The 60948-nt window shown below is 33.0% G+C and overlaps 3 protein-coding genes across 5 annotated transcripts; all 3 read right to left on the bottom strand.

Annotated features, from left to right (window-relative positions):
• Positions 1-3250: 3250 nt before the first annotated feature.
• LOC114316280 (zinc finger CCCH domain-containing protein 41-like) lies at positions 3251-16395 on the bottom strand. 3 transcript variants are annotated; one of them, XM_082867604.1, is made up of 5 exons: positions 15955-16395; positions 11065-11954; positions 9610-10839; positions 8784-9134; positions 3251-3939 (listed from the first exon to the last, which is right to left on the bottom strand). In XM_082867604.1, the coding sequence occupies exons 2-5, from the start codon at positions 11830-11832 to the stop codon at positions 3535-3537; spliced, it is 2754 nt and encodes a 917-aa protein (XP_082723730.1). In that variant the 5' UTR covers positions 11833-11954; positions 15955-16395; the 3' UTR covers positions 3251-3534. The 3 variants fall into 3 exon arrangements, with proteins under 3 accessions (XP_082723730.1, XP_082723731.1, XP_028118740.2); XM_082867605.1 differs by having other exon boundaries at positions 11065-11945; positions 15955-16226; XM_028262939.2 differs by having other exon boundaries at positions 11065-11839; positions 15955-16157.
• A 28094-nt stretch (positions 16396-44489) lies between these two features.
• Positions 44490-48722, bottom strand: LOC114316281 (basic salivary proline-rich-like protein (DUF1421)). The gene is made up of 3 exons (XM_028262940.2): positions 48227-48722; positions 46359-46637; positions 44490-45870 (listed from the first exon to the last, which is right to left on the bottom strand). The coding sequence occupies exons 1-3, from the start codon at positions 48494-48496 to the stop codon at positions 44773-44775; spliced, it is 1647 nt and encodes a 548-aa protein (XP_028118741.1). The 5' UTR covers positions 48497-48722; the 3' UTR covers positions 44490-44772.
• Positions 48723-52028: 3306 nt separating this feature from the next.
• LOC114316282 (putative galactinol--sucrose galactosyltransferase 5) lies at positions 52029-60855 on the bottom strand. The gene is made up of 4 exons (XM_028262941.2): positions 58757-60855; positions 57344-57521; positions 54010-54377; positions 52029-52732 (listed from the first exon to the last, which is right to left on the bottom strand). Exons 1-4 carry the CDS (start codon positions 59990-59992, stop codon positions 52160-52162), a joined length of 2355 nt encoding a protein of 784 aa, XP_028118742.2. The 5' UTR covers positions 59993-60855; the 3' UTR covers positions 52029-52159.
• Positions 60856-60948: the final 93 nt, after the last annotated feature.

The following is a 60948-nucleotide window of genomic DNA, read 5'->3' as shown; positions in this document are numbered from 1 at the left end:
CCATTATACAATTACAGCTATTTGTTAGTTTGTTAATTATAATTTAATTAATTGAAATTATAGTTAATTTGTTACCGCTATAGTTTTATATAATAGTATAATATATAAGGATAATCTCCAAAAAATCCAATCTATTTTTTAATTTTTAAATTGAAACATCAATTGTTTGTGTTCATAAAACAAAACTGATAAACACAAATCCAAAAGTTACATATTTTTTTATTTTTTTTTTAAATATGTAGGATATTTGCAAATAGAAAATGTTTGACACCTCAAATTTTTTTCCATAATCTGACTTATAATGATGCAGCCATAAGTGTCAATTTTTATACAAACATGAGAAAAGAATTAATTAAATTATATATTTGAACCAACCACATACTCAAACTTTGACTATTTCAAAATGTTATTTCACTATAATTCCAATTAAGATAATCTTCAACTCTTAATATTTTTTTTTTATCAAATTATAATTTGATAAAAATTTAAAAAGATGAATGGTTGAAAATTATTGTTTTTTCCATCAAAATTGGTGGTAAAAAAAATTGGGATAAGAATGAAATTCTTTTAAAAATTGATAAAAATTTAATGAAAAAATTAAAGAAATTCATATAAAATCAAAAAATTTATTCAAATTTAAAATCAAATTAGATAAAAACAGATTAAAAGAAAATGATGAAAGTTTGAAACTATTTTGAAACCTTCTTATTCTTAAAGAATAGAAATCCATGTGTGTATTATATTCATATTGTATTTTAGTTATGAAATCAAAAGAAATATAACTTAAACTATTGGATTAATAATAGAAACATCATATTAATTATTGTTAAATATCACTCAACTTCACATTTGATAATAAAATTGTATATTTGTCTTAATTATAACTTTTAAATTTGTATATTTTCAAAATAAGAAAAGGTACGTCATAACTCATTTAATCATATTTAACTTTTTTTAACACAAATTATCAAAATTGCACTAATTGGACTTATATATGTATTTTTTAATTTTTTAAAACTAATAATTTAAAATGTTATAAACATAAAAGTTAATTTATAAATTTTATGTCTATCACAAGATAAAATATTAACCTATTTCAAGATAATTATAATAATATATTTTTTTTAATTTATAAAATCCTTTATTATTAGTTAATAATGACTACAGATCAGGTTTATGGTGAGTTTGTAATTTTCTACTATGATCCCATATATCTGGTGGGATGGGACTAATCGAATTAGTAATAGGTTGAATTAGAATAAGACGAGGGAAGCAAAACTCGTCTCCCACCTCATTTCCTCATTGGAGCAAAGAATCCATCTGAGACGGGGTGGATTGGGACAGGAGAAAATGGCATTCCCAACACAAATATTTATTTTTAGAGTCTATTTGATTGGATGAATTATACTTTAAAAGTAGAATTATTAATTCATATGACTGATATTCCATTATTTTGATGCAAATTTTGTTATCAGGATTAAATTTTGATGGACATTCAACAAAGTTGACTAATTATTTTAATTCAACGATTAATGATGTAAATAAATGTGAACAATGAGTTAATAATTTATATAAAATGATAGTTATCATATTATATATTTTACTATTTTATTTCACCGGGTAAATGTATTATACAACAAATTGTGTATATAAGTATGAGAAAATAGTTAGTGTAACGGATGCATTATGCTACTGGTGCACCTCTCTCTCATTCATATTATTTTTTTTTTTGTTTTTGTATTTAGTAAAAATTTACAAATTTTATACTTTTTTTAATGTATTTTAAATATTAATTAAAATATTATAAAAATTCACAAAAATAAAAGAATATTGATTGAAAACTTAAAATTATTTTTAAAAAGTCCAAAATCAAGCATAGAATCCACAATTTTTAGACAAATTTTTTTTTTTTTTTTTAAATGTTCATTAGGAAATGTTTCTGAGGACTAAAAACTATTGTTTACAATTAAACTGACTTTTAGTGGGTTTTTTTTTAATGAATATGCAATTTTTGATTTTTCAAATCGTTAGTTTAAATTTTTTTTTTTTTAAAAAAAAAATTAAATGTTTGACAAAAAACATAATAAAATCAGACTTAAAACCATTGCCAACCGGTGTTTGATAAATATAACTAAATCCTAGAACAAATAAATATATAGATTTACATTATTATGACTATCTATACAAAGATCATTAAAATTTGTCTAAAAATATTTTTTTAAGACTTAGCAATCATCTTTTAATATTTCCTAAAAAGTTATTGTTTTCAAGAAAAAAATAATTTATCAAACAAATTTTTAGCATTTTGTGCTTGCAATTTTTAAATAACTATTTGGTTCAGTGACATATAGTGAATAAAATGATCATTCTCTCATGTTGAATTGATTAAAAATAAATAAATAAATAAATAAAACATTATTCACCGTTCTATTATAATAGAATGATCATTTCATATGAAGTCTAAATAATTATTTTATTCTATAATGCAGCATAATAATTTAATAGAGAATGCTTTTAGAGATTTTTCAAAACTTTTGAACCTTCTTTGGGATTGTATAATGCAATTATAACCCTAAATATGATCCCTATAAAACCAAGATACAATGCCTAGACTTATCTTCTTCTTAATTTTCTGCATTTTAAAGCATTTTTGGGATTGTATAATGCAATTATAACCCTAAATATGATCCCTATAAAACCAAGATACAATGCCTAGACTTATCTTCTTCTTAATTTTCTGCATGTTAAAGCATTTCCACTCCAAAACCACTTTGAACAAAATTTGTAATAGTCCCCATCCTTCAAGCATCATAGTTCCTCAACCCAAGCACCCTAACTAGCAAATTTTCACCTCTTAGAGCTGTTAAATGAACCAAATTACTCGGACTCAACTTGTTAAAAGCTCATTCAAGCGTAAACAAGCCAAACTTTAACACAATTTTAAAATCGTTAAGTTTTCAAGTCAAACTAAAACAATTTACTACTCAGCTCGATAAAGTTACACGCACCATAAAAAATAAAACTAACTCAACTCATGTTCGACTCGTTGAAAACTCATTCTATATCGACTTGTTATGTAAAAACAAGCCAAACTTGAACATAATTTTAAACATTAACAAACCAAGCTTGCAAAACCTACTTCTTGGCTAGTTTTCAACCCTTCCACTTAGTGGAACAAGGCTAGACATGATAAAAGCAAACCACGTTTGATATAATAATAACACATCAAATGGAATTGTAGAAAGAAAAAGAGGATCAAAGAAGTTCTCATTTAACATTTTAATTTATTTTGATAGTTATTTTTCAACTTTAATCGTCAGTCCTAAACATTTAAAAGACAACACAATTCACAACTAACCATCCCTTGTCCAGCATTGGTAGTTGAAAATCGCAAAATTCCCTCTTTACATAACCCAAGAAGCATGTGATTAAAAAAATTGGAAAACCAGAATTTAGCAATTTCCAAGACACCTTAAATATTTTTAAAAATATTTAAAATTTACCTCACTGTACAATCCGACAATCAGGCCATCCTCAACAGCCATCTCCTTTAGGACACTTTTTCTCAGACGAATTCGTTGACGAACTGGACTGCAGATCTTCATCCTGTTCCATACGCTCACCACCACTTTCTTTTCTTTCCAATTTTTCAGATTCTCCATTTCCTGAGGCAGCTGCTTTATGGGAATCAACGGGTGCAACTTCTCTAATAGTACCATTGTCGTTGCTAGAATTACTTGGTGGCAGCCACGTCAGCTGCAAATTGTGGCCTTGCCAGCATTTACCGTTCACAAATGCCCTCTCAGCTGAATGACGTGTTGTGAAAGAAATATGGGCGGAGCAATTTTTGGATGCCACCAAGTCGCTAGACTCTACATCTTCTAGCTCTATGGCAGACAGATCGCCATACGCCGAGAAGTGTTCCTTCAAAACAGCAACCTAGGCAACATCAAGAAGTCAGTCTTACCATCAGTAGTAGAACAAAGCAACAAAGGGACAAAGCATGGACGCATAGAATTTACTCAATCCATTACGAAGGTAAATTTTACAATCATGAGATGTATATTGAGGGTTCTTTGGTTAGGGAAAATGTTCTAGGAGGCATTAAAGCATAGAGCATGGCGCGATGCTACAAATGCTTTGTAGTATGAAAAAAAAAAAGAAGAAAACAAATCATGCTTAGAATGTATCGTGAAGCTTGTTCACAAATGTTACAAAATTGCCTCCTACTAGTGTAAATATTCTAGCGAATTACGTTTTGGAATGCACCTTCTGAAACATGGTACACCAAATGGTAAATTTAGAAATCCCGAAAGTTTTTTCCAATATACTGTATTTCATAATGGTTTAAAAAACTCAATATATTGAACTAAAATCTAAGGTGATCATAATGCTCATAGAAATGTGATGCTGCATAATTAATTCAGGGGGAAGGGAAAAAAAACTTACATAATGTTGGATATCTAATTATAAAAGAAATTACTGCAGAAATACCTTAAATTCTTATAGTGTAATCTATACAAGCTCCTACCCCTCTAATGGTTAGGAAAAACTGCCCCAGCCCACTTGATATCTTCCTTAATGATTGGCTCAACCCAGCTAGCCGATCCACTACTTTCTTTACTTCCCTATAAACATTTTTTCATAGTAATTACTTAACATCTAGTTTCTGCATTTTTGGATGGTTGGTGACAAAGTCCATGGCCTTTACCAGTCTAATTGATTGCTTTAACGACATTCCAATGTTTAAAACCTTTGTTATGGCCATGAAGATGCCTTCCCTCAATCTTTTAAGTTCAGCACCACTACAGATGTTTAAAAATTTAATTGATGGCAATGTCATATTTAACAACTCCTACATTTTGCTGCCAACAATTTGGTTACTTTTGCAGCATCTGTTAATACAAATTTGCTTTCCCCAGGGATGGAATGTAATACACGCTTGAGCTTCAATCCCTAATAGCCATTCTCTGAGGGAGGAGTGGAACTAAGGACAGGCGACGCCAAGAGCCCCAATATGCGATATTACCATTGATTGCCTCTAATATTCTTTGACAGAGGATCAAGTCATGTGTAAGGGATTCTCAAAAAACGGAAGCAAGTCAGCAAAGAAGTTGGCTTTGAAAGAATTCCATGTCATCAACTTGCTATTGAGGATGAGCCAGAAGGGAATCTCTGCCAATCCATTTGTCTCCAGGGGCTACCAAAGGCACTGTTCACTGAAGATTTCGTTGGGCTACCTTTTCGGATTGATTAAAAAGACTGCCCTAATTTCGGTTTAAAGAACAAATTTCAGTGGGGCTAAATCACCAAGGCCACGTGGTGTCTGCCTGGGGGTGATCCAAGAATTCAAAGTTGGAATCATGCCAACAAAGAATTTGAACCAAACCGGAGTTCATAGTGGAGCGGGAGAGTCTAATGCCTCTAAAAATCAAACTGTATCTTGGAATGAACTCTTTTAAAAAGGAGGATAAGAGGCGGAAATTCATATCGAAATTCAAGATATTTACTATGTGAGAGGGAGTTTTTCTGTGCATTAGGGCCGAGTTAGGCCCAGGCGTAGTAATGGGCCGTTCTATGGGCCGTGATGAAAAGGGCTTAGCAAAGTGGACCTTGCTGTTAGCTCGGTCCAAGTATGGTCACAGTCGCTACGATTGGAGTGGTGATAATTAGCTCGGTCATAGTATTCGAAGCCGAGGTGTTTGGGCTTCTTAAGGTCCACCTTGCCCTCGTTAGCCCGGCCAAAGCTTGCTGCAGTTAGCTCGGTCTAAACAGACAAAACCGAGGTACAAGTGAACAAGAGCCGAGCTATGTGTTGCATATGAAGGCGCTGAATTAAGTGTGACAAAGGGCTAGTGTTAGCTCGGTCATACTGTTATCCAACTGTGGTAAAACTAACTCACTTGGTTTAAGCAGTGAGGGGGGTGTTGAAGGAAAAACATTATCTTTCAGGAGTGTGATTCCTAGAAGGACTCTACATTGAGGAATAAGAGTCCTACTAGGATTGGGCCAGGCAAAAAACTATAAAAGCTCTCAACAGAACCTATGTATATGTATCACAACTTTGATTCTCGAATACACAGAGTTTTTACCTATTTGTCTATTTGGCTAATTTAGGCATCGGAGAGGTATCCGGCACACACTTGCCAGCTAGCTCACGTTTGTGTTTTCAGGGAGTACAGCGACGACGTTCGGAGGAGCGCAGACTTGATCAACAGGATTATACGAGAACATTATTTCGTGCTCATACACTGTGGGTTTTGAAAATGATGATCTAAAGATTCCCATTGAAATTTCAAGACATGGTTTTCTAAAGTGGGAACATGCTTTAGCGGGCTTTTTATTGATAAAAGACTATCCTTCCAAAAGATTAAGTCAAGGCCCAAAAAATTGTAGAACGATAATCTTGATGATATAGTTACTCTAGACAATGGTTTTTTTTTTTTTATTTTTAAGATTAAAAATGAGGATGCTTTGTTGATAGTAGAACTTTTTATTTTGGGATTATATTAATTGTTTTCAAGAGATGGCATTCCGGTATACAATTGACTAAGAAATAATTTTCTAGTGTCCCAATTTGAGTGAAATTTTATAATATCTCCCTTGAGCTATGGGCCGAAGATGGTTTGAGTTATGTAGCTAGTGTTATTGGTACTACTTTATTTTGTACCTTGATGAATATACCCAATCACTTAGTGGACTTACTTTTACTAGAGGTTGTGTCGAGATTCATGCTAATAAGGAAATTTCAAAATCCTTCATGCATAATTTGGGATATGGTGATCCTTATGAGGTTAAGAGGTAAAGAATTATAAGGGCAAAGATAGTGTGCATGCTTTTCCTAAAGATGAGAAGAATGAGCCAAAAGTCACCTTATCCTCAAATTATTTCAACTGCCGTGTGGTTAATATCATGTAATATGTGACATGTATATTGTATGAAAAAAGATACGAAACACAGACACATATCGCTGGTGAGTTGAATCGCTATCATATGATTTCATATCGTACTGTGATTCAACGTATACCAAACAATCAATTCATCTTTATCTTCTCCATCACTTTTGACCCTGTTAACAACTTTTTTTTCTTTATCAATCCCATGACCGACACTCACTGAACAACCATGAACTATGTTCTCCGAAAATCCCTTACAAAAGAGACCCAATTCCAAATGAACTCGCAAGAAAAAATGACTCTCATATTGTAGCATTTGAGTTTAGAACCAAGATTTGAGCCAAAAAGGCTTGTTTTGACCATGTCAATAAACCGTATAACAAGTATGTTTGGGACTACTTATATCTAGAAAAATAGTCTCAAATCATGAACCAAATGGACATAAAATCAAAGCAGCCAGGCCAGACTGGAAAAAAGAAAGAAAGAAACTTATGACTCATCTTTCATATTTGAAATGAAATGTCATTTATCTTTTATTATTAAATTTTCAAAATTTTCCTAATTTCTTATGAGTTGGATAGTTGGGTTTTAAATGGATGTATATTTAGCTCTTTAACCAATTTGTAAGTTTCTTAGAGAGAATTTTCAAGTTGTTAGTCATATGATTTAGTACTTTATTCTTACAATATATTTATATATTATATGAAAATACTTTTTTTTATTATCTATATCCATATATGATTATGTATCTTAAAATACACAATACTGAAAAGTGATACAATGATACACAATATGTATTACGATTGACAACACTGATTTCGAGGAGCTTGCCTTGTCTTATTCCAAGGATGGGTGTGATTCCAAGAGTGAACAAAGTACTAAGAATGAAGCAAACTGTCCATCCAAACAACCCAATGAGGATGGTTCAAGGGGTCTTACCGACAAAAACGATAGGGTTGCTTTAAGTTGTGGCTGAGTTCTCTCCTCCAAAAGAAGACAATGTTTCTTCAAGTAAAGTTGAAGCAACAGGGATTATGGAGATCACATCTTCCCCTAGGGATGCTATACATAGGAAGCTTAAGGAAAAGATCAGCAACCTAAAATTAGCTAGAGTATAAGCTATCGCAATCTCCGTTTAACCAAGGAAATCAAATCATGCCTAAAGCCTTCTACCAAATCTTAAAGTTCTAGGAAAAGCAAGGAGATTAGGGCTAATTCAAATATTCACTTATAGGTTGTGAATGTGTATACCTTTCCTCTCAGTTTGTGGGAGGGGGTTAGATTTCTAACCTTAAGAGTTAGTGATTTGTGAATTGTTCAACCTATCCTCCCAGGTTGTGAGATGATGTTTTGTGGCCTATCATCTCGGGCTTATAAGAGATTTTCTTTCTAGGATACGTCTTTTGAGGAGGTATGGCTGCTTTGGCAGTGTCTATGACTGCCTTTTGAGGATGTGTCTTGAGCCTCATCATATTTCTATTGTCTTTTGACCATTGGTTCAATGGTAAAACCTTGGCCTAATAACTCTGAGACTATGGGTTCAAGTCTCGGGGCAACCACTTTGTGCACTATGCTGAAGGTTAGGTGTGTACCCAATCTTTTTCCTCCCAAACACACATTAATGTGTACTAATTGGGTGTTGTTTTTTTAATAAAATGATCACTAACCCAAAACAAAGAAAAAAAATGTAATACTACACAAAAAGGTTGAAAAAAGGTAAAATATAACAATGTATATGAAACATAGAATTATCAGAGGGCACATTTGAGAAGTTTAGCCCCAAAGAAAAAATGTGACACAAGTAGACTTCCTGCACCAAGCAAGGAACAAAATGCATATAATGCGCAAAACATCCCATATGAAACGGGAGAGGAGGGAAAGACTCACATTTGCAAGGCCTGTTGGTAAAGGTGGAATAATTTTGAAGGTGGTGGGACGGTTGTCCAATTTGAATTTATTCATGACAAAAGGTGCCCCTGCTGGTGCCAAAGGACGAATTGAATGCTTCACACTTGAAGGTTCCTGCAGTGTCGCAACTGTACTAGGCTTGGAACTTTGGTGCACGATGTCCTCCACAAATTTATTCTTCTCAGCCATCACTTCTGCTAGTGATGATGCCACTACAGTACCAGAATCAGCAAACCTGGGAGTTGTAGCTTTTGCAACATCAGCTACTGTTCCTGGTTTATGTCTCTTAGCCGCCTGCTCAGACAGTACTTCACCTTTGGGACCTGTAGCCTAAAGAAAGTGACAATTTGAGGTTAGCTAACCTAAATATTTCATGTTTTATTGTTGATCATCAATAATTTTACATCATGTTACTGGAAATTGGGAGGGCAGGAAGATAGCAATTAGCAAGCAAACAACTTTCCACAACAGTCTCTTCCCCCCCTTTCCCATTCAGTAATCAAATCACTTAATGTCATTGTCACATATAAGATTCCAACTTACTCAAATCAATAAAATTCTTAGCAATGTTAGTTTTGCATGGTGTTCCTCAACATGATCTTATAAATAACATCAAGTTTGTACGTGTCCCTAGCCAGACCCTGGCACAATTCTAATATATGTAGAAAATGCATGGTCACAATACGTAGCACATATAAAATGCAAGGTTCTACAACAAGAAAAATATAAACCAAAGGCAAAAGTGGAAAAATAAAAACACAAAAAACAAACTCAGAAATGATGAGTCAGTAAAACTGAGTATTACTTGTTTCTCAAGTTTGTCCAACTGAAGCCGAAAGTCATTGCGTTTCTGATCAAGCAATTCCTGCTTCTTACGTAGTTCCTCCTTCAAAAGCTCTAAATTCTCCAGCTTCTTTTGCAAAGGAGGTGGGGCTTTCGGACTATTAGACACCACAAGCTTAGGGTGATGGTGATCAGAGGCAGGCACAGAAGCAACAGAAGCATTGGGAACACTAAGTTTTGGAGCTGCAGATTGGAGATTATCCTTTCCACTGTGCGCAACAGACAGATGGGGTGGAACTGAAACAGCTGCCACCTCACGAGTTACTGAAACACTATTAAGATTACTTGTTCCATCATCAGGAATGCTGTCCCGATTAGCCCACCATAGCTTGATAAACCTATTACCCATTACAGCATCAGGTGCCTTCAGAGCAGCCTCAGCCTCTTCCCTTTTAGAGAACTGAACAAAAGCTCGTTCACTATTCAATGGAATATAAATGTCAATAACCTCTCCAAATTTTTTAAAATGTGAAAGAAGGGCCTCTCTTTTGTTGTCTTTGTGAGGAATGCCATTCACAAATAGAGTACGTAATGCTTTTTGAGAAGGTTTCCGAGTAGTATGTCCAGTATCACCTTGTGTCTTCAGAGATGAATCAATTGCTTGTGAGCCAATGTTTTCCACAGTGATCCGCTTCCCTTGTCGGGCAGGTTCCTGAAGATTGGTTAATGGTGCTTGTTCATCCTTTGCTTCATTTTCAATATAATTTGAGAAATTTCTGGTCAAATCAATTTTCTCCTTAGTTTCCAGTTTGTTCTTTGTAGCAATTCTTCCCCACACAGATGAACTTGTACTTTGAGGTCCAGCAGCAGTAGTAGTGCTCCTCACCAGGTGTTCATTGTCAGAGCCATCGAATAACCTGCCATGGTGACGGGCAGAGGGGTTGGCATCTAACAAAGATTCAGTTTCATCAAGCTTAGATGAATTTAGTCCTAGCGGTGCTGTTGAAGTCTCAGTACAAACATTAGTCCACAGAGGCTGATCAGGATCATAAAAATCAGCACCAGCTGAACCAGTAAAAACACTATTCATGCCCAATCCATCATCAGTCATTCCAGGCTTGCTACTTTTGCTATGTAAACTCTTGCTATTTATCAATGTGCTTGAAGGAGCACCAACAGAAGGTAAAACAGAGGGTGTTCCCAGCAGGTGAGCACTTGGAAGTGATACAGGGAGATTGAACTGTGAAAGGCTCTGTAACCCCGAAAACAAAAATTTAGTTTAAGCAGTTTAACATATGCTCAAGCAACAAACTGCTACTTTAAGAAAATTAGAAATCGTATATTGGAAATCAAGCAATGACAGTGGAAGATGCCACTAGCGCATGCCAATGACATCTTCCCTATCCCAAGCATTATCCAACATCAAATTGACCATTGAAATTTGAGTGACAGTAGATGCATGCAACATATCACATACCTGAACATCTTCAACAACAATCCGATTGACACCATGTTCCATTGGACACATGTCTCCTCTTAGGCAAAAACCACGCTCCTCAAAGTCTCTGCACCTTTGGCGTGGAAGACCTATATTTAGTGAAGGACTGATTGATGGTCTAAGCGTTCCCTGCAAACCAAGGGAATGGAGTGTATCCATACCACCATTTGGCATTCCTGGAATCAGTCCAAATGCACTCCATGATGCATTTTGTGAGTTCGAAACATTTGGCAACCCCCTCCCTGGAAACAGACTTGGAGCAACAGATCCCTGTGGAACCATTTGAGAAGCAATATCAATAGAGATGAACCTAGGATCACGTTGGCTCCAGGAACCAGATTCCCTTCCTCCACCCCTACCAGGACCAAGCTCAGCAGAAAATGATTGATTAACCCTGTTTGGAGCTCTAGGAAATGTGGTGAAGCCAGGGCGTCGTTTATCGAACTTTGCAGACAGGTCTTTCTCCAGAGGGGACATATTATAACTTTTCCAGGTTTCGCTGGACTGAGAATCATTTTCCCTATAAGGATGTCCATTTTCAAAAGGTTTATTTCTCTTTCTGTATGGCCTTATTAGAACTTGTTCCATAGCATCTCTCTCCAAAGATTGAGACCGTGTCTCCCGTCTACGATGCTTATGATTACGATCATCGTCGTCGTCATCACTGATTTCTTGCTCTTCAGGATCACTGACACAATCAGAAGGAGAAAGACCCCTGGCCTTTGGAGATGAAACTTCTAGCTCCATTGGATTCCTTTCAGAAGAAATAGAATGCTCAGCTTGTTTTATGGCATTCAAAGTTCCAAACTGCTATTGGTGAGGCAATCAAACCTCGTTGGCTAGAAATATTTCAGCAGTTACTGGCATACCTATTAAGGGAAATGAATCAAATATAGAAAAAAAGAAAGAAAAATCATTATCATGAACCCTCACAACAATAAATAAATAGCTATATCTGTATGTTCATTTACAACTATATATGTGCATGGGGAAAAGCATGTATATTGGCACTCAAAAAATAAACACACTTTCATTGGACAAATTGGCTTAGCATAAGTCTACGTTTTACAGAAACACAATTAAAACAATGAATTGCGAGATCAAGGTATAACAAACAATTGCCTTGACAACGTGAAATTGCTAGAGAAGATGTATAATCCACAAGTATGCAAAATATCAACTTATGTCCCCTGAGGTCTTAAATAACAATTTCCACTAAGGTTTTCAATAGCAATTCTCCACAAACTATAATATTTATAAAGTTACTCTAACTGCCACCTCGTTACTAATCTGATTATCTCAAGTGTCCTCTCGACATCAACTTTAGTGCGGGGAAATGACACCTACACTTTGTAAAGTTCTCGTACTAAGCACCCTCCAAAAAAGCCACATCAAGCATAACAGAACTAGAAGCCAAGCGTTCCTCCTACGATTCCCCACTCCATCCCCAACCAACCAAACAGGCTCTTGCTACATCTTTTTAGAATACCCAATCCAGACGACACATGGTTTGTTAAAATTCCTATCTGAATCTTACAATCCTATGATCTAACTAACCATTTGGACAAAACCAATCTCAATCATGTAGAAAATCCCTTGCAGGTAGCATTTGGATTGTGGAATCCTGATTGAGGTCCAATCCTACTAATCCAATTCAACCTCGTTTTGTAAATTGCTTTTTTTTGTCATTTTTTATGTTTGTGGCCTAAAGACCAAATTTACATGGTCCAAACGAAACCAAAATAAGTCATGGAACCAAATGTGCTAAGAAAAACAAATATGGACATAGCCATTCAAATATTGTCATAATTTGGAAAAACTAGAGAATTGAATCTCGTTGTATAGTAGATCATTTGGCTACTTTTGTTGCCTTTTTTTTCTTTTCTGCATTTAATAAAATAGCCTAAGATCTAATATTTATTTGATTTTCCATTTCTGTCTCTTATTGAATGCTTTTCTTTGTCTCTAATTATGTTATACTCTTGTCTTTTTTTCATTCAACTACAAGCTAAAATACAAAGTTACAAATCACTATTCAATCATTTTTTCTATTTCTTTCATTTTTTTAATTTATCCTTTTTATTTTATAAGACTTTTTCCTTTTATTTTCTTTTAAGCTGCTCTCTCTTACATTGCCTTTTGTTCTATTTATTGCCATTGTATAATGCAAGAACTATAGATCTTATTTATAATACATAAACCTATCATTTCCTTTTATTTCTTTCTCTCTTCTTTTGAGTTGTAATCTATTTCCAAATCTAACCTATTACTATTTTTTTATCTTTGCTTCTATTTCCAAAAGCAAAGTGCAAAATAATTTGGCACAAACCTCTTCTTGATCTCTTACTCAGAATGCGTTGCTTCGGTGCAAAAATGCTTTGCTTTGGTTGCTTCTATGGTTATTTTGTTGGGTAATATGGGTTTGAATGGGTAAATGGGTTTGTACTAGGTTTGAATGGGTAATATGGAAATGCTTTGCTTTGGTTGCTTCTATGGGTAAAATGCTTTGGTTGTGTATGCAAGTAAGCTCTGTCTTGGTATTTCCATATCTTTCTTTTGGTGCATAGTTTGACATTTATGGTATGGGTAATATAGAATTCAAAGTGTTCCTATTGAAATTTGAAGGTACTCTACATCACTCATGGAAATGAAAGAAGTTACGACTCAAGGATTTCTTAGCACAGCAGGCTCATACATTTCAAAATGTCAGCACTGGTCCTTTTTTTTTTTTTTTTGCTAGAAGTCAGCACTGGTCCTTCAACCACCAAACATAGATATACAATATGAATGAAGTTAATCAAATATAGTTTCTAGAAGGAAAAGGAACAAGGTGTCCTCCCACTGATCACTACGATGTCTTCCCAAAAAAATTGACTAGATAAATCTTCAATATGTACATGTTTTAAGAATGAACAAAAATTGTCAAGAAGTAAACAATGTAATCATACTATATGATTTTGAGGTTCATCCTCATTGAATAATATAATAAAACTCAAAAAATACAACTTTTATTATTTATAACAGCTACAAATCTTGGAGAAAGAAACTTCATAACATTTCTCCTTATGACATCTCTCATGGTCAAAAAAGGGTCATGAACAAGAAGCATCAACACTTCTACTAAAAAGGCATGCCGTGTTAGACATTGAGAATCTGCAGATACTCCTAAAAGAGTGTCTAACATTTCTTCATCTTGTCTCAATTAAAGTTTTAAATTCATAATATCAAACACTTTGGCGACACTTCTTGATTCTTAAACCCTTTGAACACGACCATTAGCAATGTTCTGCATTCTTCAGAATATAACTTATGCACTCTAAATATGTTTTGAAACATTTATAAGATAAATATATCATGTATATTTCAATGTTCTATAATTATTTTGCATTCTTTGGAATGTAATTGTTACGTAAATGATATCTGATAGTTAAATTATGGTATCTATGGCTCTTTAATTTAATTAATGTTATGGTTTTTTTTTTTTTTTGTTGCCTTTGAATAAACTATTAATATATTGACATATATTACATTTATAAAAATATAAATTTTACTTGTGTATCGTGTTTTGCATTTTTTGGAAATTATCATTTCAACTTGTCCATGTTATGTCATGTGTCCATGCCTATACTACTTGGGTTAAACCCCTTTACTGATCATGACACATATTCACTAGCAAGTTTGCAGAAGCATTTTTTTTTTTCCCTCATGAAAGGTGTGAACAAATAGCACAAGAAGCCATTCTTGGGCACCATGGTAAAAAATAACATGCACCATCAATTGCCATTGTTTTGAACTGAGTTAGATAGTGCACTTGGGAAGTGTTTGCCAATATAGAGCTTAAATGTTTTGAAGTCACTCTATTGTAGACATGATTTTATTTTCCATATCACACCTTGCACCTTCAACATACTAACTCTCTTCCAACTCCACTCACCGTTTTGTATACACCTGAATCTTCACAAATGAAAGAAATGTAATACATGTAAGCGAAAAATTCCTTTGACCATGCATGACTTAAGGATCGCATTGTCACATTGAGACCTTAATCTTGAAGCTTAACACAAACACATGTGAATTTCCAATCACCTCATCTCAAGCTTTTGCCATTTCAATTTTCACATGGCCCTAACTAAGAATTTAACATGAGGTTTAAATAGAAAATAGCATATTGCAATCAAAACATTTTATCTGAAACTGAGTTAGGCCGAGCACAATGTCAATAAATTTAATTCAGCCCAATCCTGATTTGTGTAATAAAATTGCAGAATGGGTTGGTTGGGTGAAGCTTGGCTCAATCATGCACTTATTTTCTTTTTTAAAAGGAAAATAAATACTACGCTTGTGGGATACAAGTACGACACCACATCGTCTATCTCACTGGAATGGCACCCGGACTATGCACTAAATTATGCTTGACTGATGGCATCACTCAGGTGCCTAAACCCACAATTCATTCAGCAATCGACACATATATCACAGATAGTGAAACTTATTGAATCAGAATGACACATCAGCTACGACATTTACACCGAGAAATTTATAACTATACCAACACATTTACATAGATTCATAATTTCTGTAAACAAATGAAAACTCTCATCATCCAAAATAAAACAGGGAAATAAATGACAACTGCTTAATTTTCCAAGTCTTCAATCAAACCAACGGTACAAACATTTCTGATTTCGAGCCCATGTACCAAAAATTGACAGCAAAAGAGGGGGGGGGGGGGGGGGGGAGGAATCAAAAAGCGCCTCTCTAGAACTGGAAATAAAAATCAATATCAATCGTAGACAACTCAAATCCAGCAAGAAATAAATATCATATTCAAATTCAAGCTTAAATTAACAAGAACACAAATAAACCAACCTCGTTATACAGATTTATGTCATTAGGGTTTCGATTCTCTCCCTATATAGCTCGGCTTAGCCTCGATAGCAACCGGACCATACTTTCCCCTCCCTCTCTCTCTATAATGTATATGTTTCTCTCTCTAAAACTCACTTTCTCACGATTGCAATGAAGAAAAAAAACTGAGAGGGGGTTTTACAGAAGCATTTGTAGAGAGAGAGCTATGCCCAATTCGAAGAACTCAAACCCAAAATTTTTGCAAAAATCTGACTATTTTAGTGCTCGATATTGGCGATTTTAATCATCGATTGAAAAATATATATGTATTTCTAGAAGTTTAGTTAGTGAAATTATATATTTGACCCCGAGGGCTTGGGTCGGGGTTAAACAGTGTGGAGATGGAGACGAACAACGATGACGAGTGTGGTGAGCATATTGAGAGAGAAGAAAAATTAAATTTACACTCATGGCCCTTGAAGTTATGCCAAATTTCATTCACCTTGTTTTTAATTTTTTAAAAATTAAATTTTTTTATTTTTAATAAATATTTTAAAAATTTACAGTAATTTTTTTAATTTTTAAATACACATAACTTAAAAAGTAATATATATTTGTAAAAAAAATTAATAAATTATATTTTTTATATTTAGTGAATTTTTGATTCAGGTTTTCAGAAAATAGTTTTCAAAAAATTCTACTTTTTTATTTTTTATATTTTAATATTTTTAATGAATTTTTTTAATATTTTAAGAATTTTTTTTTTAATTTTTAGATATACCTAACATAAATACACTTAAAAAGTATAATATTTGTGAAATTTTTTTAAAAAAAATATACTAAATACCAAAAAAATAAAAATTTAATACATTTTTTACAAATATTTTACTATTTAGGTACATTTATGTAAGGTGCATCTAAAAAAATAAAAAAAATTACTTAAAATTTAAAAACAAAAAAACATGAAAAATAAAAAACTTAATTTTCAGAAAATTGAATTCAGAAAACTGAAACTAAACACATTATATAAGGATTTTTTTTACAAATATTATACTTTTTAAGTATATTTATGTTAGATGTATTTAAAAACTAAAAAAATTATTTAAAATATTAAAAAAATTCAGTAAAAATAAAAAAATACAAAAAATACTGAAAAGTAGATTCAAAATTCTAAAACCAAACAAGGTTCTCCTTGTCGAGAATATGGATATTAAGCTCTCTTTTTCATTTCTTTCTTCTTTTTTTTTCCTTAATTACAAATACAAATTTTACTTAAAATATGAATTATCCTATATAATATATCCCACCCTTTTAAATTTCTAATCACGTAGGTTATGTTTGATTTACAAGACTAATAGTGAACGTATTAATAATTCTACCAAATTAGTATGGTATTCACTATCTAATTAAATTAGTATGATAAATTATCCCCCGTCCATTGTTTGATTTGCATTGGATACGAAAACATATGAAGGTAAAAGAATTTTTTTATTTTATTTCTCAACTTAGGATATATAATCTCACCCCTACTCCATTATTAATAATCCCACAAATTTGTTAATTATCTATTGGATTAATAATCCTGAAACAAAATTTTAAAACAAATACAAGATTATTGGGCCCACAGATTAATAATCTCAATCACATATTCTAATCCTATCAATCAAACATGCGTATAATATATTATTCTTTTTTTTTATTATTATATAGAAGAGTAGTTAAAAATTTTATTTTTCTGTTACATAAAAAAAAATTCTAATAAGAGATATTTGTAATTTTAAAAATTACAAAAACAATTTGTATTTTAAATAAATTTTTGAAAATATATTTGTAATTTACCTAGACTTTTTCCCTAACCAACAAGCAAAACTTTTAGATAACAAAATGATTAAATAATTCAATTTTGGGTTTTTTTTTTTTTAGAGTCCCTAATATTAAGATTTTATATCATAAATGGCATTTAATATTGCTATGACCCAACCCCAGGGGTTAGGTTTGGAATCGCAACTTATTAACTTATGTTAGTTGTAGCAAATTAAACTGCACAATCGGAAATAAAATAATAAAACAGAAAATTTACTTTATTTTACTATTTAAGAAAAATAAAATACATCTCTAGGGCTTTAGTTATTTTATTAGTCAGTGATCGGCCCCAAGTAGGACAAAAAGGAAGTAAAACTAAAAAGATAAAAAAAAAAAAAAAAGTGGTTCAACAGCAATCCATGTGCGGGTTCCGTTTTGTGGGGGTTATGGATTTTCCCTACATCTTGTCACTTGAAAGGGTAACAGCTATAAACACACAACAGAATGAGAAATATTATGCCAAGAGTGTAGGGAATACAAAATAACCATGGATAATTAGTTATGCTAAAATATTTACATAATTTAATTTGAAATAACAATTTATTTAAAGTGGCAGAATACAAAAATCATGTAAATAAATAACCATAGCCACGGTATAAAACAGAACAGAACAGAGGTCACAGAAGTGACAGTCAGAACAGAGGTCAATGGATCCATGACAGAGGACCACAAAGTGGCCAAAGAGAGGCGCATGGTTATTTAAGTCCCCAAAGGCGTGAGACTCTCATGGTGGTTCTTACAGAACATAATTGTTTATAAGGTTATAGTCAAATATATATTAAAATTTAAACAAACATATCTATGGGTTTCCTTGTAAATAAATAGAGTTTAGAAACTAACCCACGTAACTCAAATATTTATAAAACATAACTTTTATTAATATAATTTAATAAAATATAACTTGTATAAAATAAGTTATGGTAACTCCAAACATTCGTAAAACATATAATGGTAAATCAAGGTATAATATAACTCACCTTACTATTGACCCTTAACCATTCCACTATCACAACCTTATAAGCTCCTTACTTTCAAAATTCACGTACCTCCCTCTCTTTTTCTTTCTTTCTTTCTTTTTTTCTTTCGTTTTTCGTTCCTTTATTCACAACACTCTTGTTCCTTATATACTACTAACTGAGCCTTCATTCACAACACTCTTGTTCCTTATATACTGCTAACTGAGCCTTGATTGAGTGACACGTAACCTCTCTATGGAGAGCCATTATTATGCTAATAGATTGAGTTTTAATTATATATTCAAATAAGAGATTTGAATTTTTTTAGGATAAGTATAGATCTCTCAAATAAATATAGGGGAATTTGGTCATAATCCCCTCACTGTCTAATTTCTCTTTCAAAAGGACAAGAATTATATGAGTACTTTCAAACCCCCCTGATATTTTAAAACTTGTTTCTTTTACTATATTATCCTCATATCTATCAGCTCTCCTATTAAGACATTTTCACTATGTATTTTACAGTAAAATTTTACTCTGTATGAAAGTAAAATTTTACTCCGTATGCAAGTAAAATTTTACTCTGTATGAAAGTAAAATTTTACTTTGTATGAAAGTAAAATTTTACTCTGAATGAAAGTAAAATTTTACACTCTAAAACTAAAAGTAAAATTTTACTCTGTATAAAAATAAAATTTTACTCTGAAAAATAAATAAACTGTAAGACTCTGAAGCTAAAAGTAAAATTTTACTCTACATCATTCTCTCTACATTTTCACTATGTATTTCAGAGTAAAATTTTACACTCTGAAATTAAAAGTAAAATTTTACTCTGTATAAAAGTAAAATTTTACTCTGAAAAATAAGTAAACTGTAAGACTTTGAAGCTAAAAGTAAAATTTTACTCTGTATAAAAGTAAAATTTTACTCTGGTTCTGTCAAATGAAAAAAACAGAGCAATAGAACCAGAGTAAAATTTTACTCTGGTTCTATCAAATGAAATTTGGTATTTACTCTGAAAAATCGATAGAACTTTGAGCTATGAGCTTTGAATGAGGCCTATAATCCTTGAATCAATCGATGTTTACTTTGAAAAACATTGAATCATGCCTATAATCCTTGAATCAGGCCTATAATCTGAAAATTTTAGAAAAATATCAATTTTTCATACCTCGGTTCTTCAGATTTTACAGATTTTTCAGATTTTTGAAACTTTGAGCTTTCAAACATCTTGAGATTTTTCATACACAGATTTTTCAGATTTTACTTTACATCTTTGAGCTTTTGAGTTCGAATCAAATGATCGCCGAGACCGATCTATGCAATCATTCAAATCTGCGATCTTAAAGACTCAAAACACACATATATATAGATTAGAGATCGGAATATGTAGATATATATATATATATATTCAAATTCAAATCTCAAAACACACAAACAATTCAAATCTCAAAACATATAAACACACACATATATATAGATATATATATATATATATATATAGAGATATATTTATAGTTTTGGTTGAAATCACGAGAGCTCCGAACGAATTCAATCCAAACCCTAGGAAAGGAAGAGAGAAGGAAAAGAGAGAATTATACTTTCGAGGTCTATTTAAGTTCAATTTCGGAAGTATATATATATATAAAGCTCTTGATCTGGTTGGTGCTTTGTATATTTGGCTTGTTTGTTTCTCGAGAAATTATCAAAAGCAAAAAGAAAGTTTAGCATGGAGTGGCCTGCGTATTTGGACGAGTATGAAAAGCTCCTGACAACGATGAACATGAAAAATCAGATTCTTATTCCACCGCCTTTCTGATAATGAGGACTGCAAAACAGTGGGTTAACTCGAACCAATCAAGTATAAGAGGGCGGCGAAGAGAGTGGGAAGAATTAGTTAAGGGTATAATAGTCATATAAAATATTTAAATAATAAATTTTGTCATTTAGGAAAGACTTTATAATTATGAGGGGGTTTAGAAAGTATAATTTTTTTCTTAGTCCTTTTAACAATAAAAGGAAGGTAAAGGGGGTTTATAGCTAAATTTCCCATAAATATATACTTAGGCCATTTGTTTGGGCCAATATTACTAAACATTTGCTGGGCCAACAATAGATTACAAATTTTCTTTTCTTTTTATTTATTTATTTATTTGTTTTGGTGCTAAATTTTTCAGTGTTCCTAATGTAAATTAAATTACACCTTATCATTTATCATCGTAAAATTAATTATTTTATTTTACTTTACAGATTATTATCATTATTCTTGTTATCAATATTATTATTTATTTACTATTTTTAACTTTAATTTGACCCAATTAGTATTATAATTCCATAAATGTGTTAATTTGGCCTCAAATAATAATCTATAATTAATCCTATATTTGATAACCCAATGCCAAATTAGATTTATATATTTATTTATTTAATAATCTATCATCACATGCAACCATAATTATATATAACTATAAATATTAATGTAGTATTTAATTAAACGTTCAGGGTGTCACAAATATTTTGAGGCATTTCCCATAACAAGCCTAACAACTAACCTATTTTCCAAACTAAGCTTAGTTTGATTGAAATTTCCAAAATAAGTTGAAACGTTATTCCAAACCTTGCTTTCACCATATTTCTGGCCCAGTTGCGGAAAATTAATAAAATCATAAAAGCGTGGTTACAAACCACGCTTTTAATTAAGAAAGTGTGTTTTATAACCACGCTTTTAAGGAAGTCTGTTTTGTGAAGAAAGCGTGGTGAGGAAAATTTGCGGGGTTAGGAACCACGCTTTTAATGAAAATTTGATTTTAAAAGAAAGCGTGATTCGTAACCACATTTTAAAGGAAAATTTGCTTTCAAAAGAAAGCGTGGTTTGTAACCACGCATTTAAAAGTTATATAAATGGCCCACCCCTCTCGTTTGCAACCACGCGTTGTATACTTCGCTTTTTTTCCCCACCTACCCACGCTCTGCTCTCACTCTCTCGCTGCCTGTTCTTACTTTCTCTCTCTCTGCTCTCACTCTCTCTCTCTCCGTGGGTTCTTTGATCTCTCTCTCTCTCTCTCTCTCTCTGAGGGTCTCTCTCTGCTCTCTCTCTCTCGTTGGTATGATTGTTTGTCTCTCTCTCTCTCTCTCAGTTTGAATTTTATATGTGTTTGTTTTGTTTGTGAAAATGTGAATGTGGGTACAATGTGGGTAGAATAGGGTTTGTGAATGTGAAAATGTTGTGAATTGATGAAAATGTTGGTAGAATAGGGTTTGTGAATGTGAAAATGTTGTGAATTGAAATTGATATCAATATGGGTAGAATAGGCTTTGCGAATTGAAATTGTGGTTTTGAATTCACAGAATAAACCGTAGCCCTAGCCTTAGCCCTAACCCAATTCTATTGATTGAAATTGAACCCTAGCCCTAACCCAAAGTTTGTAATGCAAATTGAACCCTAGCCTAATCCAATTCTAGGGTTTTCAATTGAATTTGAAATCAGAAGTTAGGGTTAGGGCTAACCCAAACTTTTTGTTTGAATTTGTCTGACAATTCTAGGGTTAGGGTTTCAAATTGAACCCTAGCCCTAACCCAAAGTTTTTTATTTGTTATTTTTTAATTCACAATTGAATTCTAGGGTTTTTATTTTTTGATGGTCAAACAAATGTTCACAAAAATAATGAAAAATAAAAAATTTAAACTCTATTAAAACAGATAATAAGAATCTTATAAAAATTGTAAAGTCTGTATAAAAATGAGTGCAAGAGAGAATGAATAATTCTTTTAAACTCTTTTAAAGACTTGTTTTTTTTTTATTTTTTATATTTATTAGTATTGTTTGAACATAATTACTAAAATTTGCTTATACAGATTAAGATATTAAGGAATCATTTCAAGATCTGAAAAAGATAAAAATAAATAAATAAATGATTTTGTTACTTCATAGTTTATCAAAATTCAGTACACAATTTTTAAAAATATAAAATTATATGAAAACAATAATTTAAATGCAACAAAATTTCACTTAAATTTGGATTTTTTATTTTGTTGCAAAATGAATTGAAGCATATATAATGAAGATAAAAAAATATACCTGACACAACAGAAAAACAAATGGACCTCAAAGAATAGGAAAATGCGTTTGTACCTTTTGGTGAGAACATAAATTTTTGGGTGTGAGAACATGAATTTTTGGACAGCTACTCTCATTCTCAAAAGGTTTTAATGGGGCCTTTTTGTATCTTTTGGTGATTACCTAAATTATGTATCCAGGTCGTAGGTAAAGTTGATTAAACTGTGTGGGCTGAATTACCTAAAAATTTTTGTACATGTTGACAGCTTGGCTTTTAGAACTTCTTTTTGTATATGTATAAAATAAAATAAAATATAGTAGAATGTTTTATTAAACATGTGTATAACTTTTAAAAATAAACATGTTTACCCTTATCGTATTTGCAGTAGGTTATCAAAATTTCTAGATTTACTGAAACATATCAGGACCTGTGAATTAAACATATGGGGATAGATTGATGTTTAGTTTGGTTTGGATTTTGGGTTTGAGTGGGAAAAAATAGGAAAATAAAAATGTAGTGTTTATTTTTTTTTATTTTTGTTGGGTTATGAAAATGAAAAGAAAATGATTAGATATTGGTAAAGAAATTCTATTTTATTAGTTTATTAGCAGTAAATAATAGAGATAATTGGTGAAAAACTTATTTCAAAGGGGTATAAAGTATTACATCCAAGGTAAAATCTTGTTTGGTAATGTGGACAAGGTGAAAAATGTTGACGATGTTGAAAAAGTTGCCAAAAAAGTGGTGATTGTGAGGTAGAGAAATGTATTATATTCAACAAATATGGTGTTAAATGAGTGGCATTTATCACATTTTAATACATAGTTAGTTTGGTGAATTTCAAGAGATAGGTTGATTTCAACCGATAAATTGCAATAGATAGTTTTTTTGAATAAATTGTGTCTGTTTGGTCAAAGAGATTAGAGCTTTGATTTAATAACTTAAAAGATTCAGAAATTGACATGGTTTGAAGCACATAAAAAAATAAATGTGTTTCCAATTCACAATCATTCTCATTATTATTATTATTATTTTTATTATTATTATTATTATTATTATTATTATGTGTAGCTATTTTTAACAAATTTTAGATTTATATTATAGAATTAATATTTCTGTAGGTTGCCACTTTTAATAAATTTTTGACTCGATAACCTGCTATCTTTTGCTTGATTTCTTAATCGTCCTCCTCATCACTTGCAATAAAGTTTTAGACTGTTTTAGTATGAAGTGGCCAGTGGGTTTCAAATAAATTATGTTTGTTTTATCACACACCATAGATTCGTCATTGTATTTTTATCACATAATATCATAATACACTTTTAATAATTATAATTTTTATCATAAAAAATAATAATTTTCTTGTAAAATATATCCAAAATTAATAAAAAAATCTTCAGAACAAAAAGTTAGCTGAATTATGACGTATTGTGATGAGTTATAACATATTGTGATGTCAATTATGATATTATTTTGATTATAATCTAAGAGTTGTTTAGTTATGCTTGATTTGATATTCGGTTATAATTCAAATTTTATTTTTAATTAGGACTCCCACAAAAAATTATGTCATTTATAATGATGAAATTTACAAATGACATAACTTGCACATGTTACACAATCTTTAATATTTCCTTATTGATGTCATCTTAAAATTGTACATGGTACATGCAACATATATCAATAATGATCAAGGAAGCAACAATGGACCTAGAGTGGAGTAGGAGGGGCAATTGTCCTACTCATAAGATTTCAAAAAACTCTTTATATATTTTTTATACTTTTTTTTTACTTCTTATGTTAGTAGAAAATAATATTGTAGTTCATTATTAAAAAAAAAATTATTAATATAAATGTCTACCTTATCAAGATTAGAAAATATTTCCCAGCCATGTCGAGATATGTATTAAACTCACACTATCCAACCACAACCACTTTGGCCATAAGAAAACACCTACTTGTGGCAAGATGTCTCAACTAAACTAAATGGAAAAGTTAGGGTAACAGAAAAGATACTAGAAAATTATTCAGTTTGCTTGTTTTCATTTTTCAGAAAACACTTTTCAGAAAATTTATACTTTCTTATTTTCTGTGTTTTTTTATTTTTACTGAATTTTTTAAATATTTTAAGCAATTTTTTTACTTTTTAGACATACCTAACATAAATACACCTAAAAAGTAAAAAAATTGTAAAAAAATCTTTTAAAAATTCACTAAATACCAAAAATACAAAAAATTACAAGAATTCAGTACATTTTTTGTATTTTTATGTATTTATTAATTTTTTAAAATATTTTTTCACAATTTTTTTACTTTTTAAATACATTTAACTAAGGTGCATCTAAAAAAGTAAAAAAAAAAATGTTTAAAATTTAAAAAATATTCACTAAAAACAAAAGAACACGAAAACCAAAAAACTCAGCTTTCAAAAAACTTAATTCAGAAAACTCAAACCAAACACACTGATTAGAATTTTAAACTGGGGTGATTTTATTTATACAATATTAATACTCTTAGCACACAATATTACTTGATACATAAACAAAATAATTTATAAAGTTTAAAAATGAGTATTGTTATTAGCATCTACCTAATTTCTTTGGATCCTTTAATTCCCACTCTCTTTTTTTTTTTTTTTTTACAATTATATGCTGAGGTAAAATTACATTAAATTACAATTTTAAATGGAACACCCTCTCACCAAATGAAAACAATTACAATGACACTCTACAATATAATACACTCATCTCCATCCCCATCTATATATATTTCTTATCAATTTAAACTCTAATCATATTCTTTTTCATCACCATCCTAAACCCACGTATTCATATTTAATAAAAAACATTTGAAACTACGTAATCAGTCAATGTTTTGTTCGATGGTTTCAAATGTGGTCGGTATTCCAAATCAATTAACGTTACAAACAATCCTTTTTTTATTATTATTTTTCAAAATTTTATCTCTCACCATCAATGACACCTTTGTTTTTCTTTGTTTCTTTGTTTTGTTTGTATCAAACAAAAATTGGAAAAAATTTGAGAGTTAGTGATGTCCATGTTTCGGCCTTTCCAAGTGGAAATAATCTGTAATTATAGGTATAAATCGCTAGTACAATTAGGGTTTGAATTGTCAGTCGTTATTTAACACATTTAGTGTTGAGGTTTTAGATGTGTACTGAATTAATTAAGTGTGTGAAAATAGAATTTCCCCATCCCCAACCTATTTTCTCATTGAAGTGATATTGGGAAAAATTACCATCTCTATTCAAAACGCAATTAAGTTATTATATTTGAGTTTTGTATGTAATTTATTTAATTTTTTAGGTACATTGCACGAAATAGAATAGTGTGGTGTGTTTCTATGGATTGGATTGAGATTTTTCTTCTACATGAACCTATGGATTGGATTGAGATTTTTCTTCTACGTGGACCTTTGATGAGCTCTTACCATAAAAGTTCTTGAAGTGGACAAAAAGAGAGTTTTTTTTTTGGTAGTATATCAGTTTTTTGACAAATGTAAAATATAACTAATTCATGTAACTCAAAAGTAGGTGCAAATGTTCTGAATTTATAATTTTATATTTAAATTTGTAGATAGTTTTTGATAAATAAAAAGAATTATTTAACAATGTTAGTTGGTTTGATTAATAAGAAAAAAAATCTTTAAGCAAATATTAAATGTGATAGTGATTGTATGCAGGGAGCGTTCTTTTTTTTTTTTTTTTTTTTTAAATGTGACATCCTTCATTTATATAATAGAATACATTGCATGTCTATTTGTGTCAAAATTACAATATGAAATTTAAATTTGAGTAAAATTCTTAATTTTTTATTTTTATATTTTTTTTTATGAGAAAACACAAGATTTAATATCTGAGTACAAAATATAAAATAAATTCTAAATGGAGAAAAAGAATCTTCACACAGAAAGGATACAAGTCACCACATAGGGAGTAAAAAAAAACACCACGTAGAGATGAAACCTCAGTCGTTGTCTTACATGAATAAAAATAAGTGAACAAAAATGAGAAAATAACAAAATAAACAAATAGTGAGAAAAATAAAAATGGGAAAAAATAAAATAAAAAAATAAAAGAGAAATGAAGGTGGGATTACGGGATCATAAAATGATGGATGAGAAAAAGAAAATGTAAGAGAGAGAAACACGAAAATAGAAAATGTACATTTAGGATATTTTTTGTAAAATATTTCAACCATTGTTTTATATGAATAAAAATAAGTGAACAAAAATGAGAAAATAAAAAAATAAACAAAAGGTGAGAAAAATAAAAATGAGAGAAAATAAAAAAATAAAAAGAAAAGAGAGATGAATGTGGGATCACGGGATCATAGAAGGATGGGTGAGAAAAAGAAAAAGTAAGAAGAGAGAAGCAGAAAAATAGAAAATGTACATGTAGGATATTTTTGCAGTAGGATATTCAAAAATCATCTTGCTTTATTATATAGATATTTGGGTTTGACTATTACTTTTGTGATGCCAATTTTCCAGTACATGATTAAATGGTCAGTGATTAATATTGGGTTAACCATTGGATCTACTATAATTATCTTCATATAATTGTACATCGGAAATATTGGGAATGGAATTGTTGTCTCAACTCTCATCTCATTTGTACTGTTTGATACATCTATTATATTTTTTTATTTGAAAACGGATATATATATATATATATCCTACTTAAAATAAATGAAAAATATGTATACCTACAGAGTATGCAATTTAGTATCATTTTGTTAATAACTTAAACTATTTGTTTGATATTAGATCAATTCATTTGACTGAACTTGAAAATATTATGAGATGAAATTGATAAAATTAAAACTTAAAATATCAAAATAGTACAAAACTCATATTTTAACAACTATCATTGCATTCCATCATTTCTTATTTAGTGGTCTTGAAGTAATGTTTCACATTCTATGGTATATCATTCCATACCATTATACATTTAGTGGTCTTGAAGTAATGTTTCACCTCTGTAGTTCCTTGTACCCTGGAAAATATAAAATCACAAAAAATGAGAGGGCTGATTTTTATAGGAAAATGTCACTTATGATATGAGCCACATTCATCAACCAGATAGCTCAATGAAACCCTTACCTTTTCATAGTGCCTTTCTCATTTCTCGGAGTGTCATCTCCTCAAACTTGTCATGCCCCCATTTCCTGTTGTGTTTTGACTCTCACAACTTCCTTTCACCAAATGTCCGTCTAAACAAATTAAAATAACCAACACAAAAATAAAAGCAGGTTAATTTAAACAAAATCGAATCAACATTGAAATATCCAATCCATAGACAGTTATGTCAAAACAAACCAACATTTTTTATGTGTTGTAAGGTTTTTTCTTAAAAAGCTAAAAAAATTCAAAACATAACAATTATTTTAACTCATATTTTAATTAAAAAATCAATAATGATTGTTGGATTACAATTGCTGATTACTTAAATAAAGTTCTTGACTCACAGATAATTGTAATTGAATGAGTTAAAATCCATATAATTCTTTTAGAAGTAAAATCCAATATAAGTATGTTGTTGATATTTTTAATGTTTTTTGTTTCATTGAAGCAAACATATGGAGAGTGTTCCAATTATCTTCTACTGGGCGGAAAACATAAGTTGGGATCCCGATAAAGGTGTGTTATATGATGTTGAGCTGAAAGGGATATATGGGGTGCAACTTGGCACCATGCTTTACAATTTAGATGAGATGTTCATGTCCAAGGTGGCATGTTACGGCGAAAGTGTCCGATTGAACTTCAAATGTAGATATCCTTATCGTCAGTGGCAAGCAATCAGCAAATACAAGATATTACCGATCAATGACGATGAGACGTTGAACACCGTATTAAGTATCAGTGCAAGTTTCCAACCACCAAATTGTTTGGAAGTATACATTAATAAAGAGGTTGTACACATTGTCCCAAATATGACACAGATAGATTCTCGTCCCTTCACTACATTGCTTACACAGGGGATTGACACGACAGCGTTTCAGTCTCCTATGTATGCACCAGATCAATGTTATTCAGTAGGCTACACACAATAGACATTTGAGGGCCATGGTGTGGAATCAAGTTCACGTGGTGGATATGATTATGAATTTCACAATAACACAGAAGATGTGCCCACCTGCAGCCATCATACCACTCCAGTTGAAGTTGCTGGTAATATGGCGGAAACAGTGAACTATGTGCAGTTTGCTGACAATATTGCTGACAATGACATTTATGGTCCTAATGTCGCCCTAGACGATGATGAGAATAAAATATGTTATGAAGAAAATTTATTGGCCGGATCAGATGATGATGATGAAGAAGATGACGGCGATGCCCCCGTTGACCCTGAAAATGTCCCCATTCCACCTAGACCAGAAATCCCTTTCTATGAGAACATTCACATGGGTGGTGATTTTAACATGAGTAGCCGTGATGTTGTTCCCCGTAACCGGATCTGGAATGCTGAAAATTCATAGTTGGACAAATGGATGGTTTTCGTCGATAAGAAGCAACTTCTACATGCTGTGAAATTGTACCATGCAATAAATAATCGAGAGTATAAGGTCGTAATCTCCAAGCGAGACCTTTGGGTGTCTGCTGGCAAGCACGATTGCAGTTGGTGATTGCGTACATCTCTTAGTAGGAAACATGATCTTTTTGAAATAAAAACAGTACAAGGGTCCTCACTATTGTTTATACCTACGAATGAACAGGAACCACACTAATATTAGCTCTAGTTACATTGCTTCTCATCTTTTGGGACAAGTTGTGGTGAGTATAAAAAATAAATTTATATATATATATATATATATATATGTTTGTTTATAGTGTTCACACTCAAATAATCCAACTCATATTTGATTATCGTATGCAGAATTAACCTAATATGCCAATTAAGAATGTCATCGAAGATATCAAAAAGACCATGAACTACAGTATATCATACAAGAAAACGTGGCATGCAAGGGCAAAGACAATTAGAATGGTATTCGGGGATTGGGATGAATCATATAGGCAGTTGCCTAAATTCATACATGCATTACAGACATCTAATCCTGGCACTATCATTCATTGGAAGCATAGATATACCGGAGGTACAACCATTATGCCTATCTTTCACTTTGTTTTCTGGTCTTTCAAACCCGTCATCGATGGATTCAGATATTGTAGGCCTGTTATAACCATAGATGGTACATTCTTATACGGCAAATATACTGGTGTGCTGCTTGTAGCAACGATCGTCACTACTAATGGCAAAATATTACCACTTGCATTCGCTGTTGTCGACAAGGAGAGTTTGGAGTCTTGGCCGTTCTTCATTTCAAATATCAAGAAACATATTGTCATGGACCGACAGGGAGTGACTTTGATATCTGATCAAGCTGAGAGTATTTTATCTGCTGTGAAGCAGCATTGACTGAATCCCTCGCTCCAATTTGTTGGATATCATCGGCACTGCCTTTGACATGTTTGTAGTAACTTTAACACAAAGTTTAAAAATAAAGAGCTGAAACAACTTCTATGGAAAGCAGGGAGTGCTCATCAACGACGAAAGTGTAATGCTTACTTAGAACAGATACAGGCTATTAACCAAGATGCCATTGATTGGGTCCGCAAGATGAATCCTGTGGAGTGGGCCCTTGCGTATGACGGTGGATATCGGTGAGGGGTATTGACCAGCAATGACGCAGAGTGCTTCAATAGTGTCTTGAAAAATGCAAGGAACTTACATATCTTAGCTATGGTTGAGTTTACATTTCGACGACTCGTAAAATATTTTGACGAGATGGGAGCCCAAGCAGAAATAGATGTACGGAATGAGTTCCAATACCCTAGAGAGATGCAAAAAACTATCGAGGAGGTCATCGCAAAGGGAAATACTTTCCAGTTAATATCATACAACAGGTTAGTTTGTAATGTAAACTAAATTGTTCTTATTATGTTGTGAAGTTAATTACACCTAAAAATATGAACTTGATTAGTTTGTATCAATATTGTCTGATAGGCCCCGCTGCGTATTTGAGGTGCAAACATCTTTTTGCCATGGACGAGGTCGTAATACACAGATTGTGCGCATGAATCAACCCACGTGTAGTTGTGGCAAATACGAGATAAGACATTATCCATGTTCCCATATGCTCGCTGTTATGTCTGAATGCGGTGACAATCTATTCGAGTACGTTATCTAGTATATAGGCTTCCTATATACATAAGGATTTGGGAAACTAAATTCAATCCAATACCACATCAAGATTATTGGGATGATCCGCAATGGACCTTAATGCCTAATGTACTTTGTCTGTAAGAAGTAAAGCGAGGTCGTAAATCTATGTTCCGTATTCCGAATGAGATGGATATATCAGATAGGCATTTGACCGCTCGTTGCAGTGAGTGCCAACAGACAGGTCATGACAGACGAACATGTCCAGCACGGCTTGGTCGATGAAGACTATGTAATACTTACATGAGTTTCATGAATTGTAAAATTGTAAAATGGTTGCGCTTTTTAATTATGAGATTGTAATTGGACAACCCATGTGAATTTTTAGCTTATAATGCAAATGACCCCATGTTAAACTATATTGTAATTGTTAATTTTTAATTCTTTAAATAGATAATTTTTTATTTGTAATAGATCATTTTTAATTATTTATATATTGTAATTGTTTTATATTAAAAAAAATTACAACTAACATACTAAGCAAATAAATTAAACTAAATATGTATCCAAAAAAATTTAACTGTAGCACATAGGCCTAAGTTTTTTATTGTAGACTTGATTGAAAATGTGTATTACAAAATTCTATACATAATCAAATAGTTCTTCTACCATTTGAAATTTTAATATTTATGAATAAATTTAATATTTTCAAATGCTCCAAGCATTTTTCACATTTACAATTTATGAATAAATTTATGTAATTTAAAATTTTTATACTTTATTGAAACTTTTAGCATTACAAAATCAATAATTAAGTTTTGTCAAATATGCCATAAATGTAATCATCAACCTATTTTTGAAACAAAATTTTCTAATTCGATTTTTTGGCAAATATTTATGTAGGAAAACTATTCACATGTTATTGCACTATGTTCATGGTCATTATTAAGTTTATATAACTGAGGCCCTAAAATTATTTTAGAAAAGATTTCTCTATTAGTTATAGCATAGATAACGGTAGGTTCTGTTGAATTATTTATCATATTTAATGACATATAATTTTAAATCTTAAAGTAGAAATATATATATTTAAAAATCATAAATTATGGAATAATTAGAGTTTTTTTTTATGATTATAATTAGATTTTAGTGAATTGCTTCCATATTAGTGGCACACAAATTTATAATTTTAAAATAACCGAGCACATTTTTTTTTAGAAGTCGTCGTGTATGGAATAATTAGAGTTTAATTGTTATAGTTAAATTACAGTTAACCAATAGAATTTTTTGAAATAAAAATTAATTACATTTTAGTGAATTGCTTCTATATATAGTATCACACAAATTTAAATTTTGAAATAGCTTAGCATACTTTTGTTTTACGAATCGTAATTTATGAAATAATTACAGTTTTTTTGTTATAATTAAATGAGAGTTTTATTGTTATGATTGAGTATTTCACTTGTATAGGCTTCATGGCACATCTACCTGAGGAGGTCCCACTTTTCATTTATCCATATCGGGCCGATAGTATATGGGAGCATCCGATATGCAATAACGTTTGTTGGACTTTATGCTTACAATTAAAATACCTTGCATTTTGTTTTATCTTACGTGATAATGCTATTATTTAAACTAGTCATTCTGTTATGTAGGAGAAGGCACGCACAGTGATGACGTGCCGCAGGGCAGATTCTGGCCTGTGGGAGTATCCGTTGGACCATAGAGTCTTGTAGTATATACTACGCGCAAGATTCTATGGTGTTTACCGTATTGGTCATATTAGATTGGACCACCTACTCATCACTGCTCTAGCCGAGAGGTGGCGTACAGAGACTCATACATTCTATTTCCCGATCGGAGAGGCCACAGTCACATTGCAGGACGTATCTGTCCTATATGGTCTATGGATTGACGGGCGAGCAGTTACTGGTGTTGACCCATCATTGACGAGGGAGCAATAGATAGCTCTATGTGGTGAGCTACTAGGAGTAGCACCTACACCTACAAACTTACAGACAAGTACACTGAGGGTGAGGTGGTTGGCCGAGCATTTTGGTCCTCTTCTAGAGCAGGCTCCAGATGAGTTGGTATAGCAGCATGCCCGAGCATATATTATGTGGCTTATGGGGGGTACTTCTCCCTGATAAGTCACAGAACTTGCTTAAGCTTATGTACTTGCCACTGCTGAGAGACATTGACGAGATCGGCGAGTACAGCTGGGGTGGCGCGGCTTTGGCATGCTTGTATTGGATGCTGTATCGAGCAGCTCAGGTGGGTGCGAAGGAGATCAGAGGACCACTTGTCTTGCTACAGGTTAGTAAGAATTTTATTACATGTCAATTCATATTGTATGACATATATCAGTATTGTAATTGCGTTCAAACTATTGCAGATTTGGGCGTGGGAGAGATTCATTCGTATTGCCCCGTTTAGGCGGCAAGTGGTTGCTCCTGGTGAGCTTCCCATGGGCCAGGGAGACATGCAGTTACCACTCGAACCTCGAGGTAGCTAGCGGAGGGTTGACTTCGGCCACGAGGTCGTGTCGACCCACATAGTCGTCGTTTATAGAGACCAGTTCGACCGGATGATCGAGGGTGAGGTATGAAATTTGGTGCATTTTGGTTGTCTTGTTCATTGTATATGTTTTGAGTTCACGAGCGAATTTTAATATACTTGTCGTTGTTGTAGTTTATATGGCAGCCTTATACTGGGGTCCTCAGTACGCTCCCAGACTACTGCCGACTAGGTCAGGAGATATGGATGGCGAGAGTGCCACTTATTTGTTTTGACGTGGTTGAGTGGCATCTCCTCGATCGTGTTCTCCGACAGTTTGGTCTGGTCCAGTTCGTGCCGGATTAGTTCGACACCGAATGGCGGTTGCATATGACTGATAGGCGTGGCCGAGCTGGCACTGACTGGAGTCTGTTTTATATGCGATATATACAGCAGTGGGATGCCCATCGAGACAATATTATATAGGCTGATTGGAGAGATGAGGTGCCCCCCTCGTCCGACCCTTACATGTTGTGGTATCGGCAACATACACGTCTACTAGTCGGTAATCTGAGCCACCTGTCTGAGTCTGGATATCAGGGAGTTGAGCCTTCTCTTGAGGCATTGGTGAGTATCATAGTATGTGTCAGATAATTATTAAGATCATAATTGATTTACTTTCAGTCAACTGTAGCCTAATACGTCCGAATTTTTATTCAGGTGGTTGGAGTTGGGAGGTCATATCACTTGGCTGAGGATGCTCTTTTCAGACATGATGGATAGCATACCTTGCAAGCCATTGCAAAGATCTGATAGTTATTGTATTAGGTGATCCAGCATGCCCATCGGGGGGATCATCTGCATTTTGGCCATTACGGTGTACACAGTGCAGCAGCTGCTCCAGACACATAAGTGTCGTCCACGTCAGCGCCTTCCACTTCAGCGTCGCCACATCAGATCCTTGGACATCAATGACACCACCGCATGCTACCCCATACATATCTCCAGATTCCCTCCACGTACATCCTACCCAGCATACTGGCATACCTTATGTAGCTGACCGTGATTGGACACCTCCCCGATACATGCATGAGGTTGTTACCCCACCCACCCAGTTAACACCACTACACAGTAGTGTTGGAGTTGATACATGTACATCACATACTTCCACACTACATACACCTACTTTTGTGGGGACTAGTTCGACCGCGACCACGAGTACACATGATGCAGTTCTCACTGACATCTCCCGCGTTCAGGATGAGGTCCATATTGAGGCCCCCTCCAGAGCGCGAGGGAGAGACCGAGGTTATGGTCGTGGCGGACATCGCGGCCGAGGTAGAGGTAGAGGTAGAGGTAGAGGTCGAGGTCTAGCTGCAGATCGTGATACAGTTGTATCAGATGAGGGAGTTTCACAGCTCACAGCAGTATCTGATGTTGGGCCAGAGAGAGGATCAGAGGCAGCACAGGTAGGAGAGGGAGGGTCACAGTCACATGCTCCATAGGCAGCCGTTGGAGGGCCACATGTAGGGGAGAGAGTGCCATAGGATCCGCATTTACGATTGGGGGAGCCACATATTCAGAGAGTCTATGGCAGGAGACCGATAAGGGAGGTCCACGGTTGGGGTTGTGGGACTGGGGCCAGGTTAGGGCATTAGAGGGTGTGACATGGAGTGTATAGTATTTTTTATTTATAGTTTTTGTAAATCAAACTTGCACAGAGGATGTAAATGTGCTATATTTATTTATTCCAAAATAGAATTTTACAATTTTTTATTCTTACTTATTCTGAGACTTTCCTAAATACTTCAAATATTCAAATCATGATGTCACAATGGGTTTAAACAGGGTGATTATATACATAAGAGATTGAAGTTGTGTTGCATTTGGTACCATATGGATTTTCGTTTTACAATAATAAACTATATAATTTTTTATACAGTTTTTTTTTTAAATTTTTTTTAAGAACAATGAATTATTTCTTTACAAAAAACACAAAATAAATAAATAAATAGATTTTATTTCTTATTCTGTACTTTTTTCCCCAAAGAATTTGATAACATAATGGAAAATTTAAGAACATTTTTTTTTTGAAACACACACACACACACACACACACACACAAATTTAAGATTAAATAAAACTACCCAAAAAAAAAAAAGGTACATAACCTGATAATATAATAGAAATTTTAAGAACATTAATTTTTTTAAACAACGCGTGCACACACACACACATACAACATTAAGAAAAAAACACACAAATTTTTTATATTCTGCTGTCCCCCCCCCCAAAAAAAAAAACAGAAAGAAAGAAAGAAAAAAGTTCTTGAATACTTGAATAGTCTTTCTCCAAAAAAAAAAAAAAAGAAACAAATTTTAGTTTTTGAATAGTGGATGATGAACTGTGGAACTTACACAGCAGTTTGTTATAAATTTAAAATATAAAAAAAAAAGAAGAGAAAAGATGGTGAAACGTGGAACTGCACAGCAGTTTCTAAAATGTGGGAAGTGGAAAAGTGGAAGTTATTTACTGAGTTAGTAATTTATGATTTTACCCATAATTACAAATTGATATAAGTTTTAAAATAATAGATTATTTAACAAGTTATGGTCATTTTAAGAAAAATAGAATTAGTTTTTGTAAGCCAAGCTTCAGATTCATGACACCAAAATTGGTAGTCCTCTTTAATAATAGAATAGATTAACCCCCCAACTAGGCCAACAACTTGCAAATGAGATTGTTTCTACAGCTCCCAAATTCTGTAATTTGCCAACCCCACATTCCTTCATTTCCATCATCACTGTGGCCCTCTTCACTCGAAGAACCCCAACTCCCTCTATTGGACCCTCAGCCATTTGCCTTTGGCGTTGTGTCATTCCCCAAAATCTGATTTTTGTCAACAGCCCACTCGTTGCCACCATTGGACTCGCTATTTTTATTACAACTCTAGATATTAGTGGGTGACTTATTCTCATGCCTGGTTTGAGATTGTATTTCAACTTTACTCCCCTCAGTATTTGAAGAACCCCAAACAGCAGAAGTTTTTGATTGAGGTACATGCTCTACATCTTCTTACTTGATTGTGTGAGCTCTCTAATTGGACCAACCACTTGCTTTGGATACCGTAGGCCCTGACCCCCAATTATCTCTTCTACCCACATGTCAACTGGGTTACAAGCTTGCAAAACAGGTTCATTTGGTGCTATGAACAGGTTCTTAATTAATGGAAGTTCAATCATGAAGAAGAAATTTTTTTTTTTTGTGAAACAGAATTGAGTTTCTCTGTAATTTTGAATGAAGCTAGTATTCCATCTTTAACAATAAATAATTTCTCCAGCACCCAAATTCTATATTCCGTCTTTAATAATAAATAGTTTCTCCAGTACCCAAATTCTGTAATTTGCCAACCCCACATTCCTTCATTCCCATCATCACTGTGGTTATCGTTCTTACTTGACTTCTTCCAGGAATCGTCTAGTGAATCTTTCTGCCATCCTGTCTGCGACTGTAATTCAATTTTACTGTGGCCCTCTTCACTCGAAGAACCCTAACTCCCTTTACTGGACCCTAAGCCATTTGCCTTTGATGTTGTGTCGTTCCCCAAAATCTGATTTTTGTCAACAGCCCACTCGTTGCCACCATTGGACTCGCTATTTTTATTACAACTCCAGATATTAGTGGGTGACTCATTCTCATGCCTGGTTTGAGATTGTATTTCAACTTTACTCTCCTCAGTATTCGAAGAACCCCAAGGAGCAGAAGTTTTTGACTGAGGTACATGCTCTACATCTTCTTACTTGACTGTGGGTGACTCATTCTCATGCCCGGTTTGAGATTGTATTTCAACTTTACTCTCCCCAGTATCCAAAAAACCCCAAGCAACATAAGTTTTTGACTAAGGTACATGTTCTATATCTAGGTACTTCACTGTGGGTGTGTTTCACAGTGCTGTCTGCGACTGAGAAAATAATTTCGATTTTATCTCATATAACTTAGCTCATTGGCATTTCAAGACACTTGAGGGTATTATGAGCATTTCAGTATTTATTTTGGATGACATTAGCAGCTTCGGTTAGTTGGGTGGACAACAATACAAAAATGAGAGAATCTTGATATTGTCAGTTAAAGTAGGGCAGACTTCTGTAATTATTAAAATTACATGAGAGATTTCTGTATTTGTTAAAAATCTCTAGGGAGGTAAGTGTAATTTACCAAATACAAAAAGAAGTAGAAAATGCAAAAATGAGAAAAGCGGATGACTGTGAAGTTTCGTAAAGTGAAAATAAGATAAAATATAGGCTGCAGTGCCAATCTTCTTTACATATCAGGTGGCCATTTTATTTTTTGGTTTTGTTTTGAACATTGTTTGGTGAAAAAATCAACGATAGTTTTGTAGGTCGAAGGGAATTAGAAGGTTGTGTATTTATTTGCACTCTGTTTCATAGTTGTTTATGAACAATATTGCTTTAAAACAAAGAAAATTAAAGCCTTTGTTTCATTTTATGATTTAATTTATAATTTTTTGCAAACACCAATTTGTACTAAAATCGTCAGTTCGAAGTGACTACTTACTGTATTAAAAAAGCAAGCATCAGAAAACAGTTTACTGTGGCGATGTGACAACTCACTGCATTACTGATTAATTTGACAACTCACTGCTTAAATATGAAATGATTGCATTGTGAAAAAGACGACCCACAATTATTATTTTATCTGATAACCACGTCCATAACTGCATCACAGGTACACAAAGTCACGGGTACTCAAAATTGCATGAAATGAATAAGATAAAATAATATCATAAGTATCACTTCTTCCACAGTGCCCTAACATCTCAATTATTGTCACCATGTCATCTCTTTTGCATGTCTATAAATAGCGCTACCCTCACTATGATGTTTGTTCAAGTCATAACAATAGTAATATATCTACAATTACTATTATTATTAGTTTTTTTTTTTATTTTATGAACAATGTCTTCAAGAGGTGCAGCAAGTTCACGCTGTCAAAGAAATCCGAAAGTGTGGCTACTACCTCTATTTACTTATGACTATAAGAGTGAAAAGTACTCGAGTCCCAAGGATTATAATGCTGGTATTTGAGCAGAATGGGCGTTCAGGGTAACGGAGCAAGAATGATTGTTTAATAATCTACGTAACTTTGGGGCACTGGTACCTTATCGTCGTTCATTGACCATGGCTAGACGAAATGTAAGTGACTATGAAAAAACAGTTACCAGAATTAAGAAGGGGAACAACAGAATGTTGATGCGAATATGTCGATATTTCATGCTTCAACTACCCACTGAAATGGCAGAAGCAAACAACAGAGAATTGACAGTGATTGAGCGAAATAATGTTTTAAACAATGAAAAATATCTCTCTGACTATTACATATCAGATGAGGAATGAGAAATCAAACACCTTTATCTTTCATATATGTTTGTATGTTGTGTCGTGTCGTATCTTCGTTATTGGAGTGTAAGACAATGTTGTTGTTCATGTAGCTTACAGATGTATTTCAACTATTTGTTATATGAACTTGAAGTTTATGAAATCACTACATTTATAAGTACACATGTCAAGATTCGTTACGAATTTCTCTTCCTATTGATAACTCATGTATAAGCATTGTGAAGCCATTACAATGAATGAAAACGTTTGGTCATACATGCAACCAAGTTCATTAAGTATCATCATTATATTCCACTTCAATAATGCATAAAATCATGAAAGCCTAGTTCAATTAGCATTCTTCAAAATAATAATAACGGAGAGAAAACAAAGGTATTTATTATTTGTAGAATTACAAGAACTATTCAAAAACTATTAAAATTTCTTTCTTCATTGATAAGTCGTGGATAAGCATTATAAATCCATTACAAGATAAATGGTTTGGTCATTCATCCAAACAATTTCATTCATTATCATCATCATCTGACATCTCAATATCTGATTCATACATAGCATCCATGCTCTAAGTGAAGTACTGGTGCGCATCATCCATTAACCCATCTTCAGCACGCTCATTTGCGGTCTTCATTAGCTCGAACCTTTGCAAACGTTGGGTCATGCGATTAACTTCGTCGCGGATACAATGCAATGCCCTTTGTAACAACAGGGGAGTGTCAGTTGGCATAAGCATGGCTAACCGGCGAGGAAATCTAATATTAACTTCACGACATAGCTCAACGAGAACGTTTGCTCAAGTTATGCGAAATTCCCACTCAGCTCTCATGGTATTGACGGCGGCATGTGAGTAACGCAAATTTGGATTTAATGGGCATTGAAATTCATCTCCATCTGCAACCCAATGGTGACCCATTGCTGAATATAGATCAATCACCGTATATCTCATAATGATATTGCTCGATATAGCTATAAAACTTTTATTGTTGTATGATGTAATATTTATACCACATATACGCAATTGTTGTAACATATACAAATTCAAAATAAAGATGGACGCAAGTATTCATGTCTTATAAACTCTAAACTCACATGCCGACAATGAAGTATTGATACTTTAGGAAGTTCACATCGTAGCTGTATGTTTGAAATTATTGAAAACAACTATGCATCAGAGTTGCCACGTCAACTTTTATGACTTGAACAACTATGCATCAACTTTGTAGGAGTTGTCACTTCGACTTTTATTGACTACTCAGTGCATGTCAGAAGGTTTTAAGTAAAGTTCAAATCCGCTTAAAAATTTAATTTCACTTTTCCGCTTACAAATATAATTCAATTTATTTTGCCGTGACAATATATTTAATTTCACTTTTCACCTTACATATTTAATTTAATTTAATTGGAGAAATTTAACCAATTTAATTTCAAGTTAACTATGTGTTGATTTAAGTCGATGTTGTTCTTGTCTGCATACTAGGCTAACTTTTATTTGTAACACTTTCAAGTTCTATACATCGAAAAACCCATTCATTCTAACTCTACTACAAATTAATCTTCAATACATTATAATTCTATAATATTTTATCTTCAAGGTTTATGAATCTATTTGAAGCTGCATAGGGTGGCTTTTTAAACACAAATGGTCTAATTGTTTTGTTGTTTTGTTCTGACACCCCCTCATCCCATTATGAATTGCAGAAATTCACATGAGCACAATAGCTATGGTACAACCTCTTAATTTTTTTTCATATAGTGAGTAGTCTCGTCAAAGTCGGCGCAGTGATACGTCTAACATTTCTCAGTGATGCAGTGACTTTAACAGACATAATAAATTATATTCTTTGTTTTTTCTTCAGATGCTATGTGACTTTGTGCAGCGATGTAATGATGCATGCGACTTTTTTCCTCAGATGCAGTGATGCATGTGATGCATGTGACTTTGTACAGTGATGCAGTGATGCATGTGACTTTCTGACTTTGTAAATTATATACTCTGTGACTTTTTTCCTCACATGCAGTGATGCATGTGACTTTGTATAGTGTGACTTAGATGCTTTGTTTTTTCCTCACATTTCAGAACTCATCTAAGTCACATTAATACGACCACATGGCAATAGTGTTGACAAACAACTATATAAAGGACTGACGGAGTGATGGTAAGCACACAACCTTTCCACTCAGTTTGCCTTAGGAAACTATCGTTCATCTATTGAGAAAAAATCAAATGGAGTATAAATTCACGGCAGGGGGTAGGAATCGCAGAAGTGAGAGTTCACGACAAGGAAGAGGAACGGGAAGGGGGTTCGCAGGGGGTAGGAACTTTGAAAGAGTTGAGAGTTCATGCCGAGGAAGAGGAACGAGAATGGGAAGTGGCGATGCTGAAGATGAAACACCATTTTCTTTGTTAGATGCCTCTTGTGCTTATCATGATAGGTTTGGGAAGCAACATTTTATCATGCCCAAGTACTATCGAGATCCATGTGGTTTCGTGAAGGATCCATCTGATAATCAAATTGGACATGGTTTAGCAGAAGCTAGACTTTTGAAGTGGCTCACACTATTTATAGAGCGAGTGCAAATGGAAAGATTATGTCGGGAAAATCGACTGAATGTGTTGATAGCATGTTCAATTGAGATCCAAAAGGAAGATCCAGATAATGTTGATCGACTATGTGAAAGACTTCGACGTGAGATTTCTCAAATGCGCCGTAGGTCAGCCCGCGATATGAAACTATCTATACTTAAGTCGGATGCCAAGAAGAATGGAACAACACCAAATGCTGCGGTTATCAAGGCTATCAAGGACGATCCTGCACTTCTCTCTGACCCTGAGCTCTCTAATTGTTTGGACTCTGAGATTGCCGATTTGAGCGAAGATTAGGCATCTATCTGTCTACTAAATTATATTAGGTTATCCATAATTATGTGTTGTGTGTGTTAAAATAACTCTTTCGACAGTGAGTTTGTGAAAGGTTTGCCTAATATTTGTCTATGTAACTGTTAAGTATTGTATTCGTCGCTTTATTTTATGTACTGTGTTATGTTGAATGTTTCCACAAATTATTTTTGTGAGATACTTATGTTTGAACTACCTATGTCGTTCTAAAGTGTTATAAGTGTTATAGTCATACCTTTATTTTGTCTTCCTATTCACAGTAGTAATTAGCAAATTAGATACTTTGTATATGCTGTGTGAAGTTTTATTTAAATATTTCTTGGCAACAAATATTTAAGGGAACAACAAACATTTAGTTTCGAAAATTCCGCAAAAGTAGGCTTAGTTTGGGAAATAAATTAGTATAGGGGCTTAGTTTAGGAAAAGCCCCGACAAAATCTCTCCGAAACTGCGCAAAATGTTCTCTGGGGAGGGTGCGTGTCTCGAGGCCATTATTTTCTTCTTCTTTTTTAATTTTTAATTTTTTATTTGTTGTTTTTATTTTTGTCCATCATCGATCTTTTTTAAATTATATTTGAATTATATAACAAAATAAAATTTAATTTAAAAATTTATATTTAAATAACAATTTAAAAACTATCAGGTAAATAAAGCAAATATTTAATTTACATTTTTTCATTTTTTTTTTACTTTTATATTTTTAAAGTCATAAGCGGTGATCATTGATTCAATAGTAAAATCTTAATCTAATAATCTTTGATATGATGTTTATGCTTGCTTGTTTGCGATTTTCTTTTTATTTTTTTTATGCCACATCATTACAGCTTAAATCGGAACTTTAGTTTTAGAACTCTTAATCGCTACTCTTTAGACAATTCATGCTGTTTCTTTTTTAAAAATTTTATGTATAAATTATTTATGTAAATATCAAATTGATCTGATAATCGTACATATAATTTTATCATTTTTTTAAAAATAATGGATGCGAAACATAATTTGAAAATTACATAATTTATTTTTAAATATTAAAATAATAAAATTTGGTAGCTAAGATTGTTTATCAATACGATATTTTATATGAATAATTTATATATAGAGATTTACAAGATGACTGAGCGAATTATAGAATGTGGATTGAATAATAATAATAATAATCAACAATTGTGGGTTGGTGTTGGTTCAAAGCGTGGTTACGAACCACGCTTTCTTTAAAAACCAATTTTTCATTAAAAGCGTGATTTATAACCACACTTTCTTTACAAAACAGTTTTATTTAAAAACGTGATTTCTAAACACAAATTTTCTTAAAAGCGTGATTTCTAACCATGCTTTCTTAATTAAAACCATACTTTGCAACCACGCTTTTATGATTTTATAAATTTTCCACACCGGGGCCAAAAATATTGTGAAAACATGTTTTGGAATAACGTTTCAACTTATTTTGAGAATTCCGTCCAAACTAGGCTTAGTTTGGGAAATCGGTTACTATTTTGGCTTATTTTGGGAAAAGGCCCCAATATTTTTACTAATGTCTAAGGTCTCTCAATTTGATTCAGAGAAAATTCGACTTTACGGAGAAAATCTTTCTCTAGACTCACTTCAACCTAGAGAAATTCACAAAAATGCAGAGAAAATTCCCTTCCAACCTAGAGAAATATTCCCTTCAAACCCAGAGAAATTCACAAAAATTCACAAAAACCCAGAGAAATTTCCCTTCTCTCTAGAGAAAGACCCACAATTTCCAAAACTCCGAAGCAACAAAGGCTGGTTGAGACCACCCAACCCATTTACAGTAGCGGCCGAGATGGGATTAGGGAATGAAGTGGGAAAAAGGTAGTGGTTGTAAAGATTGAGAGATTGAAGTGGATTGGGATGGTTCATCTCCTTTCACTTCTCTTGCAATCTGAGCCGTTCGAGTTCGAGCTGAGCCATATCTATGCCTCTTTGTGGCTATTTCTTCTTCTGTTAAATGTCTTTAGAGTGGCTGACGAAGCGGTGAGCAATGATGTCGATGGAGAGATCCCAGAGGCGGAGCTCGGAGTCCCAGCCGCCGAAGAGAGCGAACTGGCCATCGGAAGAGAGGAAGACGTCTTTGATGAAGTAAAAGTGGCCGGTGAGAGGCGGGGGCAACGACGACGGTGGTGGCCATTGAAGAGAGTGAAGTGAGGTTGGATTGAGAGAGAGAGAGAGAGAGAGAAGGTAGAGAGAGAGAAATGAATTTGATTTGAGAGAATTAAATTTCTCTGTAATATATGAGAAGGGACCTTAAACATTATAAAAAAATATTGTAGATCTCTTCCATTACCAAAAATGAGAGAAGGACCTTAAACTAATTTTCCATTTAATTTTATATCATACTTATACTTTTAATTGCTTGCTTCTTCAGATTCAAAGAGCTTGCTTTAGTTTAAGTCACTGATTGCTGAACAATCTTCAACTGCATTACATCTCTATTTGCATTGGAGCAAACCAAATCAAACCGAGTCACAGCAAGGAAGGTCCTCCACTGGTAGAATTGTAGACGCTTCTCCACCAATTGTTTGCCCCTTTCCCTCAAGTGTTTGCATTCGTCTGCGTGCCCACTCGGAGCATGAATGGCGAGCAGTTCATCAGAAACAAGACAACACAATGTGTTTCAGTCCATCTGAAAGGAGTTTCTGATATGTCACTTTTACAAGAATTATCGCAAGACAGCAACACAAAAAGACTAGATATATATATATATATATGCCTTCAATTATTCCAAGTGTACAGAAGCCTCGAACAAATAGTCACAGCTCACAATTATACAGGCAAAACAACAGGGTTCCAATACGAACATAATTCGAAAAATAAAACAAAATAAAATAAACAAAGCAATTCAAGGGAATATACCCCAAATCTCCAAACAAACGATCTCTGTTGGCGAAAGTAAAACCAAAACAACTAGAGCCAAATACTTTCTATACACAATCCAGATCAGAAAAAACCATTACCGACCAAACCAACTTCTCTGGGGCTGGCCTTCTCCGCCATCATTCATCAACTTGTCCAACACTACATTCAAATCAACTGCCTGTCCATTCTCTGTCAACTTCCGAACAGTGGCTCTCACTTGGTCTCTTGTGAATCCCATACCCGTTACCTTGTCAACCACATCATCGATAGGAACCCTGTTACCAGACCCAGAAGAACCGGACCCACCACCAACCCCAGAAGCAGTTGGCAGTGCATGAGGTAATATACGAGCCGTGGGGAGCTGAGGGTAATTGGGTCCACCCCCGCCGCCCTGGGCTGCAGCAGAAGACAGTTGTTGTTGTTGTTTCATGGAACCACTACTACCCAAAGAAGGTGGTCCGCCACCACCATACTGAGGAGGGGGCCCATTGTAAGGATACGATGGTTCATTGGTCCCAGATGTGGGGCCGTATGCAGTAGAAAATCCTGAATTTGGTCTACTAGATGGTGGTTCATACATGTGGGATGGAGCCCCATAAGGATTTCCACTGGGTGGATGAGGAGGTTGGCGCAGGCTTGGTGGGTAGTTCAGAGGGGGAGGGTAAGGTACTTCTTCGGGGTGGTGCCCTAATGAAGGTTGTTGAGGTTGGGAAGGATTAACTGCCGGGAGAGATGGGTGGAGCTGAGGTGGTGGGGGTGGCTGAGAGTACTGTGGTGGGTGAGGAGGTGGCTGATATTGTTGCTGTGGCGGTGCTGGAAGCGGGGGTTGCAGCTGCTGAGGAGGAGGTAGCTGATATTGCTGATTTGTGTGTTCTTGGGTTTGGCCAACTGGAGCAAAGTAAGTCTCTCTCTGAGGCATGTAAGGAATCTGGTTAGGAGGGAATTGGTTTGGAAGCTGAACCGAAGCAGGTAGATTCTGTTGTGAAGCAGTTGGAGGAGCATTGGGTTGTGGTTGTATAATAGCAGGAGGATGAAGCTGTTGGCGAGACTGCTGAGCTACGGATGCTGCCAGCTGCAAAGAATCTGATTGCACAGCGCTTTGGGTTTCTGATTGCTGCTCTACTTTCGACACTTGCAGCTGACCCTCCACTATATCTTGCTTATCCTTTATAACCTGCACACCAGCTTGTACCTGCACGACTTGTTGATTAACACCAGACATAACAGACTGATCAACAAAACAGTAAAAGCATAGAACAATACGCACAATAAAGCAAAGCATATGGCAAAGATTGATTGGCTATTGCTCCCAACAAAACACAAAAAAGAAAAGAAAAGAAAACCTTCCAATGAGATTGTGAATATACCACATGATTGGAATGTTGGTATGCTATGAAGCACTGTGGTATTGCATCATATCTCAAGCTAACAAGTATGTCAAGGGCATCGTAATTTTTCAAACATTGTCTACTTGTCATTCAGTAAATGAAATTATCGAAGCAGGTAATTTTGCTTCATTTTCACTACGTGTAATAATTTAACAGATGCATCGTTAGAAATAGTAAGCCACAGCTAAAGTTAAATTAGATCCAGTTCCTGTATTAGTTTTCCCTAGCACAGAACCCAGCAGAATAATTTAAACAATAATTCAAACAAGAATCAAGATAGAGGGAAAAGTACCTCTCTAAGAATATTTTCCATTTGCCTCAGATAACCATCGGTACCTTCATGATTGTTCCCAACAGATATTTTCAAATCATCCATTGAACTCTCAAGGTGGCGAGTCCTGCTCTCCAGCTGAGATATCCGTGCACTAACACCTTCCAATACATGCAGTAGATTATCAGCATGTTTCTTCATGGTTCGATCAATCTCGGACACTAAAGCTGCATTATTAACATTATGATCCTTCTCTGAAATGACTGTTGCAGGCTCAATGGATTCAAGAGAACTGTAATTCTGTATAGAACACAGAAGCACCATACCACATGTTAGCAAGAGAATGCACAAAAACAAAGACAGTAGTATATCACAATTCTCCTTACAAGCAACATGACAGTGGTACAACTAGAAGACATCCACAAAGCATAATGTAGTTTAACATAGGGGCAAAATGTGGTTAGGAAATCAACATGTGGATACCACTTCTGTAACATCTAAAAGTTTTTACATCAATCCCAAAATTAAATTAATCCTGAGCTTGCATGGATTCAATCTCCTCTATTCTAATTGCATAGAGAAGACAACGCATGATCTCTTCATTCCAGGAAGAGCAAGTTGTGCTCAGTCCACATTTAGTAATGATTACAGATGCTAACAACTGAAGAAAATGAAGCAAGCACTAGCCTCTAACTAGTAGAAGGTGCAACAAATGTAAGCATCATTGAGAACTTACCTGACCAATTATAAAGACTTCCAAACATAAAGATATGCCGAGTACTGTGACACTATGAATGCTTAAATTAAAAGGCCATCTAGCAAAATTCATCATGATGAAAACAAGTCCTATGGAATTAATTATGAACATTAAAAGCCTGAATGTAGGGGAAAAGAGAGAAAAAATTCAAAACAGCCTTTAGAAAACCACTAGGACCTTCTGTTAGACAAGTGAATAGCTATTTTTGTCCTATTGGAATCCAAGCAGAAATCGCACTACACATGTGGGAGATATTAAGTTAATATCCATTTGAGAACTATTCAATAAAAGCCAACATTGCCTCAATCATTCTCGTATTGAATGAAACTAAACTGCACAGTAATGCAAGCAAGTGCAGAAAGTCATGAAACATATAACATTGATATTGAACAAATTCGCAACCTCCTAAGAAAACCCTCCCCCCTCAAAATGACATACACCCTTTCTCTACTGTCAACATTCCCCTCCCTAAAGAAGGCAAGGTTTTATGCAGTAAAGAATATTCAGCAACTATGGAATTTGCTTATTCCCCATGACCCCCAATAACAAGGAAAATAAACCCAACTTCATGTCTAAAACAAGTTTTGAAACTACAAATTGAAGGTTTCTCCAATATCTACAATGTTCTACTGAAATTTCTAATCGTCCCCTCACAAACCCCAATCTATTAAAATTAGCTTAAAAATTTAAGTACAATCTCAAAGACCAATCACATAATAAATTTTGCAAAAAAAAAAAAAAAAAAAAAACCACGTGAATATCAAAACAAATACCCTCAGGCTGTCCTAAATGGCTTCACATTGACTGCCTAGAGATTCAACAGTCCCCATTTTTTTTTCTTCTCAAAACTCCATGAATTCTCTCCGTAATGCCAATAATCCCTCAACACAAAAAAATTGGCAACAAACAAATAAGCCCCAAAACTCTATGTAATGTATCCTCAAAAAATGCCTAGCATAATTCTTCGCAGAAGCATACAAATTCAACTAAATACGAGTTTTTCAAATAGCACATACAATTTTTCATCATAATTTGGATCATTCACAGCATAATTTATATATATATATATATATAAACAAAAATAAATAAATAAATAAGTAAAACCAAAAATCGACAAAAAGAGAGGTCTTACTCTGATACCAACACCAACATCAACACCAGCAGCAGTAGTATTGGACTTTGAGTCAGCAGAGTTCCAAACCCTAGTTCCCCCAACATTACTCAAATCGATATTCGACTGTTGCGAAGCTACGATTGGACGAATCGGCTGAAAATCATAGCTGGGCACGATCTCTTCCTTCTTCCCGCTGCCGACGTGGTTTTCAAGATCGATGAAATCGCTGTTGTTCTGTGAATTTGATAGATCCATGATCTGTTTGTCCATGAACTGCGACGTATTCATCGAGCTCCCAATTCAGTTATATATATATATATATATATGCATACAATTCGAGAGAGAGAGAGACAGAGAGGGAGGGGGGGCGGCAGGGGAAGAATGTTGGGGTGATTTTTATCTTTGGGGATTTATAGGGTTTTGATTTGAAGCTTTAGATGGAAAATGTTACGGACTCGAATGTTGCAGGTGTGGGACTTGAAAAATGTTGGAGATATAAAAAAAAAAAAAAAAATTATCAGAAAATTTGAGAAGAAAAATAAAAAGTTACGTAAAATATGAAAAAAATATATTTATATTTTATTTAATTTTATATATATTTTTTGTTTTTTTTTTAAATTTTTTAACTAAATATAAATATTTTATATGAATATGAGACTCGCACAAGATGTACATGCCTATGTGAAATATTTAATAAAAATTTTAATAAATTTTGAGATCTCTAATATTATTCACAAAACCTACATCATGTAAATCTTTATATAAATCTCAAATTTATATAAAATATTTGGTAAAAATATTAATAATTTTTTTTTTTTTTTTGGTTACAAAAAAATCTTCCATTCCGAGTAAGAGATTATAACCTGAAAACTTGTCCCGAGTAAAAAGACTACCTGTGCTACGCCCAAGAATCTTAACTAACTGTAACCCAAGACCTAAGGGCTTAAACAGGTCCTTACCATGTTGCCACACCACCCTGGATTATTAATAAAAATTTTAACATTACTCTTACGAAATTATCAGATTCTGACAAAACGACTTCCAGGTGAAGATGTCAGAGTCGGGTATCAAAATGACGTCGTATTAATGAATGCTTGGAATTTTCATTTTTTTGTGGACTGTGACCTCATCTTATGGCCGGCCCATTAAAGAATAGCCCAATATTGAAACAATAATAATAGAAATAGCGATTGGCCCATCAACAGAATTACCCAATTAATAAAGATCCAAATCTAAAGGCTTCGTAGCCAATATATGGCCCATTATAGCTATTACCTCCTCCTCCTCCTCCTCCTCCTCCTCCATCTTGTTTTATTTATTTATTTACTATTATTTTTAAAGATTTGATAGCTATTACCATTTGACTGATCATGAATAATTATCCTTTTTCTTTAATTTAGAAGAAAATTTAAGGAGATTTATAAGCAGATCCTATTAACCAAACTTATTTATTTATAAATATTTTCCTTCACTTATCAATATTTCTAAAAAAATATATTTTAGGACTTATTGATTCATTAAAAAAATGCGCAAGACTTGTAGATTATTATGTTCATTACATAGGACTAATCCTTAATTTACCTAAAAATGATTAAATTGGTTTGTGAAAGGGGAGTGGAATAAAAAATAAAAATTTTTGACTCCGTTTAGTAAGCCTCTCAAATTATAGTTTCACCTATTGATTTGAGTGTGTTGTTTGTTTTGAGCTTTTAAATCATAATTCTATACCCATTTCTCAAAACTCAATTCAAAACATAATCATTACTTTTCAAAACTCATAATCAAACACATAATTCAAAACTCTTTTCAAAATCCAATTCAAATCAATATTTTAATTTTTTAAAATATTTAAATTTTAAATATTTGAAAAATATTTTAGTTTTGTTAAGATTTTGAATATTTTAATATTTAAATATGTTATGATTTTTTTAATTTTTTAATTTTTGAATATTTTTAAATATTACGATTTTAATTTTTAAAATTTTTAAATATTTTATAAAAATAAATTCAAACTCTATTTTATAAAAATATTTTTATATATTTAAATTTTTTTTATTATGTATTTGGTTACGATTTGAGTGTAGAATTGTGAAAGTAGTATGGAGTTTTGAGTTATGTGTTTGGTTATGAGTTTTAAAAATAATTTCTTAATTGAGTTTTGTTTTACGTGTTTGATAACGATTTGAGTGTAGAGTTGTTTTTAAATTTAAAATATTAACATTTTAAATTATTTAAATTTTTTGAATATTTATTTTAATTTTTTACTAATTAAATTTTTTAGATTATTTAAATTATTTAAATACTTATGATTTAAATTTTTTGAATATTTATTTTGAAAAAAATTATTTCCTTTGTGGTATTTTCAATTAAAAAATTGATTAATGTTATTTTCTGTTAATAATAAATTTTTTTAATTGAATTTTAAAAAGAGTTTGGTTATGAATGTGGATCAGAATTTTTAATAGTGTGAAAGTAGTGTGTTTTGTTATGAGTTATAATAATTTGAATTAAGTTTTGAAAACTCTTTCCAAAACTCATAACCAAACAAATTTTCTTACTTCATATGTCAAATCAAACTTTCAAAACTCAATTACACACTCAATTCAACACTCTATTAAAAAACCATAATTAAACAAATTTTCTACACTCAAATCATAATTCCACAACTCACAAACTCAAAATACAACTTATACTCTCAAATTATATTTACAAAACTCTATCAAACGCAATCTTGAATCGTAATTCCACATTGTCCTTTGAGTGTTGTGTTTGGTTAGTAATTTCACAAATTGATTCCACATCCACTTTTGAAAACATGTCTACCCGGTTATCCTCCCGAATGTCCCCCGGACGTTCGGCTGGTTGACTAGAACAGTGTTTTTTTTTTCACCTATTATTTTTATATTTTAAGTAAAAAATATTTTCAGATTTTTTTTAAATTTTTTTTTATGAGCTTTGAATAGAATTTTAGATTGTGTGTTTGGTTATGAGTTGTAAATTTTTAAATCAAATATCATATGTCACATCATTCAATTTAAACTTAATTCAAAACTTTTTTTAAAACTCATAACCAAATAAATTTTACACACTCAAATCATAATTCTAAAACTCACAAACTCAAAATACAATTCTATTATCAAATCATAATTCTAAAACTCTACCAAACGCAACCTTAATTTTTTTTTTTTTTTTTTTGGGATTAAGAGTTCATGTGGGATGTGGATTGATTTTTTGGCTTTTTAGCTTTTTGACTATTTTAGCCTGAGACTAAAAAATCTCGTTTGTGATAGACTTTTTGATTTTTAAAACTTTTGTTAGAAAAAATAAAATAAAATGATTATGAATTGGATGTGATATTTTATCCTATTTAATTAAAATAATTAATTTTGTCCTATATAACTATTTTAGCATAAACTTGCTTCCCAAAGGATTGTAAGTACTTTTTAATAATTTTAAATGAAAGGTATAACGAAATATGCACCCATTTTGTTTTGAGATGAAGTATAATGTATAGTGATTTTTCTACTGGTTCTAGTACAATTTTAGATGATAACTATGTTGATTAATTTCTTTATTGAGCAAAAATCAATTAATAATACTAAGTACACACAATTAAGATATATAATTTGTACAGAAAATATATTGTATGGCTGAGATTTATTTCAAATATAACCCACTCGACTTACAATGAATTTCAAATAATGTATTTTCTATATACATTCTTGTTCTAATTTTGTGTACCTAACACTACTCAAAATCAATCATTCATTACTCACTTTGAAAGACTAAAACATATATGGAGACATAAGTGAGACAAATAGAGAGGCAATTAGTAATATCTTATTTATGATGATCCTTACATAAGATCACATTCTTGCACACATGACTTCAAATGAAACAGTGAAATCACTAAAACTACAAACACAAAACCAAACAATCAAACCCCAAACTTCAAAACAAGTACTCAACAATGGACAGACCCGAACATCCAGGCCATGGCACTTGAATCACAACCATAAGTCCTTTATAACCAAACTCAACATCTTCCCCATTAATCCTACAACCTCTTGGTTTCTCCGACGCGAAAATCCTCATCTCCCCACTCCCTTTTACCCCAACCTGAACCTTATTATTGATCTCATCATCATATATCACCGATTGAATTGCACCCCCAGTATTGAGCATGTTCACCAACCCAATCGGAGCAAACTGAATCGAATTGTTTGATATGATTGTGACAGGAGAGACCGTTATGAGCTCAAAATTGAATGGTTCGAGCGAAATCTCTATGGTATCAGCGGGCTTTGAGAGTATTAGCTTCTTTTCGCGGAACATGTAGAGAGCGAAGAGTTGGAATGGTGATTCAGTTGAGATTATTGGGTTTGGACTGTGTTTCCACTCGATGTCTTTTGGGCTGGTTGTTGCAGTGACGGTGTGGGAACATTCGGAGGCACATTTGTTGCAACGGGACTCGCGACACCAACCTCCGCCTTGGCAGTTGAATGCTCCGAGAACTCCGGTGAACTATTAAAAAAATATTATAATGAGTATAATCATGATATCACGTCACAAGACTGACATCTAACTTTCTGTACAACTACAGAGATATTGTAAAATTTGGACACTCATTCATGCACCTTATAAATGATTATAAAAAATATTTTCCGTGAATTAAAATTAAATAGCTTTTAACTTTTTGCTATTATAGAGACAATAGCAGGTTTAAAAATTGTTCAAAAGGTGGATTAATGTAAAATTATTTAGATTTTTGTGCAAAATATATTTTTATAAATACTCCTAATTGCATTTGGTGTAATAAACTTTTTAAGAGTTTAGTGGCAGCGTAGCTCCTACCTAGTCCATGTGTTTGTCATTTTAAGAAGACAATCTTATGTGGTACATACAAGTAGTAGAGCTAAAGGTTTTTTGAGAATTCAGAATAAAAATAAAAAATGAGATCATAGACTTTTGAAATTTAGAGCTTTTGTAATAAAAATTGTTTGATTAGGCGATGAGTTAAAAGGCTTAATGGTTGTACTACTTTTCTATACAAAGATATCAACAACTTCAAAATTATTCAATAATTTTAAAATATTATTATAATAAGTGTATATAATTATTCTGATAAATAATGTCATGCAAAATGTTAACAACTTTATTTCGTAACTCGAATTTTTCGTGGCTCGAGTGGTTTGAAATCTCAAAACGACGTCGTTTTAAGATTTTTTTTTATTTTCTTGCCGGTAAGATAATATTTTTCGTACCATTCAGATCATTCGAGCCTACTTTCTCGAGCTACGGAGCATAAATCAAATGCTAAATAGGCCAATCTTGTTTCCTAACTAACAAACTAAAGTGATAATTTAGCTGATCATTGATCTTATTGATTTGACAATACCGTGTAATGTACGCACTAACTTGATCTTTGCCCATAGAATAGTCAACATCATAACATTAAAATTTAATTAAGTTCCATCCCTACCATGGCAAACAACAGTATATCAAATAAATGTTTGGTTTTAATTTCCAAAACAGATTCTGAATTTTTTCAAAGAAAAAAGAAAGAAAGAAATTAACTTAATGAATAAAAGAAAATAATAATATATTTTTAAATTACACCTCCAAAAAATATGAAAATAGTGGTGAGTGATTTAATTTATTATTATTTATAATAATTTAATTTAATTTTTTAAATTAAAAAAATATATTACGAAAAATCAAACCAAAAAAATATATTGTATTGCTAACGATGATAAATGAGAGAAAGAGAGAGAGAAAGAGAGAGAGAGAATAAAGCAAACCTTGTTAAAGTTCCAAATTTTGAGCATGGTCTTCCCATTATGGAGCGGGTCATGAAAGAGACAATCACGGGTCGGGAGGGCATAGTAATCGCACCGCAAGATCGAGCCGTCGGGCAAAACCAAGGTTTTGAGGAGTTGGAAGTTGTGTTTTCCGACAGAGTCACTGACGTAAATGGGTCCGCCAGAAATGGCTCGAGAGGCAGCGTGGAACTCGGCACAAGGGTGGGTGGACTGGAACATGTCCCAGTCAGGGTGTATGAAATTGCCCATCCACAAGCTGTTGTAAGCACAATGCACCATGTGACAACCTTGTAGCCAGAATGTCCCATTCGGATCCCCAGACGGGTCGGTGCACCAAAAGTCATCTCCTGTAAAATATTTATCAAAATAATAGTAACATACATTATTAGCAATGGGTCGGGCCAATACACACCTCATATATTTGAAAAACAGCATTCGCCTGGTTTAAATTTTAAAAAAATTGAATTTTTTCGTATTTTATATTTTTAATGATTTTTTAAAATATTTTAAATAATTTTTTTACCTTTTAGATATACTTAGTATAAATATAATTAAAAAATATAATATTTGTGATTTTTTATTTTAAAATTCACTAAATACCAAAAAAAATTTTAAAAAACAAAAATTCAGTACTTTTTCATATTCTTGTGTATTTATTGATTTTTTAAAAATATTTTACCTTTTAGGTACATGTATTTAGGTTAGGCGCATCTAAAAAGTAAAAAAAATTACTTTAAAAATTAAAAAAAAAGCAAATTTTTTTTTTAAAAAAAATACAAAAAACAAAAAACTCAATTTGCAGAAAATTAAAACCACATAAGATGATTACTATTTAAGTCTGAAAATTAGATCTACTTTTTAAGTCCAATGATGTGGTAATTAATTAGGATATCTAAGGTAACATTCTCTCTTATATCTTCCATAATCATCAACCAATCATATTACTCACATTAGGTTTTTAGAAAATAGGTCTAGAAAGTAGGTTTGTAAATTTATTTTTAAGATTAGTAATTTGTAAAAATAGATGATTGACTAATAATGAAAAAGAAAGAGTTGGTCTTTGATGTTTTAATAGATAGTCACATCAAATTTAAAATTTTAGTTTAACTTTTGAATTAGAGTAGCTACTTCAATGAGTGTAAAAATAGCCTACAGTTTGGGATAGACTCGACCAAATTAGGCCCAAGCCGAGCGTGGAACCCTAGGTCTAAGTTGGGGCCATTAGTTTGAAGCTTGGCCCGACCCGTGTCCTTGGCTCATCAGCCCGATCAAGATCTACTCAAGCTTGACCTGAGGCCCAGTGTTATTTTTTGTGAGAAAAAAAATAAACTTTTGGTGAAAAAAATAGAAATAAAAAAATGTTCAAGCCTTATCCAAGCTCGAGCATAAGCCTATCGGCCTGCCCCAGGCCCAAATACCCCCTAAATTTAGGCCTAATTTTCTAGCCGAAGCCAAGTAGGACCAAATTTACACCCCTATACTTCATATATATTTTTATAAGTCATGGGTTTGTCTCCAATCCTTCAGGCCAATTGGACAATACAGTTTTAGGTTATTAGGCATTACAAATCTCATTTCAACAATTTGAACTATTTATATTTTTAATATTTATGTACAATTCATTTATTAAAAAAATATTAATATGATAAGCCTAGACACACAACTTCAATATATTTTTCATTAAATATGCCATTTTTTCTTAAGAAAATAAAAATATTAAAATTATCTGATTATACTTATTGGATCGAAATAAATTTTCAAAAAAAAAAAATAATACATTAATATTTAAAAAATAAATAATTCAAACCGTTAGCCATTAAAATAAGAGTATAAGCCCGATTCTTCTTTAAGTGCTGCTAATTACTTCCTCTTGCAAGCTTGCCTAAAAGATTGTGGAATATCACCAGGTTCGTGGGGACCCACACAAGTCCACCACGATTTTTGCAACAATCAAAGCATAAGATTTTGAATTAATTAATTACTACACGTACACGTTCTGATTCAGGGATATATAGCTGTATATATACGTGGTGGTCATTTACAATGATTTAAATAGATTGAGTAGTGTTTTGGAAAGGAGTAATGCTATAATTTTAAATAATTTATTAAATATTTTATCAAATTTTTGTTACACACAAATTTACACGTGTGTAGATCCCACGCCTATAAGAGATTTGGTAAAATATTTGATAAATTATTTGAGATTCCTAACATTACTACTCCAATTAACCTATGCTCAGTCTCTAAGAAAATGCAGATCACTACACGACAGAATGAGGAGAGCAAATTTGTAGACCAAAATTTGATGCTTTGTTTCTAAAAGTATTTTTCCATTACCTTTTTCTATTATTTTTGTTGAATTTAGTAACAAATGAAGGAACTATCTATGTTTTTCACATTGAATTCTAGCAAAATTGATGCAAGAATGCGAAATTCCTTCAAAAAACGTTGCCAGTTTAATGATTTTCATAAAAAATTGATAGAGAGAGAGCACGAAGAGTTGCACTGTGATAGAGCTCGTGTGAAGTGGTTCTGCCCACACTATGACTAAAGCATGGCATTAACACCGGTGGTCGTTGGTTGTGCCGGTCAACAATGGTGATAGAAGATGGAGAGATCAACAAGGGGAGAGAGAGAGAACAATCAGACTTATTTACCTGACTTTGAATAAAAACAATTTTAAACTTCTAAGTTTTGAATGTTAAGCAGGAAGTTGAAAAGGTTGTGAGAGAAGGAAAATTGTTTAGTGGTGGGACCTATTAATCTTAGGTGACAATATGATTGGTTATTTCTTTGGAGTCTATAGCATTACTTAAAAAAAAAAAAAAAAAATCTGTATCATTTCTATTAAATTTAGATGATGTCATTTACTTCCTCTCCTCAACTAATATGGTTCCGTTCTAAGAAAAATAATAATAATAATCATACGGTTACAGACCAACTACTTAGGGACCCACTTTATCTGAAAAATTATTATAAGTTATCTTTTAAACTCAAATAATGAAATTGAACAAGTACATATATATGCAAATATATATATACTGATTTTTTATACAAAAAAGATTTCATTTATAAATATGAAGTATATATCATGATGAACATTTGATTATTAATGAATAAATATAAATGAAAATATATTTGCTATTGAAGGATTTTCACTGCTATTTTCCATCTAATATTTTTAGAATATTGGTTTTGTTTTATTTATTTATTATGTGAATGATATGTAATAATATTTATTTCTCTAGTAAAATAGAGATAAAGGCGATATATGGAATGTATATGGGGGGTGTGATTTTAATATAATACATACCGACACGACCAAGAGCAATGGCCTCGGTTCCAAGGAACATGAAGTCGTTGCAGTGCTCCATACTAGCAATAACGCCATTGCCTTTGAAGTGCTTCCTCACTGAAGATGTCAATGCTTTGTAGTATGCTTTTGCTAGCTCCACTCTTCCCCCATACTCCTCACTCAACATCTCCAGCAACTGTCCCAAATCCCAATATGTAAACATGTAAGAAAATAAAAATTGTATTCATATAGAAAAAATTATACAAAAAGTATCACAAAAATGACGCAATAAAATATTTATTATTAAGAGTTGTTTTGCAAAGATGGTTAAAAGTTAGTTTTTTAATTTTTTTGAAAAAACGTATAAAAAATTTAAGAGATGATATAACCCAAAATAAATTAAAAACTAAAAAATAACTTTTAACTATCTTTCCAAAATAGTATATCATTACTCTGTTTAATTATATCAGGGATTAGACAATCAAAACCCTTTCACAATATAGAAGGATATTATTTGTTTTTTTCCTTAGGTTCGCTTTTCTTTTTCTTTCTTTTGAAGTAAGGAAGCACTAAGATCAATTTAACAAAAATAAATAAATTGCAAAAGAAGTCTTAAAGTTGAAAACCCTCTTTCAATACAGTAAACAAATCCTATCTTAAAAAAAAAAAAATACAGTAAACAAAGAAGATGAAGATCAATGGTAGAAGAAAATAAAATTAAATATACTTTACTCTCTGAGAGGCTTTTGTCCAGTCCAAATCTAGATTGGAAATATATTTTTAGGGTCTCATTTTGATGAATTGAATCATTCATATTTTAAGACTTTATATATATATATATATCATGAAAAATTAAATCAATTCTATAACCGTAACATTTTTATTTTATCATATTTATCTTTTATTTTTTTAGTAACAAATGTAATAAACTAAAAATATTATAATCACCAAAACAATTTTTTTAAAAAAATAAAAAATAAATAATTACAATTATCCAAATAGGACCTCTACCATGCCTCTCCGATCCAAACGAGGACTTTCCCTCCTATTTCCTCTTTGGGACACCTTGCGTGTATTGACGCGACGAATGATTTAGCGTGTCCGAAACTAAACCACACTTTAAAACTAACCAAAACGTCTCGTTTTCTTCAAGCAAGTAATTAGTCGGAAGTTGGTTATTTGAAGAGGTTGTTTTAGTTTTTAATTATTTTAAGAAATTAAAATTTTTGTGTCTAAATAGATGGTTAATTTTTTTTTATAATTGGACAAAATGTTTGTAAGAAAAAAAATTACATATTTAATATGATATTTTATTTTATTAATTATTTTAACTTATTTTATTTTATTTTTTTAATGAATTTTAACCAAAAAAAAAAAAAAAAAAAGGGACAAAAAGTCATTTGACAAACTGGGCTTGTTTCGAGAACTCACATGGATAACGTCGACTTTGACTCCATCAATGCCAACCGACTCCAAGTGCGAGTGTAAACCCTCGTACATCTGTTCAACCATCTCAGGTGGGACCAATCCAACTCCATTGTTCACAATCTTATCCACAGCTAAATCTTCCATTGTCTTCTGTAACCCAGGTGACAACTTAGGCTCCACAACCTTGGATTCGGGTAATCCGGGAATATCAGGTCTAATCCCGCCCCAATATCCGCACAGTGCGTGCCATACATACACGTAGTCGACACTCTTAAATTCCTCCTTCAGGTCCTTAATAAAGGCACCCATGCCTTTAGGGGCAGCAGAGCCCGAAATTGAATTTTTCAGGCTCTGATAATCTCTGAATTTGTAATTCTCTTTGAATTTTATGAGCCTGCATGGCATTTGCTCACCGGCGGAGGTCCGATTCATGCCTTCTTGGGTAATCGGGTCGTCGTCATGGGATATGGATTGCCACCCGTCGTCGATGAGCACAAGCCCGGGTGGGCACCCGCCCTCCACGAGCCCCTTCACGCCGTCCCAAACGCCGTGAGGGTGCACCGTAAGGTAAAATGCGTCCCACGTGCACCAACCGAATTTGTCGACGATTCCCGGTGGAGTCTTCTCTTTTAAAAGCTTGAAAGTCCCGAGGTGAGCTCTGGCAACTTTAATGGCGTCTTTTACGAGACTGTATGGGTCGTCGCCAACATGCATGTAAAGCGCAGCCCGAAACGAAGATTCAGAGACCTTCGTCGACCCGCTTTCCATGCAAATGCTGACGTTGTCGTCGTTTCCGGGCTCGAGACATGCCCGGAACGGACCCTCAATCAGAGGGAGGAGGATGACGTAAGGCCGGCCCGCATCAGACCGGTCTAGAACCACCATTTGGGTTTCGTTTTCGAGGTCGCCGCCATTGGATCCGATCCAGTGGGTGGTCCACCAGACCTTGAACCGGAAAATGCTCATGAAGCGTATCCCCTTAAGCTTGCCGACCGGCACAATATGCCGGCTTTTTGGCTCCGCTGAATGGAAGCCGACAAAGCTGCCTGCTGTGGTTTTAGTCGGCTTCTCAGCCGAGCCGTAAGGCGAAGGAAAAGCTACGATGTTCGATGGAACATCGGTGAGAATGACGTGGCCATTGGCCTTAAAATTTGACCCTTCCAATGTGATTAACGACCCGGTATAGCCGTCGACGAGCTCCATTAAATCAGAGCCGGCTTTGTTCAAACTCGGAGCCATTGATGATAATGAAAGAAACAAAATGAATGTTTACTATATAGAGAGCTAGAGAGAGAGAGAAATAGAGGCTTTGTTGCTGAGAGTGAGAAGCAAAGAACCCAAGTGAGGGTGTTTATATAGAAAATTAAATGCGGAATCGCTGTGAAGATTCTTTGGTAGTGGTGATCTTGATGAAATGAAATACTTTTTTGCCTTTTTTTTTTTTTGTTGTTGATATTTTTGGAAGGTTTATCTGGTTTGTTAACGGTGAGACATTTGGCAATTTCAAATTTATAGGCAAAAAATGAAGAGATGGAGTTGGAAGGTTCAAAGAAAGTTGAGATGGGTCGTCGGTGGGTCTACCTAGTGAAAGTGCCACTCTTCTTGTATTGATAAATTATATGATTCAACCAAGGGTAGAGATCTTAAAAATTTTATTAAAAGTTTTATATAGGCACAAAATTAACACCATATGAGTTTTATATAGATCTCACACTGATATATTTGATAAAAAATGTAATAATTTTTTTTAAATTTCTAATTTTTTTTTATAGGATTCTCCATATTCCTTTTTCAAAAAGAAGGTTCTTCACCACCATGGAGACATCGATTCTTTTATGCCTCCAGGATTATGGTGACATGTGTTACATCTTAAGCTACGAGAGAGATGGGGATTTTTTTTTGCACAAAGATGGTGTTTGGAAAGTGAGTTTTTATGTAGATTTTTTTAAATGTAGGATATTATTGAATTTTTTTTTTTTTTGTGTTTGGAAAGATAGTTGGATTTTTTTTTTTGTGGTTGGATGTGATATTTATGAGAGAAAAAGTAAAATGATTATGGGGTTGGATTTGATATTTTATTTGAATGTATTTTTTTTGATTTTGCAAAATTTTTGTCTTTTAGTAAAAAAAAATGAGAAAAAACACAATAAAATTCTTCCCAAACACCACCAAATCCCTCAATTTTTAAGCCAATA

This window comes from Camellia sinensis, chromosome 4 (assembly GCF_055761805.1).
Source record: "Camellia sinensis isolate YWXY chromosome 4, ASM5576180v1, whole genome shotgun sequence".
Classification (NCBI taxonomy): domain Eukaryota; kingdom Viridiplantae; phylum Streptophyta; class Magnoliopsida; order Ericales; family Theaceae; genus Camellia; species Camellia sinensis.
This window is presented reverse-complemented; position numbering and strand designations above follow the sequence as displayed.

Bases quoted from the DNA above. Each gene is read 5' to 3' on its own strand.
- LOC114316280 (XM_082867604.1), bottom strand. From the start codon at position 11,832: ATGGAGCTAGAAGTTTCATCTCCAAAGGCCAGGGGTCTTTCTCCTTCT. The intron at 10,840-11,064 runs GTATGTGATATG...TCGGGGTTACAG, and splicing joins TTGTTGTTGAAGATGTTCAG to AGCCTTTCACAGTTCAATCT. The intron at 9,135-9,609 runs GTAATACTCAGT...CACTTTCTTTAG, and splicing joins TGGACAAACTTGAGAAACAA to GCTACAGGTCCCAAAGGTGA.
- LOC114316281 (XM_028262940.2), bottom strand. From the start codon at position 48,496: ATGAATACGTCGCAGTTCATGGACAAACAGATCATGGATCTATCAAAT. The intron at 46,638-48,226 runs GTAAGACCTCTC...TGTTCTATACAG, and splicing joins ATGTTGGTGTTGGTATCAGA to AATTACAGTTCTCTTGAATC. The intron at 45,871-46,358 runs GTACTTTTCCCT...CAAGTCGTGCAG, and splicing joins TGGAAAATATTCTTAGAGAG to GTACAAGCTGGTGTGCAGGT.
- LOC114316282 (XM_028262941.2), bottom strand. From the start codon at position 59,992: ATGGCTCCGAGTTTGAACAAAGCCGGCTCTGATTTAATGGAGCTCGTC. The intron at 57,522-58,756 runs GTGAGTTCTCGA...GATTTGGGACAG, and splicing joins TCAAAGTCGACGTTATCCAT to TTGCTGGAGATGTTGAGTGA. The intron at 54,378-57,343 runs GTATGTATTATA...AATATTTTACAG, and splicing joins CATTGCTCTTGGTCGTGTCG to GAGATGACTTTTGGTGCACC.